At 39.5% G+C, this 72,089-nt stretch overlaps 1 long non-coding RNA gene across 2 annotated transcripts; it reads left to right on the forward strand.

Moving 5' to 3' along the window:
• The first annotated feature begins 3,716 nt into the window (after positions 1–3,716).
• On the forward strand, positions 3,717–23,431 carry LOC118998798 (uncharacterized). Of its 2 annotated transcripts, none has more exons than XR_005068950.1 (3): positions 3,717–3,762; positions 21,036–21,466; positions 22,841–23,431. It is a non-coding gene; the product is annotated as an uncharacterized LOC118998798 (long non-coding RNA). The 2 variants fall into 2 exon arrangements; XR_005068951.1 differs by lacking the exon at positions 3,717–3,762 and adding an exon at positions 6,024–7,287.
• The last annotated feature ends 48,658 nt before the right edge of the window (positions 23,432–72,089 follow it).

Raw genomic sequence — 72,089 nt, forward strand, 5'->3', positions numbered from 1 at the left:
GTAGCAGATGACTTTCCCACAAGTCCTGACCCAACCCATCCTCCATACACTCCCCTGCCACATACGTTCCCTCTTGGTGACTTCCTTTTCTTCATAAGAACCGATATGTACTCTCAGGTAAAAGACAAGTCAATTCATTCCCACAGTGGCATGGAGTTCTTGCTGGGTTACATTTCCCAGGAGTAGTTGGTGCAAAAAGTATGTTCTCGATTAATTTTCAGATACAGAGGAACTAAAGGGACACTGCTCTTCCATGGAAATCCTACAAGAAGGGCAAACGATGACTGTCTCCTCCTCGCACGCACTTCAGGTCTCAAGACCACCTAACACCAAACCTCAACGTAGACCTGGCTGAGGGCAGGCTGGGGAGTTGTGGGCAGCCCACAGAGCCAGAAACTTTCCTTCGGACTCAGGGATCCCTGTTTCTCTGTCCCGAATCCCTCCATCTGCAGCATGTAAAGAGTTCCAGAAAAACTGTACTTCCGTAAACCATGGAGTGCCTCTGGTTCCTCTCCTCAGAAGACCTAGATGCAGAATGGAGGCTTATGTGTCTTGTGTTTGGTGAGGTGTGTTATCTATTCTGTCTAACGTTGGAAAAAGGGTAAAAAAATGCTTTCTCTGGGAGCATCAGGTGATAGCCAGTATAGTCTTTGGGATTAAAGGCTCCATTTGGGAAGCAGGGTCCCCACTTTCTTAATGGTCTCATAAGAGTGCATATAATTCTCTCCTTTTTTGAGTAACAGGCTGCTACTATATACAGTAGTTCCCTGATTCTGGTACTAACACTGACTCTGACTTAGGAATTTTTCATGTTATGTCCTTGACTTCACTTTGATGGAATATGTACATGACTCCCCCTCCACACCTTTGCTTGCCCCTTGCACACTGACAAACCTTCACTCATGAACAGGATCATCTATCATGAGCCTTGTCTCTTCTGTCTAACGTTTGAACCCTCGGCAGTCAGTCCTCCATCCTGAGCCTGTGTACCTCTAATGACGTGGAAGTGTTAACTCTAAAAGTGCTTTGCAGTGTTCTAGATTATGTAAAACTTCTCTCTATGTTAAGAAATATTCAATTTCCACAGACCCATTTATACCAGTTTTAAACTCTGGGCCATATGAAGCAAATATTTCTTTCTCTTATGAGACACCTTCAAATATTGGAGTCTGCCATATTTTAGCCAAATATTTGGAGTCAACAAGTCTTCAATTATTTGTCTTTTCTAGACAAATGGCCCCAATTATTTTAACCATTCTTATTAAGGTTTTAAAATATTTTTTACTGTTCTACATTGGCTTCTACATTTCCTATACTATTCTTAACTTTCCCCTGACTATTTTCTATCTACCACTTATGCTTCATATTCCCTGTACCTTTCCCCCATTCTCCTCCCTCCCCCTCCCCACCGATAACCCTCCATTTGATCTCTATTTCTGTGAGTCTATTACTGTTCTGATTGTTTGTTTAGTTCATTTTTGGTTTTGGTTATTTTTTTTTTTAGTTTCAGTTGTTCATAGTTGTGAGTTTGCTATTGTTTTACTGTTCATATTTTTTATCTTCTTTTTCTTAGATAAGTCCCTTTAACATTTCATATAATAAGGGCTTGGTGATGATGAACTCTTTTAACTTGACGTTCTCTGGGAAGAACTTTACCTGCCCTTCCATTCTAAATGATAGCTTTGCTGGATAGAGTCATCTTGGATATAGGTCCTTGCCAGTCATGACTTTGACTACTTCTCTCCAGCCCCTTCTTGCCTGTGGTTTCTTTTGAAAAATCAGCTGATAGTCTTAGGGGAACTTCTTTGTAGGTAACTGTTAAGTTTTCTCTTGATGCTTTTAAGGCTCTCCCCTTATCTTTAATCTTGGGTAATGGAATTATGATGTGCCTTGGTGTGCTCCTATTTGGGTGCAACTTCTTTGGGACTCTCTGACCTTCCTGGACTTCCTGAAAGTCTATTTTCTTTGCCAGATTGGGGAAGTTCTCCTTCACTCTTTGTTCAAATAAGTTTTTCATTTCTTGCTCTTCCTGTTCTCCTTCTGGCACCCCTATGATTCAGATGTTGGAATGTTTAAAGTTGTTCCAGAGTTTCCTAAGTCTCTCCTCATTTTAAAAAATTCTTATTTCTTCATTCTGTTCTGGTTGAATGTTTATTTCTTCCTTCTGCTCTAAACTGTTGATTTGAGTCCTGGTTTCCTTGCCATCACTGTTGGTTCCTTGTGTATTTTCCTTTATTGCACTTTTCATAGCCTTCACTTTTTCCTCTATTTTGCAACTGTACTCAGCCAATTCTGTGAGCATCCTGATTACCAGTGTTTTGAACTGTGCATCTGATAGGTTGGCTATGTCTTCATTGGTTAGTTATGTTTTTTCTGGAGCTTTGATCTGTTCTTTCACTTGGGCCATTTTTTTTTTTGGTCTTGGTGCACCTATTACATAGCAAGGTGCAAAGCCTTAGGTATTCGCCAGGGCAGGGCAACCCTCCTCACTGGGTTGTGGTACTGTATGTAGAGGAGGGGTTCGAGAGGGAACAATGCCGCTTGTTCAGCTCTCTGCTGGCTTTCAGTCACTTCCATTGCTACCCACAGAGCAAATCGGGAACTTTCTGGTGCTGATTCCTGTGTGGGTGGGTTTGTGTACATTCTAGGACCCTGTGGGTCTCTTCAATGAACTCACTTATGAGGCTGGGAGTTGCTCCTACCACCTCAATCCCCACAGGTTTTTTTCAGTCAGAGATTTTGAGGCTTTATTTCCCTGCACTGGAACCCTGGGTTGCACAGTGTGTCTGGCTCCCCAGTTGTTCCTCCTGGTGTATCTGCATGCAAATGTGGAGCCACCCACCCTGCCAGTGCCACCTTGCCTGCCCCTGTCCACCAGCCTCACCTTGCCTGACGTCCTCTCTGCCCAGGCTGCCTATCTCCACCCCTCCTTCTGATCTGGATGGATGTTACTTTAACTCCTTGGTTGTTGGACTTCCATACACTTTGATTTTCTGTCAGTTTTGGGGGTTTTTTGTTTTTAAATTTCTTGTTGGCCTTCTTTTGATTGTATGAGGAGACACAGTGTATCTACCTATGCCTCCATCTTGGCCAGAAGTTTAATTCCTGATTTTTATCCTGTTATTGAAAGCATTAGAAAGCTTAACTCATTTTGACACCAATTAAAATTTTTTAAATATCAAATAGCACAGAACTAAATGTAAACCTGAGCATTATTAAACTTGGTGCCAATGGACAACTTAGTGTTTTGTTTTGTTTTGTTTTGTTTTGTTTGGGGGGTGTTTCTTTTGGTTTAGCTATCCAGAAAGTGATCTAACAGAACTTATCTAAATTGTGTTTCTCCTCACTTGAGGTTCCTGATAAAGGTTTTAGAAAGCCTGAGACTCAGACGGTGTACGTTAAACACAGGGGGAAAAAATCAACCACTTTTCAGTCAAAGTTTTATTAGTGGTATCAGAGAGTCCAGTGGATCATAGAACTTCCGTTACCTTAACCAAAGAAACCAAAATCAAAACTAAAACAAAAGAAAAAACCTAACAACATAGCAAAAAAACATACAAACAATTTTCTTCAGACACATCAAGACTTGTCCTATGCCAAATAGTGATTTTCCTGTCCTTGCTTTGAGATTTGAAATGTCAGCCAACAACCTTCTCGGCTTCTTTCTCTGGCACTGGCTCCCTTGGCTACTTCTCAAACCTCACGGAGATGTTGTTTCCCCACACTGCATGTAACTAGGAGTGGGATGCAGCCAAGAAACAAGTAAGTTCCCATTTAATATTCTCAATACATTTTCAAAGTTCTAAACCATAATCTACCTCTCCATTTTAGTGTGACTGCTTCTATAATAGATAAATAGTGCTCATCTTGGTGTCTAAGATAATATTAAGTAACTTATGGTAAAACACTTTTAAGATTACATTCTTATTTTTACTAAGAAAGTAGACAAATATTTAATATTGTAGAAAATGTAAGTAATAGTGTCCTTAATAATTTGTCATTGTTAATAATTCTTAATATATTGGTAAACTATCTAATGGCATTTCAAATATTTTTATACAATGTATTTACAAAATATAGGTCATATATTATGAAATTATTTTTCCACTTAGCAATATACCTTGAATTTTTTCACAGTTGCTTGAATTTTCTCCCACAGAATGATACTGAAAATAATAGAATTTAATCATATGAGTATACTGTAATATATTTAATCCTTGTCCTTACTTATAGATCTTTGTTTATTTTTCCCTATCTTTAAGCATTATGTAATAAATCCTTGTATGTATTTCTGATTATTTCACAAGACTTTTCTTGAAGTAGAATAAGTAGGTCACAGAAATCTACATTTTAATGCTTTTAATGCATATTTGCAAGCACCATTATCAATAGCTGTATGACATTTCGGCAAGATAATTGCTATTTGCTGTGTTTATTTTATCATGTATCTATTCATTTAGTCAACCTTCTAGTTTTCCATCAATCCATATAAGTATCTCAAACTAAATGGCAAATGTCAGTATACTTGCCCCTAAATGCTTCAGTATACATAGTTACCTAGTGTCCAATGTCAGTTTATAGTTTTTTCTTTCAATACAAAAATGCAAAAGTGGACAATGCACATGCCTATTTGCCCAAATACTATGAAGATACAGAACAGTATAGTACGGTTCTGGTCGCCTACATTTTTCCCGATATTTTTTACACCTTCTCTTTTCTTGCCTCCCACATGTAACACATTAACCAGTGTATCTCAACTTGGTTTTCATTCCCCCCATTCTTCCTCCGATTATTCCCTTTGCTTAGCTAGACCTTCACAAAAGCAATCCAAAGATTTTCCTTCCAACTGTGCTTCCCTTCAGTCCCCTTTTCATATGCAGCAGATTGAAAGATATTTGAAAAATATAAATTGAGCTTATTTACTCTCCTGCTTTCAGTTTGTTCGAAATTCTCACCATGGTCTCCAAGACGCTGTGTGACATATCTCAGCTTCCTCTCCAACTTCACTCCTTCTCTAGTGCCCTTGGTCTTTGAACTTTCACATTACTTGCCTTATTTTATTTTTTTAAATTATAGTCCACATACAATATTATATTACTTTCAGGTATACAACATAGCTATTGCATTTATATATTCAATATATTATAAAGTGATCACCATGGTAAGTCTCATAACCATCTATCACCATACAGAGTTATTACAATATTATTGACGATATCACCAATGTGTGCTTGACATCCCTGTGATTTATTTCATAACTTGCAGTGTGAACTTCTTAATCTCTTCACCTTTTTCACACATTCCCCCAGCCCCCTCTTATCTAGCAACCATCAGTTCATTCTCTGTATCTATGAGTTCATTTCTGTTTTGTTTTGCTTGCTCATTAGTTTTGTCTTTTTTTAGATTTCACCTATGAGTAAAATCATAGGTGATGATATTTGCCTTTACCTGCTTCAATGAACATAATGCGTGTATCGATCTCGAACTAAACAGCTTTTGTGCGTCAGGGAAAATCACTGACAAATCAAAAAGACAACCTACTGAAAGGGAAAAGATGTTTGCAAATGATACTTCTGATAAGGTTGATATACACAATATAAAGAACTCATACAACTCAACATAAAAGAAGAATCCAATAAAAACTGGGCAGATGATATACAATTGTACAACATTGTACAATATTCAACTCTTTAAACTTTTGTATATATTTGAGAACCTTGTAATAAAATATTGGGGAAATAAAAATAAACAAATGAGCAGAGGACCAGAATGGATATTTCTCCAAAGAAGACATGCGTATAGATTGCCAACAGACACATGAAAAGATGGTCAACATCACTACTCATCAAGGAAATAAAAATCAAAACCACAATGAGGTGTCACTTCACACCTGTCAGAATGGCTATCATCAATAAATCAACAAAGAACAAGAATTAGCAAGAAGTGGTGGTAAAATGCGCACTGTTGGTGAGATTGTAAACCGGTGCAGCGCTCTGGAAAGCAGTATGGAGGTTCCTCAAAAAATTAAGAGCAGAACTACCATACAACCCAGAAATTCCACTTCTGGGCATTTACCTGAAGAAATAAAAAATGCTCCTTCCAAAAGATAAACTGGCCTTCTTCCAGCACTTTCTATCCTCAGGACTTTTTATACCTGTCTATTTTCTCCTCTTCCTGAAATGCTATAGCTCCTTCTTTTTGAACTTACATTTTTTAATTTTTTATTTAGTTAATTTTTAAAAAAATTTATTAGGGTGGCATTGGTTCATAAAACCATACAGTTTCAAGTTGTGTCCATACCATGTCTTCTTCAATGAATTTCTTCCTCGAAACTCACTACATCGTCCTGACTCCTCCCGCTCCATTGGTAGTCTCTCGGGTCACCCCTTGTTATTGTTCTCTTGCACTTACCACAGTACGCAGTTACACAGTGTTTTCATGTGCTTTTCTATGTAAGCACTCTCAGCCACTAGGCTGTAAACTATTCAAGGGCGACACGTGTTTGTGCTCCACGTATAGATGCCCCTCTCTGAGCACCATGGCCGGTGCATGATATGCTCTCAGCAAATTGTACAACAAATGGAGGGATAAACCCTTGGGTTTTGCATTCTCAGCCACAAGCTGCTAAGGAAACTTCCAGTAGAATTTATTTCACATGCCTATTATATATGTTTAATCCACGCATTCTAAAGATGACTGAAAACGTACAAATACTTCATGAGATATGTGATGAAGAAATCTAACCCAAGTTAGAGCTAGAGGAGGAAGGAGTTTGAGTTTCCATCTTTTCTTTCTAACATGGCTTATTTTCCATTACATGTAAAACAACTGTCTGTCTCAGCTCCTGTTTATTTTTCATCTTTCACCTGAGAGTTATAGCTTTAGCATATCACACAATACTACTTAGAGGCTGAGTACTTTTTACACAATAGTACTTAGAGATCAAAGGCACGTGATACACAATTATGAAGAATCTATCATGACACAGAAGATGATGACGAAGAAGATACTGATTTTTCTTCTGGTGTGTATCACTAGCTCAAAAATAATATCATAGCTTGGGCAAGACTTTAAATTCCTTATGACACATGGATAAAAATATTGATAATTACAAAAGTGCAAGAGTATGTTTATGTAGAGAAGTTCTTCCTGTAAACTCTGACTGTGTGCTTGTCAAAGTGAACGTTTTGAGACTTCAGTAATGTCACAGTGAATTCCACCTCCAAACCTCCTATTCTGACCACCGGAGCAAAGGGTGCAGGAATGCTAAATTGCTCCGTGGCAGAGGTGAGTGAGAAGGAAACTGACCTTCACTTGCTTTATTTTGCTACAAAGGAAGATGTACAGAGTTGGGGTTCGGATTCATTTTCTCACTTTTCACTCTCAAATGTGACTTCCAAGTTATTTTTATTATCCACTGACATAGCATGGCGGCAGGTAAATGAATGTTAAACTGATACTTAACATCTTTGTTTTGTCTGGTTCTTGAGTTTCATTTAATCCATGGGAAACTTCATTCATCCTTTGCAGTAACTCACAATCTGTTTTAATCCTCTCACAATATAATATAAAAGTTAAAAAAATCAATTTTGGTATAAAAAAGACTCAAGATATAGTTCCAACTTCACTACTAAGTACTATATGCCTAAAAAACTTTGCTAAATCTCAAATTCATCAGCTGTAACAACCAGTAAAATTAGTACTTAACTTTCAGAAGTGGGTTCAGAATATTAAAGGATATGGTCCATGTAAATTGCTTTCCAATTTATCCAAATGTTAGCTGCTATTGTTTTGGGTGGCACTGTTTTTAATCCCATTGCCTTGGACACAATCATTATAGAAACAAACTACATTTTTTGCCTAGGATTATACCAATGTCACAAAATTTTCTGAAATTGAAGGAGAAAGCAATCAGAAGAGTAAGAAACAGCAGTTTGTGTATATGATTTCAAATAAATTTTCTCCTTGGTTAGACAAAATATTAAAGTTGTATATGAAAATTCCATATATATTATCATATCTTAGGATGAATTAGATTTCACAAGTGTTTAGATTTCACAAGCATTTCAAGATCCCAAAGATAAGCTAAAGGTGTAATTAATTTATTATCTTAGTGGTATAATCTATAACTTAAAGATTAATATCAATTTACAATTCAAAAATATCTAATGAGATAAAAAAAGAAAGACAAGCAACATTCCTTCAGTGCAAAAGTACATGTCAATTCAGAGCAAAAACTAACTACATTTACTTTTAATTTTTTTGAATGTTCCAAACTTGAAAAACATTTTGAATATTTGAGTTTGGTTTTATTACCCTTTGCCCACAGAAACTCAGGCTGCCTTTGTCACTTTTTATTTTTGTATATTCTTAATGACTCTCCTTTCCAAATCCTGGTAAATGTCTTAGGTTCAGCCAGAGAGCAGGGAAGAGCCTTGAAACGGTCAATCAGTCTTTTATAAACAAACACTTGACAAAGAGATGTGTACATTCATAGGTTACCCATTTTCCATTAGGTCGAGATAGCAACCTCAGTAACACTGGGATGGGTGGAGTAGCTTTGACCAGGTGTGCTGATTCTTTCTGGAAAAACAGTGACTCCCTTCCATGCAGAGAATCTACATTTATCATTTCTGTACTTTTTCCCATCCTATTTTATTCTGCCTCTCCCTTTCAGTTCTCTGCCCTATTCTTTACCCCTGTTCCTTGATGAAAAGATATGTGGAGAGAGGTGCGTCTTCCACTGTGAGCTCCATTCTCCTCCTGCTCAAGCATGAGAGTGGGCTGGTGATTAATTATCACATGGGCTCTCCTTTCTTGGAACCCAGCAGCGGGAGCTCTGGCGCAATCCCCGATGGGCTTCCTTCTAGTCCAGTGGTGTTTGGGCTTCGTGAGCTTCTGTAATGATGAATAGCACCTTTATTTAAAATCAGTTTATCCATCCACTTTGTTCTATTGCCAACGCTCAGGGCTAGGGAGTTTGCTTTGCTTAAAACAGAGAGAAGAAAGCACAGGTTTTGGCTCTGGCCCTGGGCATGGCTCTGGAATTCATGGTTGTTAATTGAGTTAAGTAGTGGAGTTAAAATATTCAATACCTTTTAAAATTCTACTTCAGTATGACCAGAACTTTGGTCTCTGTCTAAAACCTCCACCATGATAGTAAAATCTATGGGTCTAAAACTCTAGGTCAATGTTTCTAAAGTTTCTATAAAATATTCTAGAATAATGGGTTTTCTTATTGCACACCATTCCTTTTATTTTCTGGAGCATCATTCTTCACTAATACATCAATCTTAAATATTGCATGTATTTAAGACCTAACCCAACCACATAATTAGGGAATAAGGCCCACAGCATTTCTACAAACATCAAAATGTAAGACAAATTCTATTTCAAAATAGCATTTTCAGGATTAATTTTTTAATTTTTTGTCATATTTTCAAAACTATTTATGAGAAAAAGATAAAAAATTCTAATTTCTTATGGAATTTGACACTTTATCCAAACTCTTTTCTATAGTATTAAGACATATTTTCTGATTTATCATTTTTAACACTACGTGTATACCAACCAACTAAATAAGATATGGGTGACTTTTATTTAAGGCTATTCTTTTCCTACCTGCACTTCTTTAGTATGAGATTTATGATGTGATTATATATTGGTAAGTCTTACTTGCACCTGCACCCAAAAGTAAAATGTAGAATATTTAGACAATTATATAAATCATTTCTCCAAGATCAAGTATTCTTATGGCCAATTCTACAATGGAACAGTTTAGTTGAAGAGTAAAGTATTATTCAGAGAGCTTAAGGTAAAGGGTTATTCACTCTCTTAGGTGCAGTGGCCTATTTGTGGAAATATAATAAATTATTCACTAAAAATATTTGATTACTGGGTTTATGAATGAGTGTATGTATTCAACATGAAACCTGACACAATTTATATTGTCCACCTCTGATGGTCAGTTTAAACGCTTCGAAATAATTCCATCAAATATATATGTAAATTTGATATTAAAATTTATTCACACTGGGGGGGGTTGTGGGCTGGGATGGGAGTAAAAGACAAAACTATACTTGAACAATAATTAAATAAATTTTTAAAAATCAAAAAAATCATTCACAAATGCTAATACAAATCTTTACGAAAGTTATCACTTATCCAACATATTTGTATATCTAGTCTGAACCAATGCAATATTATTAGCCCTTGAAATCCACCTATAAAAAATAACATCATCCCTATAAGCTTATAGTTAGTGAGTAGAAATTATCAATAAGCAATAAGCATTATCAATACATTAAAGAATTAAATAAAGTAGACTTCAATGAGTGCTATAAAGTTAAATGAAGTTAAGGGTGTTAAGAATACTGAAGGGCATGGGAATATTGTAATTTGAATAAGTTGGTGAAGGGAGTTCTCAATGGGAAAAGGACCGTTGCAAAAGATTGAAGGTGAGTGAGTCGGCCACTTGAGGAAAGATTAGTCTGGGCAGAGGAAAAAGCAAATGCAAAATCCTAATATTAGAGTGCTCCGGGAGTGTGCCAGGAACAAAAAGAAGGAAACAATGGCTGGAGAGAAGTAAGCAAAGGGAAAGATAAAGAAATGGCAGGTGATAGGGGTTTGGAGAGTACAGTGCCTTGTGGGCTATCATAAGGTTGTTGGGTTTTACTTGGAGGAAACGGGGAGTGATTGCAAGGATTTGAGCAGGGAAGTTCCATGATATGACTTACTATAGAAAGGACCAGTTTGTAATGAGACTAGATAAGGGTGGCAGGCAAAGGTAAAAGCAGGGAGATTGGGAAGGTTAGGCTGGGATCCATAGGGTGATGATGGCTCAGTGGTGACCACAGTGGAAATGGCGAGCAGTAGGTTCACAGTTAATTTCTCAACAGGGAGGCTGAGCCTGTGGGTACAGATGACAATCACAGGGTCAGTGCAGTTTACTGGTTGCTTCAGTTTTCTCAGTTACATAAAACCATCAGCTGGGAGTGAGACGAGAGGATGAGATACTGGAAGTTTCTAGAGAAATGAGAAGATAAGAAATAGCCATCAAAGACAGCAAGAGATTGAAAGGATGGGGGAACGCTGAAATAATTTCCTGAGAATATTAAGGGGTCACTGTGAATTTCATGGCCATCTGTATGAATAAAATAATTTCATCATGGTGTGTATTTCTCCACAAGATTAAGCTACAAAGCCTGGCAGAGAGGGGGCAGAAAGCTGGATTTAGGCAGGTTGTGGTTTTGCTAAGTGTGTAACACAAAGGGAAAGAGTTATGAAGAAGTCAAATGTGCAAGGGACTAATTTTAATGAAATTTAGTTAATGGAATTTAAGATTGCTAAGGAGAACAAGAACATATCAAATGAATGAAGAGTATTGAAACAGTGGTAATATAAATGGCGTATGTGCAGGGTGTGGAAGGAATTCCATCTAAAACGAACCCAGAGAATGTGAAATGGAGAATCTGACACCTGTGCTGTCAGAAGCCTGCAACTTAAGAAATGAGAGGATGATTTCTTATAAATGCCTATTTGCAGAAGACCGAGACTTATCTCCTGACCATTGGACACCCACCAAGAATCTCTCCCCATCCTCAAGCCAATAAATAACCCTCCTGCTTGGACTCTGGCTGGACTTCCCCTCTTTGCGCTCCTTGCCCGTAAATACCATTCACCTCAGTGAATTGGCCTGTAGTTTGTTACAGCAGGAGATTCCTGACGCAGTCCCTCCGCCATTCCCAAATCACCTCAATTCCTGGTAATTGGAGCTTGCCTCGGTTTACTTTCTTACTCACATTAACAGAGGGTTCAGAGGTTTGCAGAAATGAGCTGAAAATGTAGGAGGTGGTAGTCAGAGTGCAGGATGCATGAAATTGGAATAATGATGTGTTGCCCTTATTGGTAACGACTAGGCTGAGAACATGCCCATGGGAGGGAGTGGCTAAAATAGGGTGAAAGTCAAGATCACAGCACTGAGAAGAGTTCAGTCTGATGACATGAGATTCAGGCTGTGTTTTTTGTCAGTGGGTTTGTGTTTTTCTGTTGTGAGTTTGTTTTCCTCGAACATGATGAGAAGGAAGGGAAAACGATCAGAAAGCAGTTATAAGGAGCATGGGGGATATCAAGCCCTCCACGTGCGGTGCTGGAGAGGGCAGAGGGCGTGCTCTAAGTCCCAGGGGTGGTTCACTTGGACCCGGTTGGTAGAGGGGTGAACTGAATGAGTAGATTCTCTCAGACTTCTGTTGACAGAGCTGAGATTTACGGAGCAGCAGAACCTGGATGCATCTCCTATGCCAAGCCCATTGCTTCTTTCCTTAGAGACCCCTATCAGACTGGCTCTAGTTTTTCCATGAGAAATGATAATTCATTGTCTTGGAGAGGCTTTTCATCCCTTAAATAGTTAAAAACAAACAAAATGTTATTAAGCCATTATTTTTAAAGCGCATTAATTTACTGGTAAATTAATTTCTATTTCATCTGTCGGGCTGGCATTATTAAAACCAAAAAATATGCCTTTGGTTTAATTAATTTTATTGAATGTCAGTGTTGATAAAACATGATTTTCTCAAGATTCTGATTTAAACTCTTTCAGAACAAATGTGATAGCAATTTATTGAGGCTCAAATCACCTTCTATTTGGACAGGGAACAGATGAGTGTCTGGAAATCATCATTTACAAAACAGAAGCCATTAAGTAAGGCCCACAGAAATACTAAAGAAGGAATGCAGTGACGTGTCCAATACTAACTCCTTTTCTTACATACAGAAGGAAATAACTTACTTAATGGCTGATGTAAAAGTGAACTGTTTTTTCAGCAGGATTGTCATTCTTTGAACTGAATTGAGAAGTGAACTCCCAAAATGATCAGTTAGCATTCAAGAGACAGATACCCTTTCTTTCTTCCTCTCTCTCTCCCTCCCTTCCTTCCTTCCTTCCTTCCTTCCCCAGTCCTTCCCTCCCTCCCTTACTCCCTCCCTCCCTTCCTTCCTTTCCATCCTTTTACAGAAACCAAAATACTTTGGGGTCAAGAGATTCTCTTCCTCCACAGGGAATTAGACTTTTCTAGTTTTCACCAATGAACTACTTGTATTTTAGCTGAGTAGGTTCTATAACTCATGGCTATAGTGCTAATCATAGCTAATTCATAGCACTCTGAGTAAAAAAAAAGTTTTCTTCTCTAGATTATGAATTTTGTTTTAAGACATCCTTTGAGCCAACACATGCACACACACACATGATGGCTTACAGGTAAGTTTTAGAGCAGTTAGGACTAAAGGGTAAATGAAGACTTAATAGCAAAAAACAGAGTGAGAAGGGATAAGAAAAGGGAAAATCAAGAAAATCGAGCATATTAGCAAGTGTAGTTTGCTCACAGATTTATAGCTACAGAATTTCACCTTTTTATTATTAAATTAGGTGAGAATAAAAGCGCATAAAGAGAAAGATAAGACTGACACTGGGGAGGCAGGAATATAGCACTGTATTCATCTTTTATAATTTTAATTCTCCATATTATCCTCTATCTCCAACACACAGGACCACCAAGTTCTTCCCTAATTAATTTATTTTTTTGAGAACCATGCAAATTAGTAAAATAGAGTTTCTCTTAGAGTGTTTAAGTTAATTTGTTCTAATAACAATTTAGTTACTCCAATATTGCACAATTCAGTAATAGAATTGTTTGCTTCTTACCTAACTCATTGATCTCTTATATAATTGAAACTAATGTAAGAATATATAACACTTAAAAAAACAGGTATCCATATTGGTCAGTGCATTAGTTTTAACATGTATTTCAGTGGCTTCATTAAGACTTCAGCCATCAGAAATTTAAATGAAGAGGGATCATAGTGATGACCTGTTATACTTGAGCCCTTGAACTGAATAAGAAAAATAACTGATAAATTAATGTACTCTGAGTTTATTTAATTAATGAGTAAGTCAACAGTGTTTATCATTCAGCAGGCATTATTTTAGAAACGTTATTTAATTTAACTTCCATCACAACACTGTTTAAAAGAAGACAAAACTGAGACACCTGAGGATAAGAAACTTACTCAAGATCAGAAACCCTGTTGCATATCCCCACCCCAGAGGCCATGATCTTGACCATGGAGGCTACTTCCTTGTGATAGGTCTAAAACAGGGTTTCACTGTACAAAGAATGTTGTACAACCACACCTATAAATATTTGATGGGAATGAGGTTGGGATTTTGTAGTGATGTGTGTCACAGCTTTAATTAGTTTTATAGAAAATTCTAAAAAAGCAAAATTTATAATCCCTAATAAAAAAGAAAGATTTTACTTATCATAAATAGAAAGACAATATAATAACCCGCTCTACTTTGTGTTTTCCACTCTAGAAGATGGAAGCCTAAACTATTTTGTAGTGTCGTTTTGTGCATTTATTTATTGTAACCCAAAGAATGGCCGGTTTGGGGATTGACCACCCACATGCAATTTTAGCAATTGCAGCATGCCATTGACCAAAGGAGTTGCACAGGAAATAGTTGAGAAATCAGTCTTGACCACGTAGAAGCCCAGAAAATATTCCACAGTCTCCTGCCAGAGGCAGTCATTAAACCTTTGCATGTTTACTCAAATTGTTTGCCTTGCCCGGGGAAGGAAAGATAAAGTCTTAAGAAAATGCTTTTACTATAATCTGACTTAGAGTGGATAAACTGGTATTAGATACACAATATGAAGTAAGACAAACAAATGTTAAAAGCATGAGAGAGTTTAAAGGGCCTGAATACGATTAAAATCTATTTTAAGGTGAGAAATGGTAGGAAAACAATGAGAGAGATAAAAAGGCAGCTTCGTTGCAGTGACAAGCTGAGCATGACAGTCCTGAAACAGAGACTCCAAACTTCAGAATATAAAGACAACAAAACTCTAATAATATTCTATGGGACAAAACTGGAAAGAGAGGTGAGAATAAAAATGAGGGTTATACTGTATGATGTGCTAAGTAACATGACATAGAGCAGGGATCCATGTAACCCACATGTCAGAAACCACTTCAGTGCATGAGCCTCTCTCCACCCACACGAGGAGAGTAGAGAAATTCTGGGAAAGTGTGGTGGAGGATGGAGATCTCGATGGAGGGCAGTGGGTTTGGAGAGGAAGGTATGGAGAGATAATAGAAACTGACAGAGCTCCTACATGGAAGGGATCTGAGTCCCTGAACTAATGCATCCAAAAAAGTTACTTCTTAATCAGGAAGAATCACACTGAACTATTTGTCAGTGAGATATAAAATTTTAATATATGGAGACACTAAGGGTTATTGAGGGTTATTTATTTATTACAGAAACTAGTATTTCCTGAAAACACACATACACACTCTACCAGGACTGAGAAAATAGAATGAGACTGTAAGGAAATTTTCACTAAATTAATACTTCGGTCTATTACCCACTATTTCTTATCCTAGACTCATCATTGGCACCTACCAACAATAGGTCAAGACCATAAAGATCATTAAGAACTTCTGAACTCTAAAAAAGAAGTGGAAAATATCACAGAATGATAAAAAATGTTATTTTTATTTTTCACTAAACATTGACACTTTAACTAACAAGAAAGGAGAATGGAGGACATCAAAAATAAATGGGGAGGCCAAAAGCAAGACTGGAGCCCAAAGTCTTCCTTAGAACTGGGGGTATCTCAAGCTCTGGGAACAAGTCATTTGTCCAAAGGAAACTTTAAGGGGAGAGATAAGTCATTTGACCAGAGGAGCTTTGCAAACTAAGAGGGGAGAGTCCTAAAAATGTGGAAAGCAAGTGACTCTGGAGCATGTACGTGGTGACAGGGACAAAAGGCTAGCAGTGAAGGAGGGTTAGGGTTCCCCACAAAGACATTGTGAGGTAAAAACAAACAAAGAAATAAACAAAAAAATTAATAGCAATATGGCAGGCATAATAATTCTCTCCTAAAGACACCCAGGTTTTTAATCCCCAGAACCTGTGAATATGTTATATAATATTACCAGGCACTAGGGAGTAAAGGTTACTAATCAGCTGACTTTAAAATAAAGGGATTATTCGTCATTATCTGGTGGCCCCAGTGTAGCCAGAGTTCTTTAAACATGAGTGTGGTAAGCAGAAGAACAGACTCAAAAAGAGATTTGAACCTGCCACCTTGCTGGCTTTAAAAATGGGGAAAAATACCAGGATGCATGGAATGTAGACGGCCCGAAGGAGCTGGAAAAGGTGAGGAAATGTATTCTCTACAGACCCAAGAAAAGAACGCAGTTCTGCTGAAAGCTCAGATTTGGCCCGGCGTGACCTATTTCAAACTTTTAACCTCCAACACTATAAGATTATAAATGTGGATTGTTTTAAGCCACAAAGTTTGTGGTAATTTGTTACAATAATAAGAAATTAATAAAACTGGGGGTTTTGTGTGTGTGTGTGTGTATATCCATGCTAATAAACAGGGTAAGGATAACAAACAAAATGAATCTGAGATTAGAACATACTTTGGTAAACATAACTCCATGGATACGATGCAGATCCAGGCAGATGAGTCTAGTAACAGAAATAAGGTTGTGCTGGACTCTGGCCAGCAGGGTCCACCTGTTGTGGCTGACGGTGAAAATGAATGCACAGGTGGCAACAATCCTGTGTGGAAAAAGGGAACAGGCACGGCTACTCTCTCAAGGGGAGAGTGCCTATGGATGCCTCGGCCACTTCCTCAAGAGGGGAGCACCTCGACCCTTGCCTAGACAGGCTTTTATTGTTTTCCTGGGGTCTTACATTGGTGAAAGATTTATTATCTATTACATAGAATATTATTGTCTACGTTTTAGGTACAATCAAGGAAATGAAAATAACATGCAGAGGGGAATGGCGGTGAGCTGATTAGCTCTGTCCTCGGGAAAACTCATACAGGCTTTGGAAATTACCTTGAAGATAGACAATACACATTTGTTGTTTTAGACCAGGTGATGGAGTTTTAGCAAGAGCAAGCCATACCAATCTGTATGCATGTTCTAGGCCTGATTCCCACGGGAAAACTCAGTTTGAAGGTCTGGACCCCGCCCACCACTTCGCTTCTGTAGGTTTTCCGTACAGAGCTGAGTCCCATTGGCCAGGCCAAACCAAACCCATCTCCTACAAAAGGTTTGTAGAGACTTCTGAGCCAAAGAAGCGGACATGTCCAGAGGTGACCGTGCAATGCCTCATGAAGACCCACACGTGTGTGGACCAAGGCATTAAGTAAGAGAGAAGTGATTTAAAGAACATCTGAGAAAATTTCAGAGGAAAAGAAGGGTACATGCTATTATTATTGACAGTATTCATTCACGATACCTTGTATTTGTTTAGGTTTTAAGCAAAGTGAATGTCAATACTTTCCCCGCAATCTCACAATGTTGTGAGGTTGTCAAAGACACCAATTAGGAAACTGGGACTTTGAAAGTCACATTCCAAGAGACAGCAAGGGGACGAGCACGAGCGTCTTTTGTCCGGCTCGTATTCCACAGTACGGATTGCAGGGAAAGAAAATCAATACCAACAGGAAACTACAAAAACAACAAGTAATAGTAATAAAGGTTTTAAATCACCATAAGATTTTTCTGAAAGCCCTAGATAAAAAGTTAAGTGCCAGCATCTCCCTGTCAAAGATTTCTTGGACTCTTCTCAATTCCACCACACAAATTTTACCCCTCCCTCCTTTTCTCCTCCCTATGCCACATATAAACAACCAAAATCGTATCTATAATATTTACACACAGCTGTTTACACATCTGTCTCTTGTTAAGACCACTGAGAGGAGGGATTATGACTTATTTACCTATTTAAACATCAAGCGCAGGAAAATCCTAAAAGAATTTTCTTTTTTATTAGGTTCCCACAAAAGCTTACTGAATGTTAGTGAAATCAAATGCCCCTAAGCAGAGATCAAAACTTTAAAAAAATACAATGCAAAGAACAATTATTAAGGAGAATTATTTTAAATGGCACCTGTAATTGTATCAGCAATAAAACTTCTATCCACGAAATAAAATTACAAATAAAAGGATATATTTACAGAAGGCAGTTCAAACAAATAACTTTGGATATGAAGCTGGAGAATTTTATTTTCTATTTTTCTTCAACTTTTCCAGTAAAAGAAATAATATTTAACTAAATGGCTTGACACACACACCAAGCACACCATAGTTTAAAATCTTTCACAAGCCACAATGAGATACCACTTTGGAAAAAGTCTGGCTATTTTTTGTAAAAGGGAACTTATTGTTCCTATGAGCCAGTAACTCTACTCCTGATATTTACCCAAAAGAAATGAAAACAGATGTCCAGAAAAGGACTTGTAGAAGGATATTTATAGTGGATTTATTAATAATAGCCCCAGATTTGAACAGGCCGCATGTCTCTCAAAAGAGTGGATAAATAAATGGGATGGTCATCCAGTGGAATGAACCATTAAGGAGGAACAGACGATGAATACGCCACAACGGGGGTGAATCTCAAACCTTCCTGAGTGAAAAAAGCCTGGGACAAAGAACACGCTGCATGAGTTCATCTCACACACAGGACTGCTTACGGAGTGAGAGCTAGACAAAGCGATTTATTAAGGTAACGCAAACTGGGATGAGAAAGTGTGAGAAAAGCTAAAACTCTCAAAAAAGTATCATTCAGCTAAAAGGCATTGCTGTTTTCTCCCGTTATGGATGTTATGTACAGATAAAATTTTGAATATTTACATGATTAGAAGTTCTTGCGTTGTCAAATAATTCCTAGCCAAATATAAGAGGGAGAAGCAAGGGAGAGAAAGAAGAAGAGAGAAAGAGAGAGGGAAGGAGAGAGAGAGAGACTGTGTGTGCAGTGGGTATGGAAGGGGAAAGCCAAAGGGCTAAGCCCAAACAGTAATTCTAAATAAACTTTAGGTCAATTAGAGTAACAGATAATTAGCTCTTTATTTCTCTATTGAAAAAAGTTACAACAATCAAATTTGTATAGAATTGGAGTAAAATTAAGAACATCAACACATACGCTGTATTTCAAAAGCCAGTTCCATTCTCTTTGTAAGCTTATTGGGGTTAAAACCTTGGGGAGGTCTTTACAAAACAATCACAACAGAAATTTAAAAAGAAAAGAACATTCACACCATTTTCAGATACAAGTCAAACTGAATACACTTGTGCCAATGTCACCACCCCTCACTTGACCTGTCATGTGTCCATAGGGGTCGGCTTTATGAGGCTTTTCTAGCAGACGCAGTACGTTCAGGACTTGGGAACTTTCCCTGACCCAGCTGCTCCACTGGCCACAGTTGCATATGAAAGTCCCAAATAATTTCTGTCCCAGGTCTCTGCAGCTGCCGACTTTGTGAAGGTCATAGAATGAAAGCACAGATTTTGTTCAGACATCTCGGCTTTGGAATGTATATTTTTATCTCATCCCCTTACTCCCAGGTGTGATGCATTCGGAATAGCACTGATGACTTAAGTACAAAACACAGGAATAAACAAAACCATCTGCAGGAAAATACCTGACTTTGTACAACCAGAAGGCGTCTTCTCAACCTCAACCCCAAATCCTTTTTTACTTCATAATTTCACCTTTTGGGAGACACGGAAATATTCAACAGTTGTCATTATTAGGCAGGTGTATTTGGGCATGAACTAAGACTTCAGTAAGAGATTTGGGGAAGGGACGCAGACACAGGCACCCAAGCTCATTATATTGTCTCTCCTGCCCTTCACTCCTGCTAACTTGAGGTTCCATCACCTCTCATCCGTACACCTTGAATACCCTACCACCCAGTTGAGTCTCCTCCATCCTATCCTCTTTTAATTTCCTCTTCCAGTAGCAGCATCCACGATTCCAAATATAAATACATTCGTATCTTTCATCTTTCAAAGTCCTCCCAAGGCCCCATCCCCTGTCAGAGTAAAGTCAGTCCTTCCTAGCAAGAGGCTCCCCTTCCCGACCCTGTCCATGCCCCAGCTGTACCTTTATCCCACCACTGCACCAGTGGCTATTTGTGCGTCATACCCATCTGCTTATCCTTTTTGCAGATGTGCCTTGTGTTCATACCATTTTTTATTTAAAATTCAGTTCTGTTCCCTCTGTTCTCCCATCACTCACTCTAATTCTCTGCAGTGAAAGCTGTACCTTCCCTTGGCAAGATTCTGACTCTTGGGGCTGAGTTTGCTTTGATAAAATACAGTCACGTGCTCACTCCACACTGTTTGTGAGACTCCTTCATGTCGCTCTAAGTAGCTTTGATTTGTTCATTCTTAAATCTGTACCCAATCACAGGGATATACTATGATTTGCCCCATGGCTGTTGAATAAGATCTCCAGATCTTGGCTGATGTGAGTAGTGCTTCTATTAGCATTCCTGTGCTATATTTTGGTGGACATATGTATGCATTTTTGTTGGGTAAGGTATGTCTGGGAAATATAATGAAAAAATGGTTTGTGCAACATCAATGTAACCTGACAGCCAAGGAAGAGAGGACTGGAATGTGCATGTGCGAACAATGATGACTTCACTGTTCTGGTCAGTGGGGTGGTAGACACTGTTGAGTGAGCATGTGTACTGTGTGGCCATCACATTCAAAATGACTGGTCTAGTAGAGCAAGGAATCTGCATCGAATTTTGCATTAAGCTTGAACACTCCTCCACAGAAACTATTTGGATGACTCAGAAGGCCGCAGCTGTGGGCAACTGGTGACTGGCAGCTTCATCACAGCAACATGTGGCCACTCATGCATCACATCTCTTTTGGGTGAAATATCAAATCACCTGACTGACTCAGTTCCCTACAGCCCAGATTTAGCACTCTGTGACTTGTGGCTTTTCCCAAAAATGAATATTCCCTTTGTAAGGGAAGAGATTTCAGGCTGTCGATGAGATTCAGGAAAATACAATGGGGCAGCTGATGGCAATTGGGAGGACTGTTTGAGGTCTCACGGTGCCTACTTTGAAGGAGACTGAGGCATCTTTGTCCTGGGAACAATGTTTCTAGTATCTTGTTTCTTCTTCAATTAATGCCTCCATTTTCCATAGGGCATGGCTGGATACTTTCTGGACAGACCTCCCGTATCTACAACTGGAACCGCTCGGCTCAGTCATGGGAGATGATGGAACCCTAAAAACCCCACGGGAGTCCATGCCTAGTCATAGGGAGTTATCCAGGTGGGATTTATGATCCAGAGGTAGGCACGTGGAACTCATCTAATCCCCCGAGCTGCTTTAGAGCTGTTTCTCCAGGAGCAGAAGTGGGTGTCAGAGAGATCTGAAGCACAAGGGATTCTTGCTGCGGCCGTGGTGCTGGCTTGGCCATACTGCGTTCCCCATGCAAAGACTGAGGGGCGGCCCCTAGGAGCTGAGGGGCCCTCGGCTGACAGCCAGCAGGAGTGCAGGACCTCAGCCCGCAGCCTCCATCACCTGAATTTTGCCGGTAACCTGAACAAGCCAGGACATTGATCTCTCCCCAGGTGAGGACTCACTACTCCCGGCACCTTAGTTTCAGCCTTGCCACACCCTGCGCAGGTAACCCAGCAGCACTGTGTTGGAGTTCTGACCTGCAGAGCTTTGCAGCTTTGTTTAAGCCCCTAACTCTATAGTGATTTGTTACACAGCAGAACACTAGTGCAGAGTTTCCATGTACTCCCGATAGATGCTGCCGACAGTTTTCCAAAGTACGGATTTATATTCTCACCAGCAGCGTATGAGAGTTTCAGTCACTCTATGCAATCAGCGCATGTTGCCTTTAGTCAAAGAATACAAAGTACCTGGTAGAATCTGGCCTGATTAAATATCTATAAGTATTAATAATCAATGAAATAAAATTAAAAGTTAAATGTGACATTCAATTTCTTATGTAAAAAAAGATTTTCATAAATGATAATACCCACTTAAATTTAGCCAAACACTCACACACACACACACACACACCTGAAATTTTAGCAATCCATCATTCAAGGGAAGTAATGGTTATCTATTATTATCTAATATGTCTGGTAGCACATTAAGTAGTAATAGCATTTGCCTTGCCATAAATCAAATAGCTGTAATAATAGAAAATTTAAAAAATTCTATAGCTATTTCATTCAGCTTGTCGCACTGCTCTTCGTTGTGTGTGTTGCATTTTAACACAATATATCCCCAAAACATTATTACATAAAATACTTCCAAAGTATCAAAGGCGTATTACATAAAATCTCCAAAGCAATTTTGAAGAGACACTGTATTTTTTCTAAACTTAATGTTATTTGGTCATTGGTGTTTTCATCTTTTCTTTTGATACTTTTTTTATTCACTGTTTGAAATGCCATTCTCTTAGTCATTCTGACTATATTTATTTGTATAACATTTTACAGCTTATTCTAGGAATTAGAAAATACATACTTATCCTTCAGTCTATTTAAAAACCAGTATTTTACTATGTAAATGGAATGTGGAAATGTTAGCATACAGCTAACCATCATATATATATGATGTGTGTGTGTGTATATATATGTATGCAGAGGTGGTATGTGTGTGTGTGTGTGTGTATACACACACACATACTACCTCTGCATACAATGAAACTCCCATCCGAGAATGGTGTACTTTACACTGTCAATGATCACACACATTTTACAAAATTCAAGAGCAGAAGAATAGTGTACTATATACACCTACATATTTTCCCATCATGTTTCTCTGTATTCCCAGTGTCCCCAGTTTTCTGCTGGCACCATTTCCCTTCTGCCTGAAGAACCTCCTTTAACAAGTCTTTTGAGGCAGAGCTGCTGCCAAGAACTACCCGTATTGATTTATTTATTTATTTTATTTTTCACATGAGAATGTCTTTGTTCCACCTTCAGTCCTGAAGGACATTTCCACTGATGGAAAGTTCGAGTCAACTGTCCCTTTCTTCAGCTCAGTGAAGATGTGTGCCTTCCTCCTGGTCCACCACCATCAGAGGGGGCCTCAGTCCATGAGCGACTTTACTGAGTGGGCTCTCTAAGCTCCTCCTCTTCACTATCGCACAGGAACACCACGTTCCACTAAAAAGTGCCCTCGTGGACTTCCAACAGGAACCCGCCCACTTCCATCCTGCTTGGAATAAGCAGAGCAGGACAGAGAAAGAAAGAGAAAATAGACACAGCGGGTCTGGTGACACCCTCTTGGAGCCAGGGGTCCGCTGAAGAAAAGAAAGGGTCCTGTACCCCTAAACTCTAGTTCCTGCTGGTTTCCAAGTTTATAGGGAACCTATTCGTGTGGCTTGGCGAGTGTAGCCCAGCCCCTGATTTGGGAAACCGACTGGGAGCGAGTCCTCACACAGGACCCAAGCCCACAGAACAGTTTTTCTGTGGGGAATCAGGCCTGCATCGTGCCCTAGACTGCTTTGAGGCCTGCTTTTTGCTAAAACTCCCTCACCCTGAATTGAGACAGCAAATGTTTGCTGCATATCTTTAAAGTAACTTCCTGAAATCTATGCTAAACCTCCCAAGGATGGAGGTAACCAGTTCAACCACTTTTTCCTTTGCATTTGCAAATATGCTTTTTCTTTGTAGTAAATAACAACGTCCTCTCCTTTGTTATCTGTAAAAGGTAACCATCTAAAAGCAAACCTGTGCATAGTGAATGAAGACCATCCTTGATGTAATGTGCCCAGAAAAGCAATAAAAGCCTGTCCAGGCAGGGGTTGGGGCCCTCTCTCACTCAGAGAGTGGCCATGCCATCCCTTTTTCTCCACAGGACTTCTGTAATCCATGAGGATTTGTTCATCACAGCCACAACAATGGACCCCATGGGCCAGAGTCCACATCACAACTTACCGGTTGTACTTGATGGAACTTATTTTGTGATTTACAATCCTTTGTCATGCAGAGTAAGCATGCTACTCTTGTATGGTGAACATGTACTTTGGTATTGAAAATTTTTTATATACTGCAAAGGCCACTTATTTCTAGAACAATTTTTTGCAGCTGTTTGTGTTTCAAGGAATGGAATTTCTTCTTCAAGGGAGAATTAAGAACAATGAAAACAACCTCGGCGACTACCGCAACAGCCCCTGTCACTACCATTCCCCTGAGATAACGGAGAAGGAAAAACATCTAAGAGCCCAACCGTGTCTGAGTTTTAGCAGTTTCCTTTTTCGTTTCTTGAGCTAGAGCTGGAGGGATTTTCCCACCTCTCTCCCTGTCTTCCCCACAGTATGGGTCCTGGGGTTTCAGACGTGCTCAGGTCTGGGCAGGACACACCAGAGGGGGACAATGTGGCAAGTGCACAGCTGGCTCAGGGCTCCTATTTGGATTCTGGTGTTCTTCTCCAATCGGCCTCCTCATATTCACTTCTCCGAGTTCTCGGGTAGCTGGTCACACCTTCTGTTCAGGTCTGATAACTGCATTCAGTGGAAGACAAAGGGTGTTTGCTCCATTTTACCCAGAGCCTAAAGTCTCTAAGTTATATTTTTAACTCTACACATGGTATTTTTTCTGTACAAACTATGTTCTATTTCTAACTTTCAAGCAAGTAAATCGGTCTCTTGCTTTATATTCCTGAAATTGGTATCACTGTGTGTTTCCAATTACAATTTTTAAACATGGTCTCTTTTATTTCTCCTAATTCTTTCATAAATTAAAAAATATCTTTAATATACCTAGACTGTTTTATATTGTGTTTTTACTTCTATAATATCATAAGGTAATATATTGTAATAATATATTTTCTAATGTTGAATCATGCTTGCATTTGGGGGGAAATAGTCTCTCTTTGTCCATGATAACTTAATCATCCAATATATCACTGCTTAATGACTTTGAGCTGTTTAAGTGTTTTTAATTTTTTAATAAATTTTATTTGTTGACTTGAAAGAGAGAAACAACTTGTTGTTCTACTTATTTATGCATTCATTGGTTCATTCTTGCATGTGCCCTGACCAGGGATCAAACCTATAACCTTAGCGTATTGGGATGATGTTTAACCAATGGAGCCATCCAGCCAGGGTTACGTATAATTTTTGTTTATTTATGAGTGAGGTAGGTTTATAGATTGCTTTTTGTTCATGCTGTTCTTAGCTTGTTCTTGTATCAGAGCTATGATGGGCTGATGCAGTGGCTTGAAAAACAGATCATTTTTTGTGTGATTACTTTAAGCATTCCAAACTGTTGAACTACTGGATGAATTCTTTTAAAAAAGATTTAATATTTATTTATTTTTAGAGAGAGGGGAAGGAGGGAGAAAGAGAAGGAGAGAAACATCGACGTGAGAGAGTAACATCCATTGCTTGCCTGTTTCCCACCTCCACCTGGGAACTGGGCCCGCAACTCAGGCATGTGTCCCCACGGGGGATAGAACTGGAGACCTTTTGCTTTACTAGACGGTGCCCATTGAGCCACAGTGGTCACGGTTGGATTTGTTCTTATTGATATTTTTTCCTTTAACATAAAAAAAATGATGCCTGGCACATATTATTAAATATTCAAGAATTATGTATTTGTGGATAAAAGAATGAATAAGTGAATACATAAATGAATTGATTTCTTTTTAAATTACCTTGGAAATTACATCAGAAACACAGCTATTTCACCAGGACCATATAGTCCATCAAGTACAATAGCTGGTGTTAGATTCCAGAATAATAAAAGGCATTTCTCAGCCTTCACAAGGTTTCAAGCTGTCTTTAAAGATCTTAAAAATATGGTTCCCAGATCTTTATGTGCCCTTATAAAACAATGGATTTATTAATGTAATGGACAAAATAACTAAAAAGAAACCACAAACACATTTCTTGTAATTTATTTTTCTAAAAATTGTGATTTCTTCTTATTAAATTTCATCTATTCTCTGACTTCTATTATGCAAACAGAACTGTGTTATTTTAGAAAAGAAATTTGGCCAACAAATATCCTAATATACAAACTAGGAACACAGAATGCTTTCTCTTGAGAAAATATAAATGAAAAGTAATTTTCTATTAAATATCAATTATACTATTTAATTATTACCAAATACTAATGTGAATTAGTTAGAATTTTTCTTTATGACTTTGAACCATATTACCAAACAGAGTATAAAGAGAATTGACATGAAAATAATTTTAAAACTAGTAATTGATGAATTTCTCATGTGAAAACAATTTTATAGTGATCATTAAGAGAAAAATACCAAATAAAGTCATTATAAACATTCCCCAAATTCATATTAAACCTAAATGAAAGAGTTCTGGGAACTTAATAACATGTTCAGCATTTTCCTAAAAGCCAATTTCATATTTTTCTCCTGTGTGTTTTTTTCATAAACCTTTTTGATTTGTTCTGAGAAATTAATGAATTTCTCAAACAGATGGGGTAAATAGAGTATTCTATTCATATCCCAACAAATTGACACAAATTAACTAAATTGAGTCAGTGACACAGAAGTTAACTTGAAACTCTAATGCTTCATAATATCTACCAAAAATACTACATAGTGTATTTGTTCTCTAATCTCTGACCTTTCGTTCAAAAGAGATGGTCAGGGAATCAGTTTGTGTGGCGTGACAAGGCACCATGCCTCAATGTAGTTCTCAATATAACATTTTTAGAGGTATGTTTTTTGAAAGAATCATGTGCCATCAATACCGCCAAAATAAAGGAGAACAGATCCTGTGATGAAAGCTGTTAATTGAGCCCTGGCCCGTGTGCCTCAGTTGGTTGGGGCATCATCCCATACACAAAAAGACTGCAGTTCGATTCCTGATCAGGGCACATGTGAGGCAGCCAATTGATATTTCTTTCTCACATTGATGTTCCTCTCTCTCTCTCTCTTCCTCCCTTCCCTTCTCTCTAAAAAAATGAGTAAGTATGTCTTACTCATTTTAAAAGAGGAGTGAAGATTTTTAAAAAACTGTTAATTGAGATGATCAAGACAATCAAGACAGAATCAGCTCTGACTGGTATGGCTCAGTGGACTGAGTGCCAGCCTGTGAACCAAAAGGTTGCCAGTTTGATTCCCAGTCAGGGCACATGCCTGGGTTGTGGGCCAGGTCCCCTGTAGGGGCTGTGTGAAAGGCAACCACACACTGATGTTTCTCTTCCTCTCTTTCTCCCCACCCTTCCCCTTTCTCTAAAAATAAGTAAATAAAATCTTTTTTTAAAAAGACCCAATCATACAGCTCTCCAGCTGCTAAGACCCCAAAGTCCTCTGGGAGTAATGAGTACCCAACACTTCATAGAGGTGACGCTGGGAATGTTTGCTCCTGGGGCTCCCTGGGAGCACAGGTGGCGGTAGTCTTGCCAGGGAATTCTGCTTAGAATTCTCCAACTCTCTCTGCTTTAGGAGAATGAATCATTTTTGACATCTTGGGCAAAAGTACAGATGTAGATAATCCTTCTGACATTCACTGAACTAACTGTTTCTCATGAGGAGATGGGTAGGGTCTGACAGCAAGTAAACGTGAAAGGTCATCTGTGTTTAACCTGGTCAGGGCTTTGTTGTTCTCCTACACGATGCCCCCTTTCCAGCCGAGAATTGGGGGAGCACCTGAATTCGTCAGTCTCAGACACCCACCGGTCCAGAAGGTTTATCCTAGACCTTCCCCTGTTTAGTTTTTTTTTTTAATGTTATTTCTGGAGAAAGTTACTGGAAGGGTTATTCTGGACGTTGACAAAATTGTGTTTAATTTTAAATAGATGCTGCGGATGATTCTGGCTCTTGCAAGAATAAGAATCCCGGGACTGCCACATGCTTGATCTTAACTACAGAATGCCTGTGGTAGTCGCTGTATTTTCATCTCGAGTGGAATTGATGAAAAAGCCAGTTTGAAGAATCTACTTTTAATAGTAAATATTTAAGTTAATAAATATCGATAATTAAAACAAACTATTCTATTTCAAATCCCTTCAAGTAAATTCATGCATAGAGGATGTATTAAACCTCTTTGTGATAATTCAAGGTCACTATTATGCCCCCCAATTTCTGGGTGATGCTCTAAAGCACGGATGTAGAGCAGCTAAATGGTCCATGGAAAGCCGAGGGAGCACTTTGGATTTGATTCCTGCGAGCATTTAAATCTTCAATTATTCTGTTTGTTGTCTGATAGTTAAGTAGCCTATTTTTATTCCTTGATGTCCTTGAAGTTCTTGAATGTGGCCCTACACTTTGTGACTAGTTTGTTGTTGTTGTTTTTAAAATCTGCTAAGGGCTGGAAAAAGACAGGGCCAAATTTATTAAGACTATGTGAACCAAGAGCCACTAAGTTCTGAGGAAAACCTGAGGAGGTATCTAAGGAAAAATGTGTGTTTAGTACTTAGTATTCGCCATATAAACTTGCTATTTTTTTATTCTTAGCAAACCAGTAACTTTATCTACCCAGATAAGAAAAGTTCCAGGACTGTGACCTATTACTGAATCCATTTATTCTACTGGTATTAGACTTTTCATGTATATTTTTCTAATCTACTAATAATAGTTTTGTTTCCTGGAGCCTGATACTTTACTTTCAGTTTAGATAATTTTTTTTCTAATAGCTCCGCTCCTAATAGGATCTGTAAGCTCAGTGAATCTGTGAAAGGGAAAAAGCCTCCAAAACTGTGAGTTCCATCTCTAGAAAAGAAAGCTCTGTTCCAAACATTCACTCTGCTGAATGACTGTCTGTTATCATCCAGTGATTGATCGGCAGTGTGCCCAAATGAAAGCCCACCTGAGTTTTATTCTTGTCTGAGGCAGAGGTGAAAATGTCCTGTAGCAGTTGTGAATCAGCCTGACTTACCGCTCCCCGCTACTAGCAAACATGAGCTCGCCCAGCCACATATGAGCAGGTGCTGATTAACTTATTCCTATAGCTCCAAAAGAATCAAATCAGTTACTAAGTTTATGAATTTGACATTATAAATTGCAAGGCAGCTTTATAAGCCCTTTGCTCATTGACCACTAATAATTTAACTTTGAACCACTTTTAAAAAAAGACTTTTTGTAGCTCCTCCGAAAGTTAAGTTTCAAATATGCCATTTTTGAAATAGTCATGCTCTAGAACTCACTGTAAATGTCCAGGCCTCACTCTATATAACCCCAATTTCTTTGCTTTTTCTTCTAAGAAAAACTAGTTATCAAAAGCCATCTCTTTTTTTTTTAGGTTGTGCTTCCTTATCCCCTAAACAACCAGAAGAGTGAGACATGTAGTTCATTTTGTGAGTTGATTAAGCAAGACACAGAAATTTGTACCGGGTGAAATAATAGTTTACCTTTTTTTTAAGCAGGCATTATCTTTTGAAATGTTACTGTGCATTTTAAACAGGGAAAAAAGGGGGAAGGGTCCAGTCAAGGACCATGGACAGGGACAATGGGGGAAAAGACTGAATGTGGGAGAAGAGGGTGCACAGGGAAGAGCCATGGAGAATAAATGGGGGCAACTGTAATTGAACAACAATAAAAAAAATGTCTAGGTGGTAGAAGTTTTTTCTTCTTTGACTCTTGACTCATCTCCTTCCACGACACAGGTCCAAATATCTGCCCCCAAATATTTCTTCATGTTCATCCTCCAGGGATCCTAGAGCTGGAAGTAAACCCAAAGATGGAAATCTTAGTGTGCAGAAATCCACAGACGTTCAAGGACAGACAACTGAATTCCATGGGGGACGTCTACACCCAGGGTTAGAGAGAGGTAGGCGGAGACAGTGAGCACTACGGTAACACATTCTGCTCCAAGCAGAGGCCTGCAAGCTCTCTCCTGGGCCATCCCCATGGTGACCTGTGTTGGACAATACGTAGAGATGCTGTACTGATCACGCTAAAGGAATAAAACCAACTCATTCGAAAAGGACATGTGCCTTGTGGGGGGAATAAAATGTATTTGGGAGATTGGAAAAGAAGAGGTAGGGGGATATAAAAAAGCCACATAGATTGTGTCCAGCAGGAGGGAGAGAAAGAGAGTAAGACTAAGCAGATTGATAAGCAGTTTTTATTCTGATTGACTTTTTAAGAGGAGGGCGGTAGGGTAGAGTGTTAGAAGGTTTGCTTTGTGATATAAATGTAAACCTTACTTGCCTCTGCTACTTCAGTATACTCCATTCAAGGACTCTCCTTGAGTGGGTTGTGAAGGCAGATAGTGTGATGTTTACAAGCACAAGCTCTTCCTTGTGTAAATCCTGGTTGTGTAAATCAGGGCTCTTCCACTCTGACTGACCCTGGGCAAGTTACTCAACAGCTCTCTCAGTCAGTTCACCTAAAAATGGAAGCAATAATAACATCCATCTTACAGGGTTTGAGCAATAAATAAGTTAATGTGTAAAAGATACTTAGAACAGACCTTGGCATATATTAGAGGGCCAAAACGATTAGTAATTTTCACTTATATTTTAGCAACCCGGCTGGTGTGGCTCAGTTGGTTGGAACCTCATTCTGTAACTGAAAGGTTGCAGGTTCGATTCCTGGTCAGAGCGCATGCCTGGTTTGTGGGTTTGATCTCCCATCCGAGTGCGAACTGGAGGCAACCCACTGACACTTCTCTTGCATCAATGTTTCTCTCTCTCCCTTCCTCTGTCTCTGAAAAGCAATGAAAATAAAAATATCGAAAATTAAAAACATAATTAAATCCGCTATTCACTTACAGATATTCAGTATTGGAAAGGTAGTATAACCACGGCTGAGACTAGTGAGTTTGTAAATTGTATTAGCAACTCGACCTCACTGACACATCAGAATGAAAGGCCTCTGAGCACCACTGAGCGGATTCTTACCTGTCAGTGAGAAAACTGAGACTAGGGGTTAAAAGAGACTTGGTTAAGTTCAGGCAGCTAACTGTTGTAACATCAGAACAGCGTGAGTGGCCACTGATTTGGAGGTCGGCCAGGAAAGCAGATTCACAGAACAAAGATTAGGAAGCTAGAGGGTCCTTAGATTAGTCAAGCCTTCAAAGTTCAGACATACTCAGCTCCAGAAGAACGAAGAGAAAGAATGGGTCAGAAACAGGCAAGAAATCCAAATAGGAAACATAGAGACATCAGTGACAGGGAGAACTTGAACCCGCCCCGCGTCAGCTAGGAAATAGTGTGGGCGGAGTGAGGGAGGAGTTGGCTAAGAAAGGGTAAATCCTGAGGGAAGAAGACAATACAGGAAAGGGGAGGGGCATGGGCTGGAATGGACGGCAGAGTAACTGAGTGGTAACCTAAACCTGTAAGTGTTTGTCTGAAAAATTCACGATCATAAATAAATATTCGGAAAATCTGAGGAAAACTGTTTGGCAAGAAGACTACCACCCACCAGGAACTGAGCCAGTTCTTTCCTTTATGCACCTACGACACAGCAAATGTAACACTCCGCTTCCCCATGTCAGCCGGCCGTAAGTTACCAAGGACAGGCCAACACTTTCCATCTAACGGGGCCCCATCTGAGGACTGGGGTGCTCATTTGAATATAATGTATAGCAATTCAGTTTGTTAACATTTTTCTCTTTATATCATCTTTACAGAAAGTTCTTATGGGAGTCGTAAGCCTCAAAAAAACTCAACCGGAATCTCTAACAGCTCTAAGAGTTGCCCAAACAAGAGCAATAAGGCAGATTATTCTCAGTTGGGGCTTTACAGAGGATGAACCTTCGACCTCTCAGAATTCACTTTTGAGAGGAATTTTAAACGGACACTCGGAGCTTTCCTTTCTAAGGCACACGATGTACCGTGCCGGCTACCAAGAGGCCACAGGCTATCACTAACACTCAAGACTTAGATAAGCATTGCACTAACCGTAACCTTTCCAATTTTAGATTTCAGTGGACTTTCATGAGCTACTTGTGCAGTGATTTACTGATGGAGATAACTTACAGCCCACGCAAGTCCCCTTAAAGTCCATCCGCAGTCCCTGTGGACTTACAACTCTGTTCTTTAGCTTAAATGAGCTGGCAGGGAAAGAGGGGAAATGGAATTGGTGCACATTCTGTGCAGCTGTAACACTTTTGCCTGACGGAGACGGAAGATGTACAGAAGGAGTTTATCCCATATCAGTTTCAAAACTATCGGCCAAACGCTCTGAGGAGATGTTCTCTTAGTATTGGGTCCAAGATTGAATTAAAATAGTGAATGCAATCAATTATCCTTAATCTCTCATTGTGGTTTTCTTTCTGATGCTATGATAAATTTATCTAACTTCTTAAAAGGACAATCATAACAGTAATAAACCCAGTTTTCAATCCGTGGGTAAAAAGTTCATGCACGCAACGGACCCTCTGTGAGTACACCCGTAGGCTAGGGACAGTTTGAGCGTTCCCACTCCTGCGTGACTAGTGGAGTGTGACACCAAGTCCCCACTATTGCATTCTCCAGCTGCCATTTCCCAGGCCAACACCTAGGGTCATTCAGATTCTGCTCAAAGGACTAGTCCCACACATTGCCTACCTCTGAGAAAAAAAGATTGGAAAGCTTTAGGCTCTATAGCAATGGGAAGAAAGGCAGAAAATAGCAAAGAACGACTTTCTCTCATTCTGAACCTGGAGAGCGTTCTCTGAATATAAAGAAGAAAGAAATGAGCCGTGGTACACTTCTTACGTTATTTTAGTATCCTGGAATTATAAAAGCCAACCCACTCAACTGTTGCCCAGTTCCGAAGGCTTGTTGAGCCTCTCTCCAAACTGTTTACAGTAATAAGTATGTAGTTTGGATAACACTGGCATTATGAAAATCATGTCAAAATGGCTATGCTGTACATTTCATGCAAAAAGTGATCACATTTGTCTTTTTGACTTCCCTATTCCCGATTCAGAGCAAAATACCTAGAACATAGTCAGTAGTCAAAATATATATCCTTCCTCACTGAAGGATGGAAGTTACGGCTGACATTTATTTACCAGATTCGAAATCAATGATTTACAAAGTGTTTTACATTTTACAAGGTGCTTTTCACAAATTGCATTCTCAAATGTATGCTCCAATGGAAACGGAAGCATCATAGGGTGTATGTACACCCAGTGACAGTTAAACCAAGTTCAGATTCATTGTGGTTTAGCAAGGATGTCCTCATTGTAAATGGGGCGGGCCCTTGAATGTTGAAATCCCACGCCTCACTCTTCCTCAATCCTCCCATTTACAGTATAAAACCATGTAAATGAACTCCAGTCGGGACGCCCCTGCGGTGACAGGTTTCCAGTCTGCCTGGTGGGCCCACCAAACACTGAGGGTGGTTCTGGGAGGCATGAAGGGAGGTAACATAGAGCCACGTCCACTGATCTGTGTCCTCGACCTAGTATAATCTTTGATTTTATGTTTCTGGTTTGGCATTAAACAAAAGAGGAAATGGCCTTGTATCTGAGTGGTCATTCCATTCCATTCTCAAACCTAAACTAGCTTTTATGGTCTGGCCTGGTTCAAATGGTCAAAGTACTCCAATGTGGACAGTTTCTCTTTTCCCTTAGTTTATAAAGCTATTTCTTTATGGGATCTTCAGGTCAATAAACATAGTGTGTATATTTGATGCAAAGAATTTTCAAATTATTATCAAATATGTATAGATCATCTTTTAGAAACAAGTAAATTCCTGCTAGGCATTGTGAAGAACAGAAATGAAAAAAATGCAGTGATTATGGGCTGAATTGGGTTCCCTCCCCACAAGCCCCAAAATTTATATGCTGAAGTTCTAACCAAGCCCTAGCACCTTAGAACATGGCTGTGTTTGGAGATAGGGTCGTTGCAGGTAATTAAGGTGATTAAGTTAAAGTGAGCTCATTGAATTGGGCTCTAATCCACGATGCCTTAATCTAAACCTTGTAGCTTCCAGAACTGTGAGAAAATAGATTTCTGTTATTTAACCACCAATCTGTCTACTTTCTTATGGTAGCCTGAGAAAACTAACATCACTTCATTCATGATTCTCATTCACTAAGATCTTACACTTATTTCTACATTCATGGATATGAGATGAAAAAGAATAAAATTTAGACTACTTAGCATTTGAAATACACATATAATAAAACAACTTTTACTTTCTACAGTATCCTTCTGGTAGTATTAGAGAGTTATTTTTTGCTGTTACCAAGAAACAGATCACTTGCGAAATAACTTTATGCTTGTGTACAAAAAATGCTGAACGTGATTTCTGGAAGATATAATTTAGTAAGTACAAAATTATATTTTATACCTATTATAGTATAAAATATACTCCTTTTCTGTTCTCTTTCTCTCCTACATGGTTTTCCTAAAATGTCAACACATAGACAGAACCTGGGAAAAATCCAGTAGCTGATATAAATTATCCTGAAGCTCTTGTTAAGCTTCCTTTTAGTGATTCTGTAAACACTTCCAAATAGCTAAAGCTCTTAGATTTACTCACTCAGCCAACAGCTCTTACCACTGAGATGTTATCATTTCCCAGTCACATTGCTCTTGACCTTCACTTATGTACATGTTCTAGTGCCCAGTTTTTCGGGGATATGCTCTGTTATCTTAGGCAATAGCTTTTCCATCCTCATATAGGTAGGTTTGTTCCTGCATGCTTATTACTTCATTCCCTAGATAATTATAACAATGCCTATTGTGATTTTTTGTAATGCAAAAATAAAATGACATTTTAGTTCTATCTATAATGATGAAAAAAGATATTTTGGAGTGACTCTTCTGTCATTTATAAAATCATATTTAGCTAACAATTTCATGAATACCCATATGCATTAAACATAGAATTTTAATACCCATTTCACAAATGTACTGCAATTTTACAAGGGGAAGAAAGCTTTCAGGAGATGGAGGAACCTGCCCTAGATCACACAGTTGGTAAATAGCCAAACTGACATTCACACATTCAAATTCTGACCCAAGGTCATTTTTTAGTTGGTGTTATGTTACTCTACTGCCTTTCATTTTGATGTCCCAGTGCATTTATAAATATTAGTGGAAATCAGGGGGAGGAAAAGAGAAAATTTTTTAAAACCCATGTATTTATTTTCTTTTCTATATCCCATTCCCTGAGCAGTACTTGCATCCCCAGGGAGAAACCCAAAAATCGGTTGGAAGCCCAGGAATGTGGCAGGAAGTAAGAAGCAACAGACTGTAGTCATCAACAAGAGGTCCTGGATGCTGCCCTGGGAGAGATGCTGCCTAAACAGGCACCGAGTTAATATCTGGAAAGTATTTTATTTTCATTACATAAATATTTTATTTAGGACATTTTATTGTATTTTTCCACTAGCATTTAGTCCCCTTTTACTCCCCTCCCCTCCAATGACCATGCTGTTCTCCTTGTCCATGAGTCCTTTTTCCTTGATCCCTGCACCCTCTACCCCTCACCCCCCTTCAGCTGTCATCTGCTCTCCATCTATGAGTCTGTCTCTATTTTTCTTGCTAGTTCAGTTTGCTCATTCGATTCCACATATGAGTGAAATCAAGCATTTTGTAAACAAACACCTATTTATATTCCTTCAGTCAAACAAATCTCATACAGATTTCATCTTAACAATTTGCTTATGCAGAAGAACAAGCTAACTTAGTCAAAGAGTATACGCGTTCTAAAGAATAAAAGAAAACGTGTACATAGAATTTTCCTCTGAGCACAGCAAGACTGGTTTTTCTATAAGTTATCCTAAAGGAAGTAAAAATTACACAACTCGAGAGTAAAAGCATACCTGACAAATGGACTTCTGGTTTCAGGTAGGGACTACATCTCACCATGTCTGAGCTGCACAAAGAACTAGTGAGCAATGCTTAACCCTGTAGTTACTTTTTTCCCTAGAAAACCTCTTTCAGGAAAAAAAAAAACTCTATTCAGAAATTCTTTGAGCAGATTTTATAATCGAAACTTCCAAATACAGTTCCAAAGAGAAGGCTATGCCCAAAAGGAAAAAGAGAGCATCTTACCCATCAAAAATCAAGTATTTAATAACATTTAATGTTTGGGAAAATTATTGGTCAATAAATTCTATTAAATACATTTCAGAAATATCAGCTAACCTAGGAAAAAGAGGAGAATAAAAACATGTGGGTTCTGGTGTAGGCTGAATAGCTGTGTTTGGGGGCCTCAGAATAGTTATCTGTATCTTCAGTAGGATGGACAAGGATAACCAACCGTTAAAATACTTTTAGCAGCAAAACTGTGTCTTATAATAAACTCCCACATGGAAGCCACGATGCATGTTATGTATACAGATGCAGGGCTGCTGTCTGAAACTGGATGGCAGGCACTGAGCTCACCTGCCCCTCTCTCCTCCCAAGCTCCCATAGAGATCACTGTGGAACACAGTTTGAAAACCTCGCAAATTTGATCACTTTTTGATATCTGCTAGTTATGGAAATTACCTTTGCTTTCCTCAACTGTTCAGCCCAGCCAGCAAATACACAAAGGTCAATAAGAAGACCACCGAGAACATTTGTCATGCCAAAGATGATAGAGAGAAGATCACTGAGGAGGAGTGGGGAGGGGGCACAGGAGGAGGTTTCCAGGGCAGTGGTAAGCAGCCTAGGACAGGGCTGGCTGAGAAGACGACTGTCTCCAGAGAGCATGGAATTCTGAGTGAGAAGACTTAAAATAAAGGGGCAGAGACTGGCTCTCTGGCTCTGTTCCTCAAGGACGTCTGGATGCTCATGCTGCAGCTGCCTACGTTTCCCAAGGGAAGGCATTTTGGATGGGAAGGAGCTCTGGGCACAGCGTAGGATCAGGCTGGCCTGGAAGGAAGTGGCAGCGTTTTTCTCCTTTGAGTGTCTGTCCTAAAGGGGCGACCTCTGAGACAGAAGCCTGCCATGCTTCCCAGTTTGTGTAGCTTTTGTATCTTATGTTGGTTTAGTTTACCAATTAATCCTATAGAAGATAATTAAAAACTAACTGGGGGAATCATAGGAAAACTCAGGAGCTAAAGATTTTAGTCTCAATTGATAAGCTTAAGTGGTTATAGCTGTAACTAAAGAGGTAAAGAGTTTAGCCTTAACTGATAGGTTTAAATGACTAATTCGAATAGAAAGCCAAAATTGGGTAGTTTTTGAATAAAGACTCCTTTCCTTTATCACCAAAACTCTGCCTCCAGAATTTTGCCTAGAGGGTGGTGGTACGCAGCAGGACTCCACTTGCTGTTTGGTAACAAATGCATTTAATTTCAAGTGTCAATTCTTCCTATTACTAGTTCCTACATGACACCACTGGATCAACAAGGATGGGCATACTGTGACGGACTTTGTGAATTCTTTTGTCATGTACAAGTTGCAGTCACTGCATCTGTGCACACATTAGTGTTCCCCAACACAGTCACCTGCATATACTGTATCCCAATCCTCCCATTGATAGAAAATGTACAGACACCATTATCACCAAGCCATTATTATACAAAATGTGAAAGGGACTTATCTAAGAAAAAGAAGCTCAAACATTTGAACAGTAAAATGACAACAAACTCACAACTATGAACAAATTAATCTAAAAGAAGAGAAAAACAAAAACAAAAACTAAGCAAACAACCAAAACAAAAATAGAATCAGAAAAATGGACATCACATGGAGGGACTTCAGTGGGAAGGGGGAGGGAGGAATAAGGGGGAAAGGTACAAGGAAGAAGGAACATAATTAGTAGGCATAAAATAGACAGGGAGAGAGAAAAATGGTATAGGAAACAGAGGACTCAAAGAGCTTATATGTACAACCCATGGACATGAACAGAGAGGGGGATGATGGAGGGTTGGGGGGGCAGGGTGGAGGGGGATAAAAGGGGGAAGATTGGGAAAATGGTAATAGTATAATAAATAAAAATACTTAAAGAGAAAATGTGCAGACAATAATATTGCAAAATTATAATTGGACACTTTTCTATTCTGTTCTATTGGTTAACGTATAACTAAAAACTTATGACATTTGATGGTTATGTTCAAACTTTTCTAGTTTTCCTAGAAGTAAGGAAAACAGCTGTACCAAAGAAATTCAGATTAAATGATAAGGGAAAGAATTCCAATATAAGAGACCAAAGAGATGAAGACAGAGAGGAGGAAAAAGTGTCTAGAGTATTTGCAGTGTCCCCATCCAGTCCCTGTCCCTGAATAATTCAGTGATGACCAACGCCACCTCTGACAGTGGAACACACCCAAGAAGATCCCTTGAGAGAAACGAGTCATTATAGGAAGACCACAGAGCTGGGATTAAATTCTTATGACTGAAATCCCAACTTAGTTATTTGCCAGAAATGTACTCTGATCCTTGATTTCTTCAAAAGAAAATGGGTGAAAGTATTAACTACCCAGTTGGGCTGTTAAGAGTTTTCACAATAATCCAAAAATGTCTGCCAAATTATAGATGAAAGGTAGATAATATCATTGGCTTTTCTTTACACAATCATAGAAAATGTTGATCAGAAATCTATTTCACTTGAGAAGGTGAATTTAAAAATAATTATGCAAATAAGCATTTTTGCCTGAAAAAAGTCAGGGTTATTCTCTGCAAGGATGTAAACATGTCCTGTGCCAAGTTCATAGCCAATTTACTTGGTTCCTTAGCATTGACTCCCATAACTTCCCAGATACCTGTCACTGAGCTAAACTTCCTCATTCCAGATATGAAAAGATTTTGGAAAAAAAGAGGGTTTAGCAAACAAACAACCAGTTCTTTCTTTCAAATTAAGCCAGGTTCTGTGAATTAAACTGAGAAAAATAGATCAATGCTCTGCCCAATTTCTTCCATCATGCTTTAAAAAGCAATAAATCATTTATTGAGAAATTTGTTTCTTGAAGAGATTATCTCTGCCCTTTGTGCACAAAATTTAGAATTGGGAACCAGATGTGAAATCTCTAATCTTGTGAAACAATTCATCACGACACTCTGATAATTAAAAGATTACGTCAGTTCACAAACAAACAAGAAACTATGCCATCCTTGTCATCAGCCATCAGGGCTATTTTAAATTTTTTATTGGGTCCACACTTAGATCACTGACTGAGTCAGACATCTCACTGCACGGCAACAAAAATACAACAGCAACTGGGTTTTAACTCATCCTGAGCAGAGCTGAGAAACACAGGCTGTGCTCAGGCTGACGGAAGCGCTGCTGCACTCCCGGGACGTGTCCCAGTAAAAGTCTCGGGCTTACGTCGCCCCTCCACATCTTCGGACCCCAACGGAAGGAGGTCGCAGTAAAGGCTCTTTCAGTGCCCTTCCCCTGTTTCTGGTTAGGAACATCCTTCTGGTTCCTCACACTTTTAATTACATTCTACCTCCCACAAATTCTATATTTCTGTTCGGAAATCTTCAATGGAAAATTGGGAGTCCCTTGAAATATATGAATCCATAGTCTACAAATATCTTTTCACATGGAGTTTTTAAGTGCCATTGTCCTTTAGACTAAGGGATACTACTTACGTCCACTACTATGGACATGATGCCCCACGGGTGTGGCCCAGTGCAGCTGGGAGATTCCAGAGCTGCTTCCTACCCTGCCCTCACTTCCCACGTAGCATACACCTGTTTCTAGTTGCTCATAGGACACCGTTACCATCAGTCATGATTCCCTACTTGTTTGCTGCTTATAAACCACCCAAACTGGTATTTCTGGGAAATCCTCCCAAAATATGTATGTTCTGCAAAATTATTCTCAGGAAAACATTTTCCACTGAGTATCCAGGAACTGGGTATTTCATAAGTTCTGCCAAGGGTCTCACCAGCTCTCTGATTTTTGGAACTTCTCCCTTAAAAAGATAGGTGTTGGGAAACAATGCAAATTTACCTACTGATCTTAACGTTTGGGGTTTACCTACTGCTCTCAGCACTCCTTTGCAAAGTCCATGACTGCACTGATCCTTCACAGGGCACGCCAGCATTGTGACAGGCAGAATAACACCCATCGCCTGCCCCAAGATGGCCACATCCTAATGTCTGAAGCCTGTGAATAGGTTACTTTACATGGCAAGAGACTCTGCAGATTAAAGTAAGGATTCTGAGATGGGGAGGTCATCCTGGGTTATCTGGGTGGGCCTCATGTTATCAGAGGGTCTTTGTAAACGAAAGAAGTAGAGGGGAGAGTCAGAGTGAGGGGAGCAGAGGTCTTGGAGTGATATGATTGCTGGATCCGAAGATGAAAGGGGTCACAGGCCAGAGAATGCAGGATGCTTTTAGAAGCTGAAAAAGACAGGAATGGATTCTCCCTAGAGCCTACAGAAGAAGTGTATCCTCACTGCACTTGGCATGTTCCTAGGGCCTCATCCTACTCTCTGGCAAAGATCCTGGAGCTTTTGTAGAGCCTATAATTGTCTGTGAATGAATAAAGAAAGAATTGGTATCCTCCAGTTCTGTCAAATCGGAGGCCCCAGCATTCCTCCCTGCTATCTTCATTCTACAGGATCCATATTGGAGACATCTGTGAACTCAGACCCACACTGTATGTGTCAACATTTCTACCTCCCACACTTACCATTCCTACCACGTGGAACTAGTCTTATGCCTCTTTCCATCCACAGCACTGGGCACCACGCCCTGCAGACAGCAGCGTGCATATTTCTCTATCAATGATTGTGGCAATAATGGTGGGGGCTATGTGATAAGAGAACTATGTGATTTTATCGCTTGTCATGTGAACAAAAAGGAAAATAGAACAGAATCACTTCCAACATTTAAAATAGAAGTGGCATTGGTTTAATAACAACGAGACTCTAACCACGAGGACAGTGTGGTAGCCCTGAGATCAGAAACAGCCGAAGCTGCTACCACTTATAAGCTGGGACAAAGGGAAGAGACAGGGTTAGTGGAACCCAGAAACTTGGCTCACACAGAGGAAGCTGGGGGGGCCTGCTGGGTGGGAGCTGTAGTCAGAGAGGCACAAGTCCGAGTAGACACGCGTGAGGAGGCAGAGGGAGCAGTGAAGAAACGCCTTCGACACCTCATCCTGCCCTCACCCTCCAATCTCCTCATCATGCCTCTACTGACCACACTCCTCCAGAAGCTCTCAGACACACGAATGAGCAAGATCATCCTGAGCCCCCCCCCCCCACCAAATCCAGACTACATCACAGGGTCGGGGGAGAGCAGGATAAGAAAGGGATCTGAGTCCAAACACACCAAGGAAGAGCATACAGGGGGAAGTTACTTCAATGCCTTCGTATCTGAAAACGTGTAGTAACTACATAGAATCTAATTGCCTCTTCACTGGTTTGTAAGTCGCCTTTAGTAGAATGTTTAAAATAATCTTAATAGCCATCATCTATGACAAAGTCTTTAAAAACTGTAATAAATGACCATAAACATGCAAATCCCAAGGCACACTCTTCAGTTATGGAAAGCCATCAAAATAACCTGCTCTTTAAAGTCAATTGGAAACTACTTTAGAACTCTCTGCACTCCTAATCTGCATGGTGGGCTGGGACATATATCCACTGAAATAAATACAAGAGAAACAGAAACCAGGCCAAATCAAAGGAAAAAGAGACTCACAGCCAAAATCAGCGTCAGATACGTATGTTCCAAGAGCTTCACCTAAAGTGCGCGCTGACTTTTCCATCGAAGACAATACAAACTGTCATTCAGGCCGTGAAGAATTGGAAACAACACCTTGAGCAAAAAAAGATAAAAAAAACAAGTAATGCCATGGAAAGTGTAAGGGATAAAGTGACAAAGTCCTTGCCGATTGTCGGGGCTGACGCTAATGGGAATTTTCCTGTAGACGTAGAAGAGTAGATGACAGACACTAAGATGCCTGTGCTGTCCTACGGTTCGTGTTCCTCCCCCACTTGTCACCTGGGGGGTAGACCCAGCACCTGATAATTCACGACCTCTGTCTCAGAACTTTAACTCCAGGGACAGCCAGACAAAAGAGTAAGACATTTTTTTATGAGTAATTAGCTGTTTATCCCTGGAACACATCAAGCTGGTGCCGGGAAGACTTAATTTATCACTGAGATGTTCACGACAGTTCATCTTTCAGAGCTGGAAGAACATTTTGAAGAAGGCAAAGTCATTCAGTAAAACAATGACACATTCTTTGGGCTACAACAGCCATGCGGATTTTTCTTTCAGCCGCTTCCAGACAATTTCACCATCACTGCCTGCCATTCTCCACAACCAACCACTGAAATTGTGCTGCTTTCTCCCCTTCAGCCCCAGGCACTCAGCTCTGACCTAGGATCCTCGGTGAAGTCACCAAAACCTGCAGCCGTTTTTTAAACCACAGTGCAGTTTGGTCCGTGTTGTCCTTCTGGCCATTGTTGGCACTTTCCCACTGATACGTATTTTATCCACATTTGTTGCTAAAGACCCCTAAACATTTGAATATATTTGTTCCTAAGTTATGAGCTTTATGAGCTGTCTGAAAGGAAGAACAATGTATATTAAATGACAGTGTCTCCCAGTATAATTTATCCTCACATGTTTTCTCATGGTTTTATGTGTTATTTGCCCCCCACCCATGTTAAATCCCTCAGCTACCCCTGAATACATTGCTAGGTGTAAAATTATTTTTTATAAATGTAATTCGGTTGAAGATAAGTCCCTTGGACATCCAGCATTCTCGATCAAATGTGTCAGGACCAGATAAAACTTCTCTAAAAGCTACAAAATGCCCTGGCTGGCGTGGTTCAGTGGATTGAGTGCTGACCTGCGAACTGAAGGGTCACCAGTTTGATTCCCAGTCAGCTCACATGCCTGGGTTGTGGGCCAGGTTCCCCATTGTGGGGCGTGCAACAGGCAACCACACACTGATGTTTTTTCCCCTCTTTTTCTCCCTCCCTTCCCCTCTGTCTGAAAATAAATATATTTTTAAAAAGCTACAAAGCATCATAATGATGTTCTTGAGCTTACTGAGTTCCATAATTATTTTCTTTAATAATCAAAAGTGCTGGATAAGGGACACAAAGACAAGTATGACATGATTTCTACTTTCAAGCAGTTCATTTTTGGTAGGAGACGGATGGAGTAAACAAATGCATTAACCTTTGGTGTTCTGGACAGAATTTTGTCACTCCCCCACCCCCAAATTCATACAGTGAAGTCCTAACCCCCCATATTTCAACACTGTATGTGGAAAAAGGAACTTTAGAGAAATGATTAGGTTAAAATGAGGCCGTTGGGATAGGCCCTAATCCAACCTGATTTGTGTCGACACAGAAGAAATTTGGACAAAGAGAAGCCAGGGGTGCATGAACACGGAGAAGAGCCACATGAGGACACAAAGAGCAGACGGCCATCTGAGAGGGAGGCCTCCGTGGGAAGGAACCTGCTGGTACCTTTGCCTTGGTCTTCCAGTCCCCAGAGCTGTGAGCAACTACATTGCTGGTGTTGAGCACACAGGCCATGATGTTTTGTCAGCACAGCCCCAGCAAACTAATAAGTAGGTGGGTCCCGCGATGGGTGTAATGATGTGAAGCTGTAAGAGAATTAAAGGGGGCCTTAGCATGGTTCACTGTGCATTCTAAAGGCTAGAAAGAACATTTCCTCTACATCGCACTCCTTGTTATCTGGGCATTTTTGGTGGAGTATTACTAGGTGTCAGTGGAAATTTATCCCTGTGTGCACGCGCATGCATACAGAAATATACCATAATTCAGACTGATGATCTTTAAGATAATGAGCTAAAGATAGCCAGGAGGCAGAAAACCCAGAACACTATTAGGCTTGGCTAATGGCATTTGGAATCTGAATGGATGACCAGGACAGCACAAACGGAAATTGAGAGGACTGATTAGCGTCTGCAAGGTCTTAGGAACAGTTACACGAGAACGAGAACGGATGAAAGAATGATTTTAGAATCAACCTTTTGGTTGATTAGTTCTGTGACAAACAGGGCAATTCTTTAAACAAATACCACTAGAATAACATTTTTTTTCTAGGCTGCTTCCTGATTTGCATTTAAATTCCTCTAACACCTAACACTCAACTTTTCCCCATTGAAACAAGCAGGGCTGCTCTCTTGGTACAGAGGACAAAGGAGGAGGTCCTTCAGGCCCCAGGGGAGCTTACCTTAGCCCTCCAGGTCAGTGTTAGAGAGACCCTGCACCCCACAGGTGCTCAGACCCTCGCAGGAGAGGCGCAGGGAGGTGACCTAGACCTCCTGCTGCCTAGTGCTGGAGCAGAGACATTAAGGTAAGTGCCCAGCACAGTCATGAAGACGGGAAACACGCCATCAGCACCCTCTGGTTTCCCTCTGCTGGGCTCCCAAACTCTCCCCAGGCGCCCAAGCCTCCTTTGCTGCTGCCTAACTTTGCAGAACTCCTGACCCTGCCCGTGCTACCCACCGTGGTAAAAAATTCATTTGCTGAAAAATGTTTTGCTTTTCTGGAAAATACTTCATCTGAACAAAGTGATGGGTAATAAGGTGGTTACGGTAGATATTCACAAGGCATCACCATAACAGAGACATTGTGTTTTAATCCAAAGATATAGGGATTCAATGATGGTGTTAGAGCATTTTGAGAGTTCAGCTCAGGGTCGCTAAGGCAGGGACATGCAGGCAAGGAGCACGAATGGGCTAGGCCACTGCAGGGGGTGGGGACTGGCACCAATACTCCACCTGGAGGGAGACAGGGATCACTGCCAGGCTAGAAGGTGGCCAACCGTGCCCAAGTGTTGCAGTCTGTTCTGGTCTCTTTTTATCTCTCATTTTTAGTAGAAACCACACAAATTATTAACTGTAAGTGGGCCAGATCAACCTTACAATTCACCACTAATCTACATTTGAAGATATTTTGAGACAACTATTTCTGCCGTTATTCTCAGAAGTCAATGAGTATTTTGTATGAAGAGAATCAGTTAAGTTCAGTAGAGAAGTGAGAAGGCAAGTGAGTGTATAGTTTTCTACCTTCCACTCAGCAAAGGTGTTAGCATTGTACAAGTCACTTGTGCTTTCTGAATTTGAGTTTTATTTTGCTATAAAATAAAAGGGTTTCCTATAACTTTATGTGATCTTTGATTCCAACTGATATGTCACAGTGGAATTTGTGCTCAAGGTGGTTTGTGAGTTTTTGTTTCAATTTATAAAATTTAACCTAGTTGAATATATTAAACCTGTTTTAAAAACATTAACTATATCTTCATCCTGTTTGGATATTTAAATGAAAACCTGGCACAATCTCGCAAAGTAAAATTTCATACTATATGAGGAAAATTAAAGTCATAAAAGAAATCTCACACATTTTACAAACAGGAAATTTACTCCTGAGAAATTAGAAATACCAGAGCAAACTATAAGTACTTGATATATTAACACAGATAAGACACAAAGAATATTTATTTTTTTAAAAAGGTTTCAGAGGAAATAAGCAAGTATCTATGAATCAAAAACAAACAAAAAAACAATTTTTAATCCTGGGAATAAAAAACATTTTTAACATTGAAATTTTAAAGAGTCAATGGACCAAAAAAAAAAAAAACCCTAGAGAAATAAACAGATAATTAGTAAACTGAGGGAAATAAAGAGAAATAAAAATGTGTTTAAATTTTGAAAGCAGAGTTAAGAAGCCTGGATGTCACAGTAGAAGTACCTACACATGCCTAAGGGGAAATTCAGAGTTTGAAAAGAGAGGAGTAATAAGGATGCAACATTAAGGGACACTTATTTAATGTTTTCAAAGAATTTTTTTCATATTTCATTGCATTATTTTTAATTTTTATTTTTCAGTTACTCTTTATTATTTTATATTAGTCTCAGATGTTCAGCATTGTGGTCAGACAGTTATATAACTTACAAAGTGATCCCCCCGATGATTCAAGTGCCCAGCTGTCATCACAGGTGCTTATTACAATGTGATTGATGACAGACCCTCTGCCAAGATGTTTCCTTAGAAAAAGAGTATCAAATGCCAAGAAGCACGGATAAAATCAATCTACATCTAAACACATCGCAGTGAAATTTCAGAACAGCAAAGAAAGATACAAATAGTCAAAGTTACCTCTAAAATAATATTTTCTAACCAAATAATTTTACCAACAAAGGAACGGCAATTCGATGGGCAGCTGACTTCTCAACACGAATGATAAACGTTGAGGGGAAATAGCAGTCACCATAGAATTCTATAGCCCGTTCAAACTTCTCAGGGCAAAATCAAAACATTTCAGACAGAGAGAGGCTGAGGAATTTTGAATCCCACAGAACCCACTAGAAGCAATGACTACAGCAAGAGCCATAAACTCAAGCAAAGAAATGCAAGAAGCACAGTTAAATATTATTAATGCAATAAATAATTACTACGAATAGCTAAGCATTTTTTGCTTTTATAAAATTAGAGTTAAAATTATAGACATGCAATAATATCATAATAACTAGGTGTGGTGCCTGCTGGGTACTAGAAATATCAGGGGGACACTCCGTAATGTATGCAATTGTCTAACCACTGTGCCGTACATCTAAAACTAATACAAAATAATACTGAATGTAAAATGTAACTGAAAAATAATTTTTTTAAAAGTAAGGAAGGCTATTACATTTTGGGAAAGACAGACTTGTCTTTCTTTTTTTTACAAAATAATGTAAAAAGTTGCAGTTTCTTTAATTTTTAACACCAAAAATCAATAACTGGCCAATAAATATATTTTATTATGAATATACATGCAACAAAACTCTAGACGTGGAGGATGGGATGGAGAAGAGTTCAGAAGGTAGTTGCTAAGTTCAGGTCTTCCTCTTGCAGAAAACAGGGACACTGAGTATTTTAGACTCAAAAACAAAATATAGCAACAGAACGTGAGAAGATATTTTTGTAATCGAGTCAACTAATTTTAAACCTTAGTTTAAAATTGAAACTAATGAATTCAATTTTTACATTTAATTTTTACGGATATGTAACTAAGGGCAGTTTAACATCCTTTAGTCTAATTACACATTTTCTATTCGGAGATCAATGATATAACTGAAACAAAAAAACGTCTTATTAGTGGTATAGTAAAAGTGGCCTAAGCAAGATACTGTCATCACCTACTCAGAAAATATTCACGAACAATCGGGCCTTGTTCAGTCAGAACCACGCTCCCGAAACCCACGCACGCGAGTGACCGTAGGTCGGCTTCTAGTTCTTTCTGATGCTCAGTCAATTCGTCTGTTATCAGGGGGAACAGCATTTACTTACCTTGCCTGCGTGCGAGTGCAAAAAATGATTTTCCTCCCATCTTTCTAACTTTTTCTGTCTGGACTAACAAATCAACACGAGACAGGTTAGCAGAAGAAAATGTCCAATTTAGTGTGTGTAGATGCTGAAGTTTCTGTAGGACCGCGAACCCCGCGGACAAGCCAGGCAGCTGGTGCTTCTTCCCCAATCTGCTCTAAGGGAGGCAGGGGCCGGCACTGCAAACGGAGGGCAGGCAACCCACAGGTACAGGAGGAGGAGCCAGCACCAGGTCAACCGAGTCTTGCCGCAGGGAAACAACGGGACACCGAGGGGGATCTGCCCCACGTGTGCTGTGAACAAATCTAATTCACATGTGCTGGGGTGAACACGCCACAGTCCCCTTCCAGAAACACTTTTCTATTGGAATCCCTTTAGGCAGGAGAGGCGGTGGGCGCGGGGGTGGGGGTGGGGGGTCAAGGTTTCTTTCTGAGATTTTTGTTTCTTAAAAATAAGCAGCTTGAGACCAGTACCTCCAAAGGCATGTCTTAGGGTTGCAAAACTGCGGTCCCCTTCACATGTTTGTAGGGGGGAAATTTGAGGTCAAGTCTGTATAGTTCCCAGCATATGGCAAACATGCAATAATTGGAAACACATGTTGTTTTTACTGATCATCATCACAGGAACCAAATAACACCAGGGAAGGCACGGGACCCAAGTGCAGCCCCACCCACCCGTGCATACATTTAGTGGACTGCAGACAGAGAGAATGAGGATTAAATGTGAAGTGAACTCCCAGCACCAAGACATCTCCTAATTAGTGTCTCATGCATGGAGTGCGTGCTTCGCTTCCCAACATAATTAATATAGAAAGAGTCGATATGTGTCAGATTAAAATACTTTACTATTGTCTCTCTTTTTTTTGTCCTCCACTCAAATGGACTGACAAATGTGATTTGAGATCACCACTGTTTTCAAGTCGGATGGGACCCTTGGGGACCGAATCGGCGCAGCTGTGAGCCCATTAGAAATGAGTTTTCGGTGGGATGGGTCACAGGTGCTTGCCCGCGGTGGCTCGACCAGGTGTCCTTGCGGTTGACTCTGAGACAGTCTTTTACTGCAGAAACAATGCCTCGTTCTTTTCACAGAGGCCTTTTATTCTAAATTATGTTGCTGGTGTTTTTGTTTCCCAAAGGATTACTGAGAGAATTGTACCGAGGCCTCTGAGGCAGTATTTGGGAGGCAGGCATTTTTCACTCATTTCATTATGTGGGCAAGAGATATAAATCAGCGTGATAAATAGTCTCTTTGGGCAAAGGGAAGGGCCAGTGGTGGTGTGAAAACAAACCGAGTCTATAATGGAAAGAAGGAGTTTACAGTGCAGAGCTATGACTATTTCAAGATGAAGGTGTGTTCCCTTGCAATAACTCTAAACTCTGTCTTTCTCTCTGTAACTTATTGTGTGTCCTCAAAGATACCAGTTGTGGACTTTGTGGTTTCAAAATGATTAATACCAGAGCTTTGCTTGTTTATTAATTTGATGTATTTGTTACGTCAATGTGTTGTGAACACACTAGAAAATCACGCTGAAAAATCAGCAGCATGAAAGGTAATTAGAAGAAGCTTCAGATGGCACAGATGTTCGTCTGGGAACATTGATGCATTTTTCTGCTTAATATAATCAAAGAACAGCGGATAATCTAGTCAGGAACAGCATGATAAGATACCAATTATAACCAGCTTTTCTTTTACGTAAGCAAACTATGGTTCCTCATGAGATTGAATAACATTCTACTGTTGCAAAGCAATGTTTAGATGAAACGATACAGCTAGCAAATGGACCAGAGGAAGTGGTGATACTCTCAGATGAAATATTTACATGCTGATGCTATGTAATGGGTACATGGGGTTTACTGCACTGGTCTATATTTGTGCGTGTTTGAAATGTTACTTTAATATACAAGTTTATAATATGACATATAAAACGTTTCTACCAACATTAGAACATGGTTATGATATAGTAAACAAAAATACAAAGCAGGTCACCAAATGATAAGTGCAATATAAACTTACTATAGAAAATATATAGAGGAAAGACAAAAACAGTTTGAGATATAAACAGCAGTTGACTCTTGAAAGTAACCTAATGGGTGATTATTTCTCTGTCTAATTATATATAAATGTTATAAAATTAACCTAAAAAGTAACCTTTTCAAATATATATTTGAAAGCATTAAAAAATAGCGTTACCATTAATCATAAGGCCTGGAAGAAGGTACCCACATATTGATATGAAAAGTCAATATTAAAAAAGAAAACACAAGGCAGAAACTTCCTTAATCATGCCACTGCCACACCAAACAGCACACAAAACGATCTTTGTTCGAAAAGGAGCTGCAGGGACCCAGGTTTAACCTTGTGGCTTGAGCCCAGGACCCAGGATGAGTTCAGTTGTTTTGAATTTTTGTGCTTTGGGCAATTTACTTAATCCAAGTTTTAATTTTATAACATACAATTCCACAATTATGCAACTGTACAATTAGTGATAGACCATATAATTCATTGATTTTTATGAAGAACTAATGAGACAATCTATACAGAGCACTAATTCCAGTGTCTTACACGTGGTTTTTAAAAAGGTAGTTTACTTTCTTCTGGTGTAATATTAATTATTTTATCTCTTGCTAAGATTATTTAATGTCTATGGCACTTTTACATACTGACGAGGAGCACTGACCAGTGTTCACAATGTTATTAATGATCAGTCTCTTAAACTTCCCTAAGTAATACAGATTTCATGTAGTAAATTTACTAAGATATTTAAAAAATATTAGGAAGATTATGTAGGGGAAAAAATCTCATGTAATTCACGTGGTAGTTTAAAGACAGTTGCAAATTCTTCACTACTTATTGCACTGAGAGGTGAAATCTGATCTCTTTCCACTTGAATCTCAACCATCGTGCCCTGTTGACCAGTGAAATGAGTGGAAGTGATGTCATGGGGCTTCCAAGGCTGGGTTCCCAGCAGCCTGGGCACTGCTGTCTGTGTCTCTTGGATTATTCATTCTTGGAACCCAGCATCACTCTCTGAGAAGCTTAAACTGCATGGAGAGGCTGCGTGTAGGAGCTTCCGTTTCAGCATCCACTCTAGTTGAGCTCTTAGCCAGGATCGGCTTGTGGTCATGGGAGTCAGCCCTCTGGGATGTGCACACCGGTTGAGCCTTCAGAGGACTCTGGCCTCTGCATCTCTCTGAGGACAGTATGCGCCATCCTATTGGAGAACGGCTCTGCCTGAGCCCGGCCAACCCACAGAACTGCAAGAGGTGATCCATGTCTTAAGCCACTAAGTTTGAGGGTGGTTTTGTCATACCAGAACACTAAATTAATTAGATTCTATTGTATTTTAAGATAAAAGAGAAATGCTAGAACAAAGAGAACTAAAGACCCAAGGGATTAAATTAAAGTCAATGTATATTTCTTTGTTATGTAAAATTCTATCTGTGCTAGCTAGTAGGGCAGCTCTGTTCTGCAAGATCACGTAGGGACACAAGTCCCTTCCTTCTTCCCGCAGGCCTGGGGTGACCGTCACTGCACAATAGGCCTGACAGACTTGTGGCATTGCCTCGCGGCGCTCCACCTTGCAGGAAGGAAGAGCAACTTGGAGCTTGTCTTTAAGTTGATGATGATCCATAAACTGAAAACATAAATCTGTCCGTATGCCTTTGACACCAATTTAATCACATCTGCCCACTTAGCTGCAAGGAGACTGAAAATGCAATTTCCATCTGGGAAGCCATGTGCCCCACTTAAAATCTGAGGGTTCTATTGCTAAAGGGAAGGAGGAAGTGAGAATAGATACTGAGAAAAGCTGGCAGTTCCACTAACCGCAACCTTAAACAAACAAAAAAATCAGGAAATTTAACACAACCCTTTTCCTTAAACATTTAAAATAGCAGACTAAAATAAAACAAAATAGCAAATAAAGCCTACATAAATATGATATTTACAAAATCTATTATTTTTAAAATGATCAGTGCCATGGGTTTATGTCTTCATTATTTCTACCCTTGTAATTTTTAGTCTGTTTGCAGCAATAAGTATATTTCAATACTGTTCTGGATTGTGACAGTCTTACAAGATTTTGCCCAGCCCTCAACACACAAAATTATATTGTCTCAAACCCACCAGGGGGTATGATTTGTGTTACCAACCAATGACAAGTCATGAATCTGGGTTCTAGTGCTTTTCTTTGAAATCATATTTTTAAAGTGTCATTTGATCAGCCTTACAAAACCATTCTCTCCCTTACTCCCCATAGTGAGAGTAACACATCAGAATGTGGTAGCATTGTGTGCTAGCATTCTGGACACATGTATATCTATCTAGTGGGATATTAAAGTGAAACTGTCTCTGAGATTCGAAGGCAGTAGATTTCAGATACCAAAGTGAGGTGGGAGACAGATTACCACGCAGACTTCTCAAAAGTGTGGTCTAAGAGGACAGGTCAGAGCACTTGCCCAGAGAGAATATAAAATTTTTTCAGAGACCGAGGGTGAAAATAGGTGGGTGAGCTGTGGAAGGAGAAGTTCTCGAGAGGCAGCTGTGCTCTGGGTCCCAACACAGCAAGTAGGAGGAGTTGAGTGTGCCGCCCCCTCCGCCTCAAGTCCAGAGAGGGTGTGCCCTGGGATTTCTCAGAGAAGTTGCCAAGTGCTCTCTGCAGGAGGGAGAGGCTACGGCTCCAGCTCCAAGTTCAACCCACCAGAAAAGTTACAAGGGAGCAACCAGTGACTGGTCTAGCGGGAGAGACAGCTAAATTAGGCAGGTCGTACTCCCAGACTTTTCAAGGCAAGAATGGACAACTGTTATGAACCGAATGTGGAATCCCATAGATGAGGATGAACAGGTCAGGAGTCACTTTGAATGTTGCACCAGAGGGCACGTGGAGTGACAAGGGAACCCAGAGGGGAGCCTCTCTTTCTTTTGGACCACCAGAAAAGCAGGACTGAGGACAGAGGAAGTAGCCAGCTGGGGGAACATGTCAATCAATATCACACACACACACACACACACACACACACACACACACAGGTAAAAACAGCCTAGTGTTCTCACCATTGACCCTGGCAGAACTCACAAAAGTACCAACGAGGAAAAAAACAAAAAGCTTTCAATATCTGACCTGCCCAGGAATTCTATAGACATTTTATACAGTACTAGCCAAGTAAAACCTTTTGCCATGCCTCTTACTATAAGTAGATATTCAATCTACATTCTATAAATGTGTATATTTAATAAAAGATGAAAATTCTCATATGTGTTAAACCTCTCTGCTCATTAAAAACAAGTTTTAAACCCTGTCTGGTGTGGCTCAGTTGGTTGGAGCACTGTCCACAGACCAAAGCATTGTGGGTTCAATTCCCGATCCAGGCACATGCCCAGGCTACGAGTTCAGGGCCCGCTTGTCGTGTGTACAATAAGACAGCCAATTGATGTTTTTCTCTCACATTGATCTCTCTCTCCCTCCCTCTCTCTCTCCCCACCTTCCTCACTCTCTGAAAACAATAAAAAAATGTGCTCAGGTGAGAAAAAATAATAACAGAAACAAGACCTAAGTTAAGCATATCCTACCAGAGTCACCCTGCTTTTATATTTCAACAACCCTACAACGTGCTCTATTATTTTTCTCTTCATTATGATCCACATCAAAACCTCAACTTCAATTTAACTGTAATTATTACTCTGTTTTGAATGTTCAACCATCACACATTGACTCAGCAGCACACTAAGCTTGTTATCACTTTTTTATTGTTATTCAGCTAGTTATTCCACCTTTTCCCCCTTTGCTCTCCTCTGCTCCGCTCCCCTCACTCCCACAGTAGATCCCTCGACTATCTGTGCCATGAGTCCTCTATTCACGTTCCTTCACTTTTTGTACTCTGAGATTTTTGTACTCTTGATTAACAGTAAAAACAAGATTTTCAAGCCCATATTGATTTTTCTCTACCCTAAGTCATGGGACCAGCCACTCTCCAAAGATACTTGATTTCTGTAAATGAGAACACTATTAGAACTCAAATATTAGAACTCGTATGGGCCAAAGAATCCATATGTAATTGTTGCCAATAAATACCAGTGGTGGCCAGAATGATATTATTAGTGGGCCACATTGTTTCAACACTGAAAAGATCACTTATTTTTAAAATCATGACTTAAAAAACAAATATATGAAATTTAATGCTAACATTACTACAGCCTTTTCATTTTTCTCATAAAAACTTAAAATTCACCCTGGCTGGTGTGGCTCAGTGGATTGAGTGCTGGCTTGCAAAATGAAAGGTGGCCAGTTTGGTTCCCAGTCGGTGCACATGCCTGGGTTGCAGGCCAGGCCCCCAGTAGGGGGCGCACAAGAGGCAACAAACTGATTTTTCTCTCCCTCTTTTTCCCTCTTCCTACCCCTTCTCTAAAAACAAATAAATAAATTTTTTTAAAAAAACTTTAAATTCATTTTCTTTAAAACATACCAATTAAATCTTTCAGTCCCTCCCCAAACTGTGTTCCTCAGCTATAATCTGTTTCTACCTCATTGATCACCAGCCCGTGATCACTTACTGTCATGTTCGCATGAACCTGTAGTAATTGCAGGGACCAGAATCTGTCTGATTCTCAGACTCCAGAGCCTGACGTCTGATACCTGGTAGAGATTAAAGCCATTCACCACAAAGAGTTTAACAAGAGTGAGGAGAACCAAGGGAATATTTCAAACCAACGACCGAGTAACAATATGCTAAAACAGAGGCTGTACGAGGTAACCGGATATTTGAGCTGTCTCTCCCCGCTGCTGAGCACAAATGTGTCCATCTCCACCAGGGTCCCACACACGAACTTTTGGGGCCCCCACTATGATTAGGGGTCATTCCAGTTTGTTTATTTTTTTAGAGAGAGAGGAAGGGAGGGGGAAAGTGAGAAACATCAATGTATGAGAGAAACATCAATGGGTTGCCTCTTGCACGCTCCCGACCAGAGACCTGGCCCACAACCCAGGCGTGTGCTCTGACCGGGAATCAAACCTTTCAGTTCTCTCTCACATTTCTCTCTCTCTCTCTCTCTCTCCCCCTGCTTCCCTCCCTCCCTTCCTCTCCCTCCCTCCCTCCCCCCCTTCCTCACTCTCTGAAAACAATAAAAAAATGTGCTCAGGTGAGAAAAAATAATAACAGAAACAAGACCTAAGTTAAGCATATCCTACCAGAGTCACCCTGCTTTTATATTTCAACAACCCTACAACGTGCTCTATTATTTTTCTCTTCATTATGATCCACATCAAAACCTCAACTTCAATTTAACTGTAATTATTACTCTGTTTTGAATGTTCAACCATCACACATTGACTCAGCAGCACACTAAGCTTGTTATCACTTTTTTATTGTTATTCAGCTAGTTATTCCACCTTTTCCCCCTTTGCTCTCCTCTGCTCCGCTCCCCTCACTCCCACAGTAGATCCCTCGACTATCTGTGCCATGAGTCCTCTATTCACGTTCCTTCACTTTTTGTACTCTGAGATTTTTGTACTCTTGATTACCAGTAAAAACAAGATTTTCAAGCCCATATTGATTTTTCTCTACCCTAAGTCATGGGACCAGCCACTCTCCAAAGATACTTGATTTCTGTAAATGAGAACACTATTAGAACTCAAATATTAGAACTCGTATGGGCCAAAGAATCCATATGTAATTGTTGCCAATAAATACCAGTGGTGGCCAGAATGATATTATTAGTGGGGCACATTGGTTTCAACACTGAAAAGATCACTTATTTTTAAAATCATGACTTAAAACAAATATATGAAATTTAATGCTAACATTACTATAGCCTTTTCATTTTTTGCTAAAAAAGAGGCTGCACGAGGTAACCGGATATTTGAGCTGTCTCTCCCCGCTGCTGAGCACAAATGTGTTCATCTCCACCAGGGTCCCACACACGAACTTTTGAGCCCCCCACTATGATTAGGGGTCATTCCAGTTTGTTTATTTTTTTAGAGAGAGAGGAAGGGAGGGGGAAAGTGAGAAACATCAATGTGTGAGAGAAACATCAATGGGTTGCCTCTTGCACGCTCCCGACCAGAGACCTGGCCCACAACCCAAGCGTGTGCTCTGACCGGGAATCAAACCTTTCAGTTCTCTCTCACATTTCTCTCTCTCTCTCTCTCTCTCTCTCTCTCTCTCTCTCTCTCTCTCTCTCTCTCTCTCTCTCTCATTTCTCTCTCTCTCTCTTTCTCTCTCCCTCCCTCCCTCCCTCCCTCCCTCTCTCCCTCCCTCTCTCTCCCTCCCTCCCTCCCTCTCTCNCCCAGTCTGGGTGCGTACAAAGGCAACCAACCAACACTTCTCTTACACTGATGCTTTTCTCTCCCCCTCTCTCTCTCTCCCTCCCTCCCTCTCTCTCCCTCCCTCCCTCTCTTCCTCACTCTCTGAAGGCAATGAAAAAATTGTCCTTTCGGTTCACAGGCCAGCACTCAACCCACTGAGCCACACCAGCCAGGGCAATCACTTGTTCTTACAATTAGCAAATAACAGGGGTAGTGTCACTTACCTATTGCTCAATGAATAAAATTAAGTTCTGTAAGTACAAGTGACTTGACCAAGGCTGCTTGACAACTAACTTCTGGAGCCTGTGAAGCCAAGTCCAAGCACATGATATGTGTGTGTGTTTGTATGTGAATATACTGTGTGTGTGTTGGCATCTATGGGTGGTGGGGAGACAATCACAGGTACAAAAAATTAAAAATGACAGAGAGATGACAATGACTATATCTCTTCTTTTTATTTCAGCTTTAATGATGCCACCCTTCTCTGAAGCACTTGGATATGTCTCCTAGCACTAAGTTCACAGTTTGAGCCTAGAAAACTGAATTAGAAATAGCTGTGGGAGTTGTCAGTTTAAGAGAAGAATCTGGAAGAAGCACAGTGAAAGTTGAGCACGACCCTTAAGTTCAGCTGTGCTTAGCATTAACAGCATTTTGAAAGGCAGTATCAGGCATGGGTTCAAGTGTGTCCTCTGACACTAATATAGGGTCAGTGGTGAATATAAAGAAACATGTAAAGGCCATATGGATTAAAATGGAAAAGTTTATAATTCTTGGCCATGCAAGGCTATACAAATCGAATTAAACTTTTACATTTACTGTTGCAATTTTTAATGAAAAGTTATTATTATTTCCCTATACCAGGAAAACATTAAAGGACAGGAGAGGTTTTTTTAATGTAAAATTAGGAAACAATAAATAACTTATGAGTAACTCTTTCCTATGCCTATAGAACATCATTTCTTGTTTTTTAGGCAATTTCCTCACTGAAGAAAAATGCAAACCCTAATCGTTTCTCATTTTGCTTTCACTTACTGCTCACGAAGCTCTGCAAACTCTCTTGCATTGTTACAAGGATCTCGCTGGGAAGGAGAAACGGTATCATGAAAAGCTGGGGAAGAGACTAAGTGAGGCCCGACTCTTACACCGGCCACACATCCCCGACCTGAGGAATCGCGGTTCACTTTGTTTCCTCTGCCCCACTGGGTCTTGATCATCAAAAGATACAAAGATCAAGCAACCTACCTAATTTCTCTTCCAGTTTGCTGTTATTTGAGATGAATGAAAACTATCTTTCAGGATTGCTTGAGAAAGATATAGAATACCATGGTACTTGAGGTATAGAACTTTCCTCTCCACTCTTTCCTACAGGATGCCTGCATCTCATACAGAAAAAAATGACTACTTTTAGCACCAAATGCAATTCGCATAGCTTGGAATCATTTGTTTGTTTCAGCCACTGGAGCTTTACTAACATTAGTAAGAAAGGAACTCTGTTCACTCATGGCAGAGGAAGCCAACAAAGGTTGTCTTTCCACTAAAAAGATAACATGCATTTAGGTAACCATATGACTCCTACTTAAATCAGCGTATCTATTCAAACATCCTTTGTTTTCTTAGCTTATCACATCAGGGTTCTGCTTTATCTACAGGGTAATTGTGCCAGGCTGTTGTCTCCAATGCAGTGTCTTTGTTACTCCTGATATGAACAAATAATTGGACTGATTAGAATGTGTGCTAATATCCCAACCTAAATTATTTCCTCATACTCCATCAAAACAATGTTATAAATCTTCATGGTTGTTTGGTATACATTTTTTCCAATGTAATTATATGGTGAATAACAGTTAGTAAAAAGAAAAGAAAGCCTCCTTAGGAATACTGCCTGCCTCAGAACATTACCCTTTGTGTTGCATTTGTATGTGCGTTTAATTTGCAAAGTGAACATGGACATTTCAGGACTAAAAGAATAGAACCAGGTAATGACAAATGACAGGTGACTTCAGTCAGTCCAATGGGGATGGAAGTCACATGTTCATTACCATCATATTTANAGTGTCTTTGTTACTCCTGATATGAACAAATAATTGGACTGATTAGAATGTGTGCTAATATCCCAACCTAAATTATTTCCTCATACTCCATCAAAACAATGTTATAAATCTTCATGGTTGTTTGGTATACATTTTTTCCAATGTAATTATATGGTGAATAACAGTTAGTAAAAAGAAAAGAAAAGAAAAGAAAAGAAAAGGAAAGAAAAGAAAAGAAAAGAAAGCCTCCTTAGGATACTGCCTGCCTCAGAACATTACCCTTGTGTTGCATTTGTATGTGTGTTTAATTTGCAAAGTGAACATGGACATTTCAGGACTAAAAGAATAGAACCAGGTAATGACAAATGACAGGTGACTTCAGTCAGTCCAATGGGGATGAAAGTCACATGTTCATTACCATCGTATTTACTGGTTTCTGGGCTAGGTTTTCTACTTTCAAAGTATCGTTGTAGTGCAATATAAAAAAACACTCCAAGAAAATTCAATGATTACAATAATTATGATATTTCTGCAGAGCTCTACCTCTAAATAAGAGGATGCAAATCATAGCTCATCAGAGCTCATCATCCTGCCAATAATTTCTTGCACTGATATGAATTAAAATAAAATATTATTTCTTTCACACCTGATGTATCCATTTATATCTGGCCAGTCACTTATGCCATGACTTTCATGTAAGAACACATGCAGAAGCCAGGGTTGAAATCACCGGCTGGGGAACAAAGGCTTCCCTACCATAAAAGTCCCACGGTAATTTGGAAGGGACTCTGTGGAAAGAAGAAAAGAAAATTTTGGTGACTATAAGAACACAAAAAGATCAAAGATCTTTCTCAATCTCATTTCTCTCTCATCCTCCTTCCCTTCTGAACTACTCAGTCCCAATGTGGTCAAGACAGGCAGGAATATTGGGTATCTAGGGGAGGCCCAGCCTGGGGTGGGTGCGAAAGACCAAGCAGGGGAGGAAAACAGCTCTGAGTCAGGAGTGGTCTGCGCAGGCTGTCAAAGCCCCAAGGCAGGAGAAAGGCATGAGTGCTCCCAGTGGGCATTAGAGCCTGGACGGGGTGAGAAGAAAGTAATCTGTGAGGAAGGTGAGTGGGCTCTGGCTGGTTCTAGAGCCAGAGGACTGTGAGCAGGGAATGGGGTACAAACAGCAGTGAGAACTTGGTTACACACAGAGGTACCAAGCAAATGTATTAAGATTAATGGAGACCAGACTGGTGTTGCCAGAGAAGGGAATTACAAATAGAGACTTGGGGGGAAGTAGAATGGACAACTGGTGTTGGGTTAGAATGGCAGGCACGGGTATGAAACGTGAGGTGAATCAGAGCAACATTTTACGCCAGAAAACAAGGAGGCGCTCAAAGAACAACAGGACTATGTCAAGGACTCCTAGAAGCCAGCTTGAAGGGTGTTCTGAGGACAACGACTCTGAGACAAGTTGAGCATCAGAAGAGTAATGACAGGAATGTTTTCTGACACATTGAATAAAATAGGAGACCATGAGTGCACAGTGATAGACCTTAAGTAATAAAAAAAACTCATGACCAAATGGATTCTTATATAGTTAACAATACTTCCCCATATACACTTCTTATTAAAAAGAGAAAAAGAGTCATGTTACAGTGCAGAAGCCTGGCAGACACCACTTTTAATCAAGTTACTAAAGTCTATGTTGCTAATATTGGTAACTATTAAAATCACGGGCTATACAATGGAATGCAGTAAGTAGAATATGGCATCACTTCCGTGATATCTCCCAAAGATGTGTAACTTGCACAGAATCATGAGGAAATAGCAAACTCAAACTGATGGGCATTTGCAAAGTAATAGGACTGTAAGCTTTCAAAGTGTCATAGAGTCCAAAAAGAGGTGAAAACAAAATACAGCCCACAATTCTGAATAGGAACCTTTGCTGTGAAAGACAATTTTGAGATAATTGGCGAAACTGGAATGGAGTCTAAGGTTTAAATGGTAGGAATGTATCAGCATTCATTCCCTAATTTTCCTGGTTCATTGTGATTATAAAGGAGAAGGTCTTGATGAAATGACAGCACAAGAATATTTCAAGGTGATTGGATGTCAGGTTGGCCACTTCTCCTTGTACTGTGCTTTCTGGGTTTCTGAAACCTTGCTATTGTTTCAAAGTTAGTGTTCTTTTTTTATAAAAAGCAAAGACCTACTAACCTCACTTATGAGGCCAGGTTCTCAGAATGTACTGACATAGGTGTAATACAGCAATCAGTCAATCAACATTTACCTACCGAGTTTCGACTCTAGGCCCAATGGCCTATATGACAAGACATGGCTGCTATGTCATCAAAACTAAGAAGAAATATATAAAAATAATGGATTGCTGGATATGGGCAATACTGGAAGTACATGCAATAGGCAGTTAAGAAGAAAATGACCTGCATGACTTGGAAAGGGCCCCAGGTGTGACACAGTGCAGGCAGGGTTTCAGGGCTGAGGATAAGCAGGGGCTCAGCAAGGGATGCCGGGACACCAGGACACCCACCTGACAAACAGCAGAGGTTGCTGTGGGAAGTACAATAGTGGATGCTGACACAAAGGTAGACACAGCATGGGACTCCTTGAAAGGGATGCCAAGGTGTGATGATGAGGTGGGTAACTCACTACTCCCAGCGAAGGATCCACCTTAGCAGACAAAATCACTTAGGACAAGAACCTACGATCATAGTCCTCCTGACTAGGTGCCAACTAAGGTGATAGTATTTGAATGTAATTATTACTTTCTTCAAGTGGAATCCTGTTTAGAAGCTCAGTGTATTCAGTAGGTAAGTATTTTAATATTCATTCACTTGACATCTTTCAGTAATCTGTTCCTTTTAATTGTGGGTAGTATTCCATTTGTAAAGGGTATACCACAACATTTTTATCCATTTACTGTTGATGGATATTTGGGTATGTCCAGTTTGGGGCTATTACAAGTGAAGTTGCTATGCATATTTATGTGTGGATGCATGATTTCATTTCTCTTAAGTAAACACCTAAGAGTGGAATGGCTGGATTAGGTGGTAGTGGGCATTTCAATTCTTAAGACGTTGTCAAGCTAGCTTCCCAAAATGACGGTACCATTTTACATTACCACTAACAAAGATTTCTCATATACAACAACTAAACCATGATCCATACCATTTTTTAAAGTAATGAGTTAGATTTCATTAAAATTTAAAACTGCTGTTCAAAAGACAGTTTTGAAAGAATAAAAAGATAATTCATAAGTTGGAAGAAGATATTTGCAAATCATATACCTGATAAATGACTTTTATGCTAAATANAGGGGAAATAAGGGAGGGATTTAGAGGAACCTATATAAAGGATACATGGACAACCACTGAGAAGGGTGGAAATGGGAGGGAGGGGGGAGGATGGGGGGTGGGATGGGATGGGAGTAATAGACAGAAAACTGTACTTGAAAAATAATTAAATAAAAAAATTGAAAAAAAAATTAAAACTGCTGTTCGAAAGACAGTTTTGAAAGAATAAAAAGATAATTCATAAATTGGAAGAAGATATTTGCAAATCATATACCTGATAAATGACTTATATGCTAAATATAAAAGGAACTCTCAAAATTCAATAAGAAGTAAACAATCCAATAAATAAAATAGAAAAATATTTAAAGAGAAACTTCACTAAAGGAAATAAATATATGGATTGTAAGTAAGCAAGTGAAGAGATGGTCCATATCATGACTCATAAATACAATCCAAACTAAAATCACAAGGACATACCACTACCTATTGGAATGGCTTCCATGAACGATACTGACCACATAGACAGATCTATGCTTTTCTATATATTGTACATGTATGTGTCACAATGAATTTATTTATGAAATAGCCATCAGTGATTCAGCTGAAATAATTAGTCAAAACAATTTGTCTTACATATATAAAGAATAGCCATCTGATCAAGTTCTTTATTTTTTATTAGTATTGTGACGTAGTGAGTGGAGGAAGAGGAAGATGAGGTCTCTGTGCAGGAGATTAAAGGTTCACCCTGGAGTCAATCACCAATGAAGTTGTATTAATAAGTAAATAATAAAATGTCCATCTTGAAAAGTTTATAAATCATTGATCCTATTTGAGACTAGTCTTATTTCATTGCTAGTTTTTTAATAAAGATTTTATTTATTTACTTTTAGATAGAGGGGAAAGGAGGGAGAGAGAGGAGAAAAACATCAATAATGTGGTTGCCACTCATGCGCCCCTCACTGGGCACCTGGTCCACAACCCAGGGATGTGCCCTGACTGGGAATCGAACCAGTGACCCTTTGGTTCACAGAACAGCACTCAGTCCACTGAGCCACACCAGCCAGGGCTTATTTCACTAGTAGTTTTAATATGACTGTTCAGAGTTGCTCCCCAGGCTTACTTTAACTGTTCATTTATGGCCTATGTTTCTTCAGACAATAATAACTTAGGTTTTAAATAAGCACATTTTAATAATAACTCACCCAGCGATTTTCACTCCTGCATGCTATCGCGAGACCATAATTTTCCCGCAAATGTTACCCTCCATGGTGTTTCTAGGCACTCCTTAGAGAATACTTCACATTTGCTCACGCACAGAATTTACTAGAGCCCACATGGTGAGCACCATCACGGGGCTATTTGTCTCTGTCTCCCACCTCTTTTCTGGGGACACCCTGTGCTGTTACGGCTCGCAATTGAGCCACCCCTCTGGCCACCGCTCCCCTATTACCAAGACTGTTCTCCGGAGCCTTTTCAGGCTCAAATCAGTGATGAGTTTGGGGGTCCTCAAAGTCCAGATACTATGCTGCTTTCTCTACTTCATTTGCATGCTATTCTATGAAAGACTGGGTTGTAAAAGAAACAAAATAGAGATTCTAATTTTAAAATAGTATTGTAATAATTTTAATGTGAAATGTACTAGATAATTTCAATGATAGGAAAGACATAGTGAGGGGAAGAATAATAAATTATGAGAAAACATAAAGAGAAATTTTCTACATCACAAAATAAAAATATATTTTACAAAGAAAGTATTAAATTGAAGGTAAGGAAAAGCCTAATAAATATGTAAGTAAAATTCTGGGAAAGAGGAAACAGAGAGAATGGAGGAAATGCAATATTCAAAGAAATTAATGGTTGAGAATGTTCTAGAATGGCTGCAAGACCGAAATCTTCAGGTTTTTAAAGGATAATAAACCCTAAGCAGGATATATGCAATAACACCTATTTCCAAGCACATTTCTACGAAGGCGGAGAATACAAAGGACATAGAAATTCTACAAATAGCAGAAGAAACAAAAATAAAAGACTTATTTGTCATCTTGGCATAAAAATGGGAGCTGGAAGAGAGTATAATACTACCTCTTAGAGCTAACAGAAAATAGCTGACTAACTATATAGAACCACATACATTTTGAAGTTATGTTTAAGGAATTAAGATAAAACAAATACTTTTCAACCAAATAATAAATAACCTTAGAAGAAAAGAGAAGAAAAGAAACAAGAAAAGATTAAAATTATATATGTTAAGCAAGGTAATTAGTAAATCATAGAAAATATACAAAAACAACATTTTAATGAAATAATAACATTAAATAGTAATGGTTGATTATGGATGTTAACATGCAAGATGAAACTAGTGTAGGGTGCTCCCTTTTTTGCATTTATGAAAGAAATATTCCAGGAAGCTCAAAATTAGTGTGTGTGTATATGTGTATGTGAATTAATTTAGACTGTAAATTATGCTAAATATATAGATAATCAATAAAGAATAATAGCTTATAACTTCAAATCATTGGAGGGGGAAAATAAAATTTTAAAAACTTAGTGATTCCAAAAGAAGGCAGAAAGGAGGAAAAAAAAAAGAAAACATGAAAAAATAGGTAAAAATAAATCATGAAATGGATGTCAAAATAACCATGAAATGGATGCAAAAATAAAACAATATATATAGTATGTTTTATTGATTATGCTATCGTAGTTTTCCCAATTTTTTTCTCCACTTTATTGCCCCTTCATCCTGCACTCCCCCGCCCTCCAGCACTCTGCTCCTCCCCTCAATTCATGTCCATGGGTTGTACATATAAGTTCTCTGGCTTTTCTGTTTCCTATAGCATTCATAACCTCTCCCTGTCTATTTTATGCCTACCAATTATGTTTCTTATTTCTTGTTCCTTCCCTCCTCCCCATTCTCTCCCTCCCCTTCCCCACGGAAAACCCTCCATGTGATCTCCATTTCTGTGATTCTGTTCCTGTTCTAGTTGTTCCCTTAGTTTTTGGTTTTTAGGTTCAGTTGTTGATATTCATCATTTGTTGTATTTTACTGTTCATATTTTTTTATCTTCTTCTGTTTCATAGATAAGTTCCTTTAACATTTCATATAATAAGGGCTGGGTGATGATGAACTCCTTTAACATGACCTTATCTGGGAAGCACTTTATCTGCCCTTCCATTCTAAATGAAAGCTTTGCTGGATAGAGTCATCTTGGATGTAGTCACCTTTCATGAAGTCACCTTTCATGACTTCAAATACTTCCTTCCAGCCCCTTCTTGCCTGTAAGGTGTCTTTTGAGAAATCAGCTGATAGTCTTATGGAAACTCCTTTGTAGGTAACTCTCTCCTTTCCTCTTTCTATTAAAAATTACAACAAATGTAAATAAACTGCATTTGACAACTAACAGAAATTATCATACAGGAATGACAGATTGTGAGAGTTTAGTAAAATTTCTACTATGTAGGTCTACATAACTTGCTGAAAGACAACTGATTCTAGGAGACAAAAGAAGGCTTTTTAGAGAAGGCAATATGTGAGTCAGGTATGTGAGCATGCCTGGGAAGTTGCCAAGTACACGGAAATAAAAACAAGCATTTGTGAAAAATTATTGTAATGTATTTTTACCCTTCCCTTCACTTAGTGGAAGAATGGAAGGGTTGGAAGCAAAAAGGAGGTATTAAAAATTAGAATTCCTTTTATATTTAGCAAAGGTTTTCCTGTTCTAGAAAACTTTCCCTGATCTTTTAAAACTGAAGAAATTTCTTGGGTGAGTTTCATAGAGCATTAGATTAGTGATTCAAAAACTCTGACCATAGCTCTCATGATAAAGTGCACACAGGGCTGAGAGAAATTAAGATATTAGCCTCATTACACATTCAATACTGTCTTTTTGGATTTTTTGGTATTAAAAATCCTTTATATTATGATTAATGGTGATATATAATAAATTTTTGTTTGCTTCTTGTTTATTAGTTTTTAATTTCTTTTTTGACAACATATGGAGTTGGCAATAAAATCAAATCTTTTTTCCTCTGGTATTAAATTTCAGTTATTACAATAAATTCCATGAAATACAAAAGCCTCAAAACCAGTAGGTTAAATGACTCTCAAAACTTCTCTTGAAGCCCTGGCTGGTGTAGCTCAGTGGATTGAGCACAGGCCTTCGAACTAAAGGATCGCGGTTTGATTCCCAGTCAGGGCACGTGCCTGGATTGCAGGCCAGTTCCCAGCAGCGGACGCACAAGAGGCAACCACACATTGATGTTTCTCTCCTTCCCTCCCCCTCTAAAGATAAATAAATAAGATCTTTTAAAAAAACTTCCTTTGAAAAGATTTATATAGCTAGAAATATAATGTTTTCCACAGACTACACAAGAGATAAAAAATTGTTTTAAAGAGAACCAATCTAAAAACTATAGAAAGTATTTTTCTCCCTGGTTTGACAAATTTCCTTCTTTTGGAAATACATGAGTCTCTTGTTCTCAGAACAGTAAACCAAAAACTAGGCATACAAACTTTTTATCTGTTCTTTTCCTTTAGAGACAAAATATCTTATTGAATAATTCAGTTCCTATGCATTGGTGTATGCTTTACAAAATCAATACAGAGCTTTTATTTGTCTCTAAGGAAAAGGAGTATTTTTAAAGTACTAACAGATTAAAGAAGCTATGGCCATATATTTATTTGTGTCCTTTCTTTTTTTTTAACGATTTTATTTATTTATCTTTAGAGGGGAAGGGAAGGAGAGAGGGAGAGAAGTATCAATGTGTGGTTGCCTCTCGTGCGTCCCCTGCTGGAACTGGCCTGCAACCCAGGCATGTGCCCTGACTGGGAAACGAACCATGATTTTCTGGTTCGCAGGCCTGCGCTCAATCCACTGAGCTACACCAGCCAGGGCTATTTGTGTCCTTTCATATGTATTCTCTGCATGTAGCATAATGCATTCTCTTTATTTCTAATGTTTTTCGAGAAATATTTTCTTACACAACAGCTCTCTCACATATTGTTGATATACTACATGAGTAACAATACCCGTTAGCCTTGTCATGCTGAATCAAGAGCGTGCATAATCCACGTGATGTGATTTACGTATGTACAAATCATAAGGTTTTACATGAGGCATGGAACGCCAGCACAGGCACGCATACTCAGCTTTCACAGACATCTCCCATTTCCCATCTTCCTAAACCTGTGAAAAATGCCTACTGTCTTTATTGTATTAGTAAACATGAAGGGGGGAAGCAAATGAGCCAAAGATAAAACTTTGCCAACAGCTTCATTTTCAATTTTTTAAAAAGCCAATTTTCCCAGAATATTAATTTTCCAAGCACAGTACCCAAGCCTTTACACATCAAGAGAGGGTCTAGACATTTTTGCCTCTTCAACACCCGCTCTCCTGTGTTACACAGTGGCATTTTTCAGAGGCCACATAACATATGATATTGAATTGTGAAATGTATGCGCACTTGGAAGAGCTTCACAACGTGGTAAATCAGTATTCTTTAAATGACCAATGCATGCCTGACTAAACCACCCATGGATAAAGGATCCACTCAATGTGCAGGGTAGATTAATAGATTATCATGTAACTGATTATAAAAAAAATATAGTGTTACATTTTCAGATTCTACACTGCAACTAACCTTCAAGAAAACATGAATTGCCAAGTTCTGTGTTGCATGAAAGAATATGCATACACAGCTGAAAAGTGTATTAAAATACACTATCCTCTTCTAACTCCTCATCTGTGTAAAGCCAGTTTTTCCCCCTGTACTTCCACAGAACGTATTGAGATGGACATAATGCAGAAGCAGGTGTGAAAACCTAGCTATCTTTCATCGAGTCTGACTTTACAACGTGCACAGCAAAAATGTAAGCACAACGCCAGACCTGGACCATAAAGTTAGAGAATGGACGCTCCAGGGAATTCGTTGAAAAACGGCTTTTGCGTGACAGAAGAAAAGTTGTTCTAGAAGAACATTTCCCCAATTTAAAGTAAAACTGTGTTTAAAGGCCATATAAAAATTGGAGCCAAATTCTTTGTCAGGCTGCTTGGGGCATTCTGCAAGGTAAAGAAAATTACTTGGCCGTAAGTCATAATGTGAAATTGGTAGGTACTGATATATACACGAAAAATGTACATCTCAAAGCCACTTCAGCTTAAAACACTAAGAAACACCACCAAATGGGCCTAACTAATCTAATCAGAAGCATCTAATCTAAATCGTAATTTTTTAATTAAGAAGAATCAATGAATAAAAATTATATGTACCTTTATTGCGTTTTTGTACATCACCACTTCTGGAGTGTGGGATTTTATTTTTTCACTCATAAATGTTCCAATACTGTTAACTTGAACTCAAGGCCACTTATGAAGGCATATTCATTACATAAATATTTATAAATGTAAGCATTGCAACCAAAAGAAAAGTCTCTGTTACCCATGGAAGTGAAGTTCTTGAGGTGTCACAAGAAAAAGAATTTTCTGAGACCTGCACGGAAAGGTGGGGTTCCATGGTAAGCTTTATCAATGAGGTAAAAATTAAGCATTTTTTCCTCCTGACTTCCCAAGGTCCCATCTCCGCCTGTCTTGCCATGGAAAAGGTCTAATCTTGTCTCCAGCGGGACCAAGGGGAAGGCCACTGCTCAGTTTCCATATCAAGGACCAGTTGAGTCCAGTCAAGCATCGGGCTAGCTGGGCACGTGTCTCCAGCTGCAGTCCACTGCTGTGCCGAAGTATTCAGGCTCCTCCTGGGGCCTGTGGGTGGAGACCCCCTCCTGGGGCCTGTGGGTGGAGACCCCTGGCTATGGTGCATGCGGCTGCTTGGGCCACATGACCACAGAGATCACATGTGTACCATGTGAATGCAGGTCATTGGGTGAGAGAGAGAGCAAGATTCTTTATTCCCCTGGGATTATATTGGTTTGGGCTTGGAAAAAACCAGAAGCTTTTTTCAAATTGGCCAATGAATATCCCAAATTTTGATGGGCTTTTGATAAGCCCACCCCCTAGTTAGACTGACAGGCCTCTTTGGTCAAGCCCCTCCCCCTGCTCCATTTTGGCTTGTGTTCCTGTGCCTGCCTTCCCCTGCTTCCTCCCCCCACCTCCCTGACACCAGCAATCTGGCACCAGAGTCAAGGGAGAAGTGTCAAGGGAGAAGTGTTAGTCCCCTTGGTGAAGCAATGCTGTGGTCCCCTAGCGAGTGTGGACCCATAGCTTCCTGGTGAAGGTAACAGGCTCACGCTCCCACTTATTAAACTCAGTGTCTAGCCCCCTTTACTTCCCTTTCTTTTATTAATAATTAGCTAAATACCAATGGTGGTATCACCAGTGATGTTAATAGAATCAAGAATGATAAAAAGATGTAATTTATGCTAAGGAGAATAATATTTAGTTCAGGATTAATATTCTACATGAAAACCAATGATAACACTGACATGATTTGAATTTACTTATCTAGTGATGAGAAACACAAAAAGTGCCAATCATTCCCCTTTCTCATGAAAAGTAGATAAAACGTTTTCCTGGAGAGTTTGAAGAGAAATAAACATACACCATGAAGAGAATATTTTTCTCAAGGTAGAGACCTCAGCGTATTGTATGCAAATCCACCGGTCACAGTCCTGACGCTGAGTCAGACAACATTTTTATGGACTTTTCCTCCATCGTGCTCCTACTCTTTCTATCACCTGAGCCCCTACCTGTTCCTCTCTCACTATGCCCTATCCGTGCCTCAGTGTGTCTTCTATAGATGCCGTGATCAGAATCAGAAAACCCCCAGCTATTCATGGCTCTTCATGTTTAAAGTCGCTGCCTACAAGATGAAGTCCATACTCCTCGGCTTCATGTGAATCCTTTTCCAATCTTCCCTTCCTGCCTTTCCACGTCTCCTCCATTTGTTTCTTTGTGATGCTGCAGAGCCAGCCAAATCCTCTGTTTCAGAAACGCTCTCCCTTCTTATTTCAAACCTGTGTATTCTTCTCATTCTCCATCTCCTAGAAACCTAATCATGAGAACACTCATTCGTTGCAAAATTCATACCTGGGATTTTATGACCCTGGCTTTGTAAAAACAAGAATTGTTGTATCTCATATTTTTTCTCCAATCCCAAATTGATGTAAAATTCTAACTAATAATAATAATCATAGTCACCATTATTTATTCATGATGTATTAAATACTTTTACTTAGTGGTGGGAGCAGCCAAATTGCTCATAAAATTCAAATGTACTGAAAAATAAAAGTTGAATGTTTTGCCTATAATTTACCTAATCTTTTCATGACCTTACCTCTTGAGTAGTAACCAAAAAAATTGTTAATGTAAATTTTGTTGAATTTAAACTTAATTTCACCCAAAACTTCAGATCCTTTGTTTAGATACCATTCATTTTTTTATGACACCTGTCTATTTTGTGTGTGTGTGTCTCTGTCCTCCCGTCCCTTAAACCTACTCATGTAGGTGCTTGCGTGCAACAGAACTCAGGATTTCCAAGGCCAGGTGCTTGCTTCTCATGTCCCCTTTCCTCCACCATACTGTTGTTTCCCCGATGGTAAAAGTTATTCAAACCAAAACCTGGGGTGGGGCAGTTCTTTACCATTTTTCAAAAGCAAACAATGAAACAATCCTGTTGATTTCATTGTCCAAAACTTTCTATTCTCCATTTCCTCCTTCCCCGCTATCCCTCCTACTTGCCCCAGATCTCAGCTTAGTGACCACCACTTGGCTACTGAAATACTCTGCTTCTAGTCCTGCCCCTTCCAAGAGACCCTCCAGGCCACACCTGAGTTGCTCTGCTTAAAATATAAATCTAATTACGACACTGGTTTTCTTAAAATCCTTCCTGGCAACATAATAAATTCCAATACACTTAGCTTGGCAGAGAATGACATGAGATGTGACATGGTTACATCTTTTTGGTAACATTTACTACTGTTTCCTATCTCGCAATTAATACCCTCAGTGTGGAAATGCCTGTAATTTCCCCTCCCCCCATGCTTTTTTTAAAAAAAAAAAATCTTTTGCTTTTGATCATGGCATTCCTTTCTTCCTTTCCAGGATTTTTTTTTTCACATTTACTTGTCTGGCTAAGTCTTAGTTGTTTTTCCAGTGTGTAACATCTATGACATCACTCTACTTCGTGCATGTAGTGCCCCCAAACTTATCAAGACTTGTCAGGACTGGATTTGTGCCTGGGTAGAAAACTATTTTCCTTAATCTCAAGTGACCTTTCAAGTCTGAAATTCTAAACTATGTGATTTCCCTTCCTAGTCACACACCAAGCCTCTCAGACGCAGCTCCTTCCCTCTTCAAAACTCTGTGTGAGGCTTTGCCAACTCAAAAAAAAAATACATCAAGGAATTCAAAGAAAACATTTCTCAGTTATCTGGATTCTGATAACTCATGGAGTACATGCCAAATTAAGATAAGAATCTACATGAACAAGATCTACTCCAAGAAACTTCCTAGAGGGAACTTCAGCTGATTTTCATCCTTTTGCCAATTCCAAAACTTCCCAGTCTTTCTTCCAAACCATTTTTACACATTGTATATACAAGTATAAATGGCAAAATATACAGACTCATGGACTCTTAGGCTGATAAAAGACATCGAATTTCACTCGTCTAAATATCTTTTTTGCAGAAAAGAAAAGGAGGCCCAAAGATTTTCTGAAAGGCATATTGCTCCTGAGTTTATATGTTTCTGGTCACAAGGGTAGGTGTGTATCACCAGACTTCATATATGTATTTATAGGCACATCTATACTGCAGAGTGTGTGAATATAGTCCTGTCCTATCCCAGATTTTAAAAGATAGAAGTCACGGCTTCTCCTTGTTCATTCTTTCTTTAAAAAAAATCAGCACTACCTGATTCTGTTTTTACGCAGTAGGCGAAGGAAAATGCAGACTGAGTCAGTGACAGACGCCCTCACCACCAATCTCTGGCTGGTGTGACGGATCACCCTGACCCGGCCTTTGTTTCTGCTGGCACGGGTGTCATTCTCCCACGTCAGTGGCATCCATTTCCCGAGACTGTGGTCAGAACGGAGTTTCGAGTGCCATTTATCAACAATGATTCTACTGGACACTGCGCTGGCTTTCTCCCTGCGATGTGTGCCTGGAAGTTTCTTTAACAGTGGAAACAGTGGTTATGTAGCCTGCTGGAGAGTTGGCCAGTACCCGGTCAATCTGTCATTTGTAAGCCACTGTGAGTGATTGATCGTTGCTCTCTTCTTTCCTCCCTTCAATATATGCTTTATAATAGATGTCAGCTTCTATTATGACTCTAAAGACAATAAAAGTTGACACTTTGTTTAAGAGGGGCAGGGCTAGATTGGGTTCTCCTTCTTTGTGGTCTTTAATGAAAGGCATCCGAGTTACATATGACTACACCTGTGATAAGTAAGGTACACCTGTAATAAATAAGGTAGAATAGTCTTATCCAGTGTCCACTGGGAGAAACTGGAGTTCAGAAGTCCAGCCCAAGCTTCCTTGAAGGGGAATCAGAGGTTCGGAAAGAGTGAGCTGCAGGTGTAGGTGTTGGGTGCATTGGCGCTTCACCTGCACCCCACGCCTTGAGCTACTTGTTCCTCGCCCACCACCTCCCTACCAGTCCGATGCCCAAACGAGTCGGCCCTGAGCCGGGAGACTAAAGACGCTGGGGTGGCCTCACTCCGCCCATCTCAGCCCGCCCGCTTGGTTTCTGTTTAACTGAAATCTCCTGGACGTTGCCGGTGAGTAAGATCACACAGGTTTCCAGCGTGCATCTCTGAGATGCCCGTTCTGGAGGCACGCTGCCTTGCGTGCCCACTGCCCAGACTCACCGTGGTTTCCCCACGTGTGCTTTGTCCCCACGTGAAAGTTATGACGATGTATGTCGAGAACCAGATTTTCTTCACTAGAGATATTTCCAACCGTGTGTTCAAATCATGGTAAGTATTTAATATGAGAATAACAATTTAAAATGTTTAAATGTCCTAATGAGAGGTGAGCATTTAAAGTAAATTCATCATATTTTTATTGTTATTCAAGTTGCTAATTCTTATTTATTTTTAAAAATTGTATTTTCATATAACAAACTTAAACTATAAATCTTTATATGTATGCCAGCCACAGCCAAAGTCATATGATAAATTAACTTAGGTACCACAAATAAAAGAGTCCTTATTTTATGAATATTATAATTAAGACTTAGAGAATTCAGTTTAATACCCAGTCTAGAATTAAAGGCTAGTTTTGTTTGCAGTAAGGATAAATGTCCTTCAGCTTCTTTTCCATGGAATATTCTTGACTCATGTGTTTGGTGACCAGCAGAGGGCGGTATGTACACAGCTGCAGGTCTAAATTCTTGAAGCTGGGTCCCTTCCATCCCTACCCACAGGCACTCAAACCACCACCGCCACTGCAAGGTTCAACTCAGACTAGATCAAGTGAGAGAGAAAAATCGGTGTTCCCACGTTTGTTCCCATCACATGAAAAGCTAACCCTTAGGTGGAGACTAA

The sequence above is a fragment of the Sturnira hondurensis genome, unplaced genomic scaffold (assembly GCF_014824575.4).
Source record: "Sturnira hondurensis isolate 20B ecotype Veracruz unplaced genomic scaffold, ASM1482457v3 Scaffold0014384, whole genome shotgun sequence".
Classification (NCBI taxonomy): domain Eukaryota; kingdom Metazoa; phylum Chordata; class Mammalia; order Chiroptera; family Phyllostomidae; genus Sturnira; species Sturnira hondurensis.